Source organism: Punica granatum, chromosome 4 (assembly GCF_007655135.1).
Source record: "Punica granatum isolate Tunisia-2019 chromosome 4, ASM765513v2, whole genome shotgun sequence".
Taxonomy (NCBI): Eukaryota; Viridiplantae; Streptophyta; class Magnoliopsida; order Myrtales; family Lythraceae; genus Punica; species Punica granatum.
Genome location: NC_045130.1, coordinates 3,159,607 through 3,230,329, shown reverse-complemented (window position 1 = coordinate 3,230,329; position 70,723 = coordinate 3,159,607). Strand labels below are relative to the sequence as shown.

The window sequence follows — 70,723 nt, the reverse complement described above, 5'->3', positions numbered from 1 at the left end:
AACAAAAGACTTTTTGTATTCAAAATAATAATTTTTTTACAAATAATAAGGTTCTTTTGCAAGTATCTTAATATTTTTAAAATAATAAATTTCTTATTAAATAACAAGTTTCTTTCTATTTAATAAGTTTTTTATCATTTCGACATTGACAACCACTCAATAATCTACGATGTGGCACGCTTTGATTGACTTTCGTAAACACGCTTTGACTAATATTACAAGGTTATCCTAAGAAAAAAAAGAAAGAGAATTTTAAGCTGATAAGGAGACCAGTCCAAAAAAGGAAATAATGCTTATCGCACGTTAATTTTTATGCTAGTGGAACTTTTTTTCTTTGGTTAGAAAGGATATATATTACAAATTCTAAATAACTAATAAAGGGGCATGTATAGTCCTATTAGATATTAAACGTGCTACATTTAGGTCAATGGGCGTGCTCATGTGCTATTACGCTGCATCCTCTCTTAATAGTGGGCTAATTTCAATTGGTGTTCTTTTACAGAGAGATTAGATTCGTGTTTATTCTTGTACTCTATTGAGCTGATGCAGGCGTGGTATCTCTCGATATATGCGATTAAAGTGTTCCGTTTTAACCATGAAGATTAATCATCTTTGGACATCCGATTCAAGTTAGAATCGCTGCATCCTTCCATGCAATTACACCGTTGTCACATCTTTCTCCACTTGTGGTGGTCCCGGACTCGATCTATGCCTGCTCTCACAGAGGAAACAAAGGGTGGCCGTTCAATAGAAGAACGACAAGGAAATCCTTGTAAATGGACCCCCAAGTGGTCGTTTTTTCAGCATTGTGTGACAAAATTTAATTATACATGACTACTGATCTCTTCTGGTGGTGGCTGCTTTTGTCAATAACCTATTAATAGTTCTGGGGGTAATTAATAAGAAACATTTTGCGTTAGTCGAAAAATTTAAAGTTCATGGACCAATCATTGCAAACCAATCGAACAAAATAATTTTTGGGTGATCGCCAAGCCAGACAAAAATGTGGGCAGGATCCGAATATATCTCTGCAGTTTTGACTAGAGGTGATGACAACAGCAAATATTTGCTTAATAAATGCAGTTTTGGGTCGTTCTGGACATTGAGGCCTAGCTCTTAATGAACAACAACAACAATGAATGAAAATGTTTATAAAGAAAAATTGTGTAGTTCAATGACACACATTATCGTCTAGCAATAAAAAGATTTTAAATTTAATTCTCGTAATAAGACTACTCATATTCCTTTATGGGGATTTTTCATTTCCTTAATTATATTAAAGGCATCCCATATTACCAAAAGTAAAGAAATTTTTTTCGTGACTACTGAGATTCGAGAAACAAAGATAATAAGATATGCAGTCCTTTGGGTTCTTGTCCCTTCCCTTACCCAAAAAAATATATATGCACTCCGCATTGGTAATTATAAGGACTACAAACGTTTGTATATTTGAGAATACCTCAATTTTTGAAGATAATTTTTTCTTAGATCCCACTAGTATTAAAAATATTAATCTCTTAATATATACGGTATATAAAGATTTGTAACAAATCATAAAATCTTGATGTTCCTTGTGAGTTTAACATAAGAAAATAAAAAAACTTAATTAATAAGGAAATATGGATACTTTTAATTTTTTTATTTGTATGTGGAAACTTCATCAATGAGAGAATTTAATTTTTCTTCCCGGGGCACTCACTGTGATCGGTGGTCCTGTTCCGGCCAATCACTAAGCCGCCCAGCCTCATTATTAAGGTTTATAGTCGTGCAATATATGCTCACTGAAAGTACAGATTAAGGTTTGTACTTGAATATTGTAAAAGTCTACACCTCACAATATCAAAAACTAGCGCACGAAAAAGCTAACATGTGTTTATCGGGTGGTTCGGAGTCTATTTTCCGGTAAGTATAGTCTAAAATTTGAATTATGTGAATGGATAAAGTCCATGATTGAAAAATTTTATTCTTTAATTGATCAATTCAACTCAATCTAAATTAATTGGGACTCATGAAACTTTTCAAAATCTGGTGGTGAATAAAAAGGGCAAAGTATTCTCTCTTTTTAATAGTATCTGCGATTCCGTATCGTACTTTTAATGAACCAAAAGCATTTGTTTTGGGCTGTCTTTATGAACTCTGGTTGCATGGAGATTTGGCTCGTTACTGATACTTCGATAGCTGTTAATGCTTTAAAAGGTCCCGGAGTTTTCCGTGGAAAATTAGGAATATTATCGTAGACATTAAAAATCTCCTATCTTTATTCTCGTGTTGGCGTTATAGTTGGGTCCGCCGCTCCTCAAACCCTCATGCTATGATCTATGCCGGTACTGCATTAGATCAAATTTTGTTTCTTTTTGTAAGTTTGAGGGCTCCCTTGTAACACTGCCCAGTAATAAATTTCTGATGTTTACCCAGCAAAAAAAAAAAAGCATCGGTTGCGCCGATCCACTACAGTATAAATATAATAGACAATTAGACATGGACAGAGATGATAAGGAGATTTTTTTTGTTTTTGTTTCTCTCTACATGGGTCTCAAGTTCAAAAAATGCTTAGGCACATTGTATGTTGTATACTTTTGACCGATACGGGAATTGATCACTAATCTAATATGCAAGCCTAGGATGCTATATAATGATCAATTGAACCCAAAAGGTGAATAATATGTTTTTACTAGAATATATAGGCAAATGACAATTTTTTTGTGGATGCTGGTTTTGGTTTATCTGCGTATGGCCTAAGGAGTCTTGCCATATAATTTCCTCTTCCTATTTGATTTCTTCCCCAAGTTGGCCACGTCAATTAATTCTCTCGTCTTCAAAAGAAAGAAGGGGAAATCTCTCTCTCTCTCTCTCTCTCTCTCTCTCTCACTCTCAAAACAAACTGTCAGAGAGAAATCAGAAGTGATACGTAATCTGCTCTTGTCCCTCACATTCTATGTGTTCATAACTCTACCATTTGTCAAGCACTTCTCCCATCGTATTCTTATATGCCCCAACGACATACACACACTGATAAGAGTTCGACTCCTCCTCCTCCTCTTTCTTTCTCTCCGTATCCCCCATCGGGATACGTCCCGTTCAAGTAAAGTAAGTCTGCGTGTCTAATCGTCCCGCTCCCCTTCTTCCGGCAGCATGGAGAGTCTCATCAACCGGGAAGAGGAAGGGGTGACCGAGCCCCTGATGCCACGGGAGCTGAATGGGATCAATCCCGACGAGAAGGACCAGAGTCTCTCTATGAGGGTCTGGATCGAGACGAAGAAGCTGTGGCAGATCGTGGGACCTGCAATCTTCAGCCGGGTCGCTGCCTACTCTATGAACGTCGTCTCGCAGGCCTTCGCTGGCCACATCGGATCGGTCGAGCTCGCCGCATTCTCCATCGCTAACACTGTCATCGTGGGATTCAACTTCGGCCTCCTGGTAATTTGCTTTCCTGATCTGAACGCGATTACACGTAGATGTCTGTGTTTTTGTACTACGTGGGAGCGATATAAAATTCAAATACTTGCTTGTGGTCTTTAGTTCCACCAAACTGTAATTTTCTATGATAAATTGATAGTTGACACTTAATCTCATCCCAAAAGTAAAAATAAATTTTTTTTAAAAAAAATTGCACTTTTTTTTCGATAGAATAAGAAAAAAATTGTACTTGTATTGACTGAGGAAAACACCGGTTCATATTAATTTTGACGAGTAAACCTATTTGCTTCGGCCACGTGTACCAAAATAAATGAAAATTAAGTAGAAGCGGCGAGAAATTGTATAGTGATTCATGTGGATCACGCCCGAGTTCTTTGAATTTTTTAATGCTTTCATTTATTTATTTATGCCTTTTAGGTGAACAATGCTTTCATTTATTTCGTTCATAAGCTATGTCACTATGTTCTTTATGAAAATTCTCACCAGAATTTTTTTTTTCGGTAGCTTCACCAAACAATTTTTTTTCCAGTTACAGATAGAAATCCTAATAATTTATAAAATTTATACGGTTAATCTCATAACGAAAATCAAATTTTCAAGTTACAGGAGGTATACATCACTGTTCTACAACTTCTTTTTTTTAAAAATATATATTTTTAAGAAAGTTTGGTGAATTATCATTAACCCTAGTGACTTTTTCTTCTTTCCTCTATTTTTACTAGACTCGTATAACCGAGAAAAACAATATTTTCTAAATCCTTTTGTGAAAAAAAGACAATTGTTTAACTTAGTAAAAAAAAAATCCTTTTTGCGTGAAAATGGCAATTGTTTTTCTTTTTTCCCCCAAAGCGGATGGCGACTCGAAAAATTAGTGCTCCTGGACAAAGCAGATGCCCTCATCAGTACAAAGACCAAGAAAAAAAAAAGATATTAATTGTATTTGGTTTGAGAAAAAAGCTGCACTCCAAACTTGTAGCTCCCGTAACTATGATACAAGTTTGAGTTTTCAGAAACGGATTTATTAAGAGGGGAGTAACTTTGAATATTTCATTCCCGGAAATGTAAAAGTACTGTTCTTTCACAATTTTCTATCAAAAAGAAAAAGAAAAAACTCGCGGACTCTCTATAATATAAAGAATATCAGTTTTTCATTGCCCTTAAATTTTCAATAAAAAAATAAATGAATTGGTAAATAAACTAGGACCAATTTTTCTGAAAGATTCTAAAGATATATGTGATGAAAGACTTATCACCGCTCGATGATCGAGATGTTGGCTTATAACTATATGCATATCTTCGGGAGATCAGTTGGGCATGGCGAGCGCCCTGGAGACACTGTGTGGGCAAGCGTTTGGGGCGAAAAGGTACCACATGCTCGGGATATACATGCAGAGGTCTTGGATCGTTCTATTCCTCTGCTGCTTCATCCTGCTTCCCGTCTACGTGTTTGCGGCCCCGCTCATGAAGCTGCTGGGCCAGCCCGACGATGTGGCGGAATTGTCTGGCGTGGTGGCCTGCTGGATGATCCCTCTCCACTTCAGCTTCGCGTTTCAATTCCCACTTCAAAGGTTCGGTTTGGTTTTGATAGAAGACTTGCATCAATCGGGGCACATGCTTAATTAGTCCTAATTTTCAAACGTTTCCTGTTTAGAAATCAAATTACAATTTAGCCCCCCCCCCAAAAAAAAACGACAAAATTCCAGCTTGTCATTCCGGACAGAAAAAGTCAAAAATCCTTCTTTTTGTCCAACCTATTATGATTTCGTGCCAAATTGTTGAAGTTTTTTTTTTTTGTCAGACCGACCCTATTGAAGTCAATGTGGCTTGGATTGGTCCTGAAAAGTAGAGAATGTCTTCCTGTCCTTCTAATTTTGGTTTTTATTATAGGAAAAAAATTAAGCAAGAAATTCCCAAATATGTTTCAAGAAAGGTCGATCCACATTTTTTTTGGCTAATAATTGGAGAAGTTCTCCATTACAAGTTCTTTGATTTGGGCAGGTTCTTGCAGTGCCAGTTGAAGAACAACATCATAGCCTGGGTGTCTCTGGGGACATTAATCTTCAACGTGTTAGGGAGTTGGCTAGGCGTGTATGTGTTCGGCTTCGGTGTCGTAGGGCTGTCCATTGTCCTGGACTTATCGTGGTGGATGACCGTCTTTGGCCTCTATCTCTACACTGCATGCGGTGGCTGCCCTCTCACTTGGTCCGGCTTCTCAATCCAGGCGTTCTCTGGCCTGTGGGAGTTCGTCAAGCTCTCCGCCGCCTCCGGCGTCATGCTCTGGTAATGTAACCTATCAACTTGTCCATGGTTATCTTTTCCTTTTCTTTTTCCATATTTTAATTTCACTAGTTGATCCATGCATTCCATTGTTTGTCATATCATTTCTTTTTATTATTAGTTTTTTTCATATTTTATTTTTTTTCCTGAGACTGAGGCTGGTAGGTGTCTCCTTAGAAGGACTACATATTACATTGGCTTCCCCCATTTTTCATAGGTAAATGGATGGATCAAGGCTTCCTTAAAGCAAGAACTCTTGTATCTCATCATGATTTTTCTAAGGATCGTCCTCTGTATCTGTGATATATATGTTCCATGCAAGTCCTCATGATAGGTACTAAGTCCATGCAAAAATTTCTCTCCTCGGAAATATGCGATGGGTTCTGCCATGCATGCACGGTGGGACCAAAACACACATTAATATATTGGAGTTCACATGCTTTGGGATATTGAATGTTAATTACAGTTCACACTGTGGCAGTCGAGATCAAGATTTAGCTAGAATTTTTTACCCGGATCCATACGTGGTTCAGTTATGAAAGCTTGGCATGTTGTAGGGATTTTCTTTCTCCTGTTTAGTCGCACCTTACATGATCATGTGAACGGATCATGGCTCTCACGTGTCCTAGGTCATGGAACACATTGTACTCGACACTATGGACAAATCAGTATTTGTCTTCCCCGTAGTCGAAATCCTGGGTCCATCCTTGGTAATAGAAAGCATTGTTCTATAATATAGAATGGATGGATTGACAAATTAATAAAGGATGTGAATTTCATGTGCGCTTTTGGCTAATACTGAATTAACTTTTTCCTTTTTAATAATTGGAACAGCTTGGAGAACTGGTACTATAGGATACTGATTTTGATGACAGGGTACTTGAAAGATGCAACCATCGCTGTGGATGCCTTATCAATTTGGTATGTCAACATCTTCCTTCATCTCTCTATTGTTAAACCCGAGCAACCATATCATCGACACAAAATATAACATTGCAGGCAAATATAGCAAAGAAAAAAGTTAATAGAACTTCCACTTGTTCCAACTACTTCCATTTGTTCCAGCTACTCAATGTCGAACAATCGATCGTGCAGCACGAAAAGAAAAAAAGGAGGAGGGAAACTTTTGAAATTTAACTGAACAAATTTTACAAAAAAATGTGTTTGATTTTGGAGTTTAGTTAAATTAAGTTTTGGTTTTAATTTGTTTGTAATGATTATATTGTTGAATTATGAGAAAGGGTGTGAAAAAATAATGATTAAGCAATGATTGTATTGTTAAATTGTGAAAAAAGTAATGAATAGTTGAGATAATTTAATATTAAAAATTGAATGGAATGGTTAAATTTTTTTTTAAAAAAAGTAATAATTGTATTGTTGAATCGAAGATAAGTGGAGTTAAGTTGAGTTGAATAATTTTTAAAAACCAAACTTCTGTGTTTGCTTCGTATGATGGCAGCATGAGCATCAATGGCTGGGAGATGATGATTCCTCTAGCATTCTTTGCAGCTACTGGGTACGTACTCTCTCCCTCTCTTCTTATGCTATCTAGTTTAATTTCTAACTAATGATATATTAGCTATAACCATTAATTAAGCAAATAGCATTTCTCCTCCCTTTGCTATTATCTTAATTATTTAATTTTAGCGGCTTCTTGAGACATCTTCATGTTTAGAAAAGACAAAGAAAAGAAATGAAGCTATATATGCGATCCTCACAAGCTAACTAACATTCAAAGTCTTGAAGGTGTCAAATTTGACCGGACGTTGGCATCATGACTATTAGGTATAAATCAATAAAGTGGCTTTAAGCTTTTCTAGACGAGGATGGATTGACCATAAATTATCAGATGAAAAGAAAGTGGAAAAGAACAAGACGGATTGGGTCATTTCACGCCGATTGATTTTGTCCCAGTCTATGTCAGACACAAGTAAAGCCGACTGTATTTTTCAGAGTTAGGGCTGCCGATGTCCAAATAGGAACTGGTCTCAATTAACGGACTGAGATCACTGCAACAAAATAATTTATTAACAGCTGAACGGTCGATTTTAATTGCTAAAAAGTAATCTTTAACTAATAAAATTTTTTCGACCATAGTTGACAAACCCCTTAGCTAGATAAGTCATTTTAGTTGTAATAAGTTTTAGCAACTATATTTTACTATTTAACAACTAAAAATTTAGTTAATAAAGAGTTTTATTGGTTGTTAAATAAACTCTTTTAGAAAAAAGTAAAATGAACTCTGCTAAGAGCTATTGCAACTAAAATAATTTATTTGTGTGTCAGTTGCCGCAGTGAAGTAGTTAAAGGGTTCGGCCAGTAAATGTGTGTATGGTTGAAAAATATTTTAGTTGTTAAATATTACGTTTTAGTAACTAAAATTGATCACTTAGTAACTGTATTTTATTGTGGTGATCGTGGTCTCACTAAAAACAGATACATGATATTGTAGTCTCAATTAATTTGTCTTCTTAATCCCACAATGAAGCCCCTCAAGAATGGACATCGGGACATGATATTTAATATTTCTTTGTTTCTCAAATGATAATAAAATAGATGAGTGAACAAAAAATAAAATAGGTCAATGAATAACTTATCAAAATAAATAAATATAAATAAATAAAATAGATGAATGAAAAATTATAAAAATACTTGTAGTGGGTGCATAAGAATTATTTCTTCTTCGAAGACTTAATAGAAAATCTTTTTCCTCTATAAGTGAATTAGTTCATGTATCAACACATGATATTATCCTAGATGGGTTTGCAACTGGTCTTTCTCTTAAGCATTAAAAAAAAAAAGTCAAACTTCTTCCAACCCATATATATAATCGGGTCGGGTGTACAATCTTTTTTTTCGTCGGAGATCGGGAGTACAAATTGACTTGAGATTTTTTTTTATTGAAATAGTATTTCATTCAACATAAGAAGGCAGTACAGATGAAGCACCTAATAGGTCCCGATGGCAGGATCCACCGGATAAGACAAAAAAACGAAAAAAATATTTACAAACTCCACTGCTTATTACAAACACATACACAGACACAATACATAAGAAATCGCTTTGTCGCTCCATGAACAACAGCATGAGAGGCATACAACACAGATAATACTGTGGGCTGCGAGTTCCTGACATATAATCCCCCAGCAAGGCTATGCCACTATATTTTCAAGTAAGCGTCTCTGGAGTGATTGTCAGCCGTCCAACTTACCACCGATGCCGATTTTAGCTCTGTTGCCGCGTAGCAGGCCAAAGACGACAACTAAAAGCTGCAACACCAGCGACCTTCCTTCTTAGTCTCCGTAGCTCTGCAATAGCCGTCACCCGATAAAAAAATGTGCTGTTCATAATAAACAATTTGATTCATCTATTGCAATAAAAGTGTTGGGCCTTATACAAAGACCAATCAATAGTGTATCCCTCGGTAAATAGGACTAACAATTTCATCACTTTATATGTCTGAGGCAGAGTTCGGGTGGCAAATGAGCTTGGAGCTGGGAACGGAAAGGGCGCCAAATTCGCGACCAAAGTCTCCGTCGTGCAGTCCACAATAATCGGGATCTTCTTCTGTGCGCTCATCATGATTCTACATGACAAATTCGCATATATATTCACATCAAGCGATGACGTCCTCAGCGAAGTGGACAAACTCGCTTACCTCCTTGGCATCACTATCATCCTCAACAGCGTCCAACCGATATTATCAGGTGAACTTTTGGTCGATGCATCCTTTTAATGAGATCATATTCATTGTTGATCGGTCCAGCCCAGCCAGTTTTAATTGTGGATTAATTATGGGACAGGGGTGGCCGTTGGGTCGGGATGGCAAGCTTACGTTGCATACATCAACCTGGGCTGCTACTACATTGTTGGGCTTCCACTTGGGTTCCTCATGGGCTGGGTCTTTAAGCTGGGCGTTCAGGTACTGATCTTCTTTTCATTTTGGTCCTGGCTGGATCAAATTTGTTCTGCTGGTTACAACGTGATCATGTGGAGGAGAATTGCTCGGGAATTGGGGTCCGGACCAATTATATACGTCGTATATCTGTCTGATAAAAATCGACTTCCGTGACCCAGAAGCCGATATGCATGCGATTTCTTGAATTGTTGCAACTGCCTGCCCATTACATTTACATAACTTTTGCTTAATTGAATTCTCCACGATATTGATGTCCCGGAAAAACTATCTTGAACCAGGGCATATGGGGCGGGATGATCTTTGGCGGAACTGCATTTCAGACAATAATATTGGCCATCATAACCGCGCGAAGCGATTGGGATAAGGAGGTAACATGCTTTTATATGTGCTCATCAGGACAGGTTTGATTTACACGTACCAAATCTCAAATCTCTACCTCTGTACGCAGGCCATGAAAGCTAGGGAGCGTGTAGATAAATTTTCGGACCCAAATTCTAACGATGGTAATGAAGAGCAGAAGTAGGGCAGCCTCGAATGAGAATTTATATCTTCTTCCATGCCATCAACCATTATGCATATGCCTGTTCTGTTCCGCTCGAGATATCAGGTTCAAGGAGATTCCTGTTAGACGGGAATTGGACGATCAATAGTACACCATTGTGCATCTCATTGAAATGAGACCACCTCGAAAGGGGCCAGTTTTTCGGCTTATGAGACGGAGATCAGTTGAAGGTCTCTCTTTTTAAGTTTTTATGTTTCTTCAAATTATCACAGATCAGTTGGCTATTGCTAACAATTTTGTGCAATCAAAGACGATCTTTGCGTTCCTTCCAATTCCATTATCTCCGCGTCATCTCATTTTTCTAGTCTTTAGAATTTGCTGTCCGCGATGCGTTGTCCGTTTGGTATATTTAATTTCGGTTCCTCACAAATTGTGTGGCATTTGTATGTCGTCTAAAAAGAAATCATATTTATTTATTTATTTATTTTCAATACGGGACGGAAGCTGCAGTGCTATTGAAAAAAAAATTACGCAATACAATATCAAGGAATGGTAACCCTTGTAATATCCCCAAACAGCTATTCATCGAAAAAAGAAATCCTCAAACAGCATTGAGCCCGTGCAGGGCAATTGCTATATCTATAATTCCGATAGAGAGCGTGAGCGCATGATTTGCAAGTTAATTTACACAAATTGGTAACATGAAAGACATGACGTCTGGAAATTTGATCAAATGTGCTATATACTGAGATAATTAAATTTGTAGTTTTCTTCCAGGATTCTGTTCCGTGGTGAGTCAAAGAAATCCAAAAATTATCGAGCAATGAGATCAGGCATTTCAACTAACCCTTTGGTTTTATTTCTACTTTTCAATGCAATGAATTGCCTCATTTGAATTTTTATTTTTCCGCTAATTAACTTTAACTAATTAATTAATTAACGCTCCTGATTGAAAAAGAATAACTCCATGGGCAAATGTCAACCCCCACATGGATTATATCTAACCCAAGCCGCGGCGCTGGCTCTCAATTATTGAATTTAGGTGTACTACGGATTGTTGAAAAGTAGGACTTGAAATTGACATGAAATCCGCGTAATGCCGCATTAATTGGCTTTCGCGTATGAAGATATTGGCCGCATTAATTTACACAAAGTGATGTATCGCACGATTTGGTTATCCACAACGAGTATGTATATATGTAACGAACTATGGAAATATTCCGTCTCGAGGAAGGGAAGGATAGAAGAAAGAAACATGTATGGGGCGAGATGATCTGCAATCATCGATCAGCTCGATCCGTATGTACAGAAACTGATGTGACATAGAGAACTTCGGAGTCCCGCTCCAGAAAATCGCATGCTCAGTACACAAAATTTAACTATAAATTACTATGTAGTCGTGACAGCATATGCGGAATAATCTCTGACGAAGCCATTACCGTTAGTGTGCCATGGAAACCGAAAATCCGATGGAGTCCAGCAAATCATCCGCTGAACTTTACTAGTTCTTGTAATATGATGGACCAACGTGGGTTTCATTCTGGTGATCAACTCCCACAGACCATCGTAGTTCGCTCTGTTCACGAACAGTGCGAACAATTTCTCTTTGCATCCCTCGAACTGGTTCGATGCGCTCAACACCTGAGCCAACTCACTGATGCCCAAACTCTCCAGTGATCTCTTCTCCAGCTCGGACAGTCGGGATCGTATCTCGTATCTGATTACCCGGTAATCTTCAAGGACCAGGCTAACTATCTCGTATACCAGATCATTTCTCTGAAGATGGATCGAGTCCGGGCACGAGCATATGACCCCAACTAAGCTCACGAGAAGGTCTATTTCCTGAGATAAGTCCGAACTTGAATATGCCCGGACTTTTACTTCTCTCTCTTTCCTCAGAACCTGTGAAGTCGATGACAATGAAGCCGGAGTTAGGAAATATCCCAGGACCCTAGCGGTTATCAGGGTCTGCTCCAAAAACTCAGCGTACCACCTGACCCAACAAGAGTACTTGGACGTTTCCCGGTTGAAGCCGCCACGGAACCCCGACAGATTCAGAAAATTATGGCCACCATGGGAAGGGAAAACTGAAAGTTCATCCCTAAGGGTGACCGAGCCTTGGGAGAGTATGTTGTGGATGGCAAAGAGGCACTTCAGGGCAACGGACGCGTTCCTCGTCTTGTGCAGGCGGTCCATCAGGGCTTTGATACACGTCCGTGCAGTGTAGCTGGAACCAAGTCCTAGGGAAAGGAGGGCAGTGCGCCGATACTCCTTTGGGGCGGAGGCAGGGTCGTGGGTCGTGGCTCTGATGATCTTCTTGTGCACGTAGGATCGGGTTTTGGAGAATAGGGATGCTTTGGCTAGGGAAGCTTTGTCCTTGAGAATGCCTGAGAGGGAGCGTAGAGTGATGTTGTTTTGCTCCATTTGACGAATCACCATAGAGGAGGATGTGAACATTCTATGAGACATGATTATAATTAAGGGAGCTGAGGCAGAGAGTATTTTTTTGGGGAAAAAGGGAGACAATTTTTTTTCTTTTATAAGTGATTAATATTCGTTTTCTTTAAATATATTGCAAAGAGCATATATATATATATATATATATAGTGCTAATTGATTTGGATTAATTATTAAGTCAGGCTTGCCAAATGCGTAATATCCGTGTCTAATGTGACCGGGTTAAGGATTGTGTAGTCAAGCGGCCACATTATTCTTGTTTTTTTTCCTGAATTGAAAGAGTAAATTAGTTTGAAGAATTCTGCCGGAAAAGCTCTTCCACAAAAAACGTGTCACGTCATCATCATTAGCTATATAGGAAAGCACATGGAAGATGATAATATCAACACCAACAAATAAAATAGCCATGACTACTTTTTGATATGGTAGGACTCGGATTCTTCTACTAAGATGCCCAATTCGATGCAGGGCATTAATTACCAGACTTGAGGATGCCCCAAGGAGTATATTTGTGTTAAGGCCTAGAATAAAGTCCCTAAAATAATATTATTGAATATCGAGAGTTCGGTCCATAGAAGCCTAGAGTTATACCTTGTTCACCATATATATAAATATATGGATAAATATTCTTATCCCTCTAAGTGAATAAGACACATATTATATAAAATGGTTAACTTGATTGTCGGAGAGGAAAATCAAGAAATACTCCCGATTCTCCTATTTTGCAGGTATTCGGTGCACGGAGCGGATCTTGAAGATTGCCATCATCTCCAATATTTGGCGCTGTCTGTGGAAACAATACGAAGGGCTATGGTTCCGGTTATTGATGAGGAGCTACCTGAGATCTGCAGCCATAAACCTACAATTTCTTTAGAGCTGGAGAAATGTGGTGGCAAAACTAGGAAACTTTGAGGACGTAGGCAACGCCGAACCAAGGAAACTCCAACATTCATGCCATTGTTCATCAGATTTGCTACAGTGAAGGACTACAATGAAGGATCTGCTCCAATTTATGAACAACACTCCCTAGTGACTAACACTAGCAGACATGCTAACAAGGAAGGAGGGGCATAGGGAGAATTGAGCCCAGCTTCCTCTCCCTACAGTATCTCCCGGTTAGTATACTATCGGCCGGCGAGAATCGAGGATGTGACACGCAAGTAATTACCTTTCCAGTTTATTAACGGAAGAAGTCACTTTACCTATAATTCTTCAAAGCTAAGTTGCCACATCGAACTTTGAATTATCTCAATTCTTGCAATTTCTGCTTGGAGGGATTTCACCAAACAACACTTTTTCTTAATGATCTATGTACAACATTTACAATGCCAAAATCGTGAAATCACCAAGCTGAATTTGTCTTAATAAAATGAACGCATGAATATGCAAATACGTATATACGTTTGTCAGTCTGTGGTTGTCGTGTAAAACAGCGAGCGGCTATGCAGCCCTTTTGGGCGGCCACCCACCAGATAGGAGTGTAAGACATCACAGAAATTGAAATAAGAACAGGGGATGCAGGTAGTGTGGCCCAACTCGCGAGCGACAGACTGACTTGACCTGCGCGTTTGCCTTCCTTTCATCATTGCGACTTGGTTTCGAAAGCAAAGGAAGGACAGACTCCATGTCACAACGATAACAGGAAACATGGAGGCATGCTCATGACCACGAGTAGATGAGGTTCCCAAGGGTACGGCAACAGGGTCGCGACTCACTTGAAGTTAATGGACCACGAACAGTGAGGCCTGAGATTAGCGAGGCTTGAAAGCGCGAGCAGCAAGTGGCGAAGCCCGGGCTTCCAATCAGCAGTCCGCAAGGCCTGCGGTCACCCAGCGGCAATCAGCGAGATCTAAAGCCACCCAATCGCCGTGATTCTCGGCAACAAGAGAAGCATCTCCTGTCGCGGTCGAACAGTGCGAGGACCGCACCTATCATCCCCGAATAGCAAGAACAAACTCTGCTCCGCGAGTTTGTTATGTCACTCGGCATATCTCATTCTCATCCGATGTGCCTGTTTTGTAATAATCAAGCAGCGCTCACTACAAATAGAATTGTGTCTATATGTACGGTCGTATTGGTTTCGAAATCTTTACCTTAAAAGAAAAATAAAATTGTGACTCTATATATAGTCCTATTTGTCTCTAAATCCTTTCTTTCAGTGACAAATAAAATTGTATCTTTATATGATATATTATTTTCTCCAGCACAATTAATTTAAAAAAAGTTTTTTGAATTAATGTTGATGTATGAATAAAGAAGAATAACTTATACAATTTTAAAGTGTATTAATCTATATATAGACTAATAGAGAGTTGCTAAATTGAATTTGAAACTTTTATTTTTTCGTAGGAAAAAATTTTACAAGTCAAGAATAAAGAAACATGTAATTTGTTAATTTTACTTTACTCATTTCAATTTTTCACTGTTTTATCTTTCTTCGAACAACCATTTCTTATCTATATATTTTTCATTTGGTCTTCTCTTCAGTACAAGTATTTTCTCTTGTCACGCTTTACATATTTCTCCACCATATCTTTCTTTTCATTCTCTACTTAAATTCGAAGACAACTTATCCAAAAAAATCAACGAAGAATTTCTAGCCTTTCGACATATAAATTGTTTGCAAAAACTCTATTTAAAATTTTTTGATATAATTTCAAACAAGAATCTATCAAAAGTTTTTCTATGAAAAGATAAATTCTCACAAAAAATTTTATTAGAAAAATATTGTTATTTTGTCGTTACAAAAAAATTATAAATATAAAATATTAATGATTTGTTTAAAATGTAAATATTATCAATAAAGTATAATAAATAATAAAAGTAGCAGATTTATACGAGTAAGGATATTGGCACATTGGATAAGGCGATTTAATAATAAAATGGAGGTCGCAAGTTCGAATCTCTCTATTGTAAAATTAATTGTATTAGTGTGGATTGAGTTGATTTTGTCTAATTTGAAACCTGCCATTTAGTTCCGTAATAAATATTTACTTTTTTTTAGAGCTTTATATATAAGAATAAAAAACATACATGGGCAATTACATTTGTTTCTAAAAAGTATATAGAGACAATTTTATATGATACTTTTACTTATTTTTTAAAGCCAAATCATTTGTTTCAAATTGCACTAATTAGAAATAAATGGAAATATGTTTCAAATTTGTCTCTAAAGGTCTATAAAACCAGCACCAACATGGTTAATTAATTAATTTGTCTCTAAATTTTATAGAGGCAAATAAATGGCTAGTAGAGGCATACAATGCGGTTTCAACATCTCATTTGTGTTGTAGTGACTTCACGTCGTGTCTAATTCGATTTTTCATGAGCGCGCTAAGCATATTAAGATTGATTATCACTTTATTCGTCGGCACATTCAGTCTCGATCTGTTATTACCGAACATGTCTCGACACGCTTACAACTCGCCAACATCTTCACCAAGGCTCTCAGGCGTGATATTTTCCAGGTTTTTCTCAGTAAGTTGGGAATTCATGCCCTTCATTCTCCAATTTGAGAGGGAGTATTATGGGAGAATTGCTCCCGAATATATTCTCAGGATTAATTTCCACGTTTTGTGGGATTTTCGGGTTGTACACTTGCTATAGTATCTTATTTTAGTTAGTGTAGATTTTCCCTTTCTTAGATATTTCTTTGCTTTCTTAGACGCTCTAGCTTCATTTACAAGCAATGTAATGTACAGTGTGTATGAGTTTAGCCGAGTAATGAGAATTCTAGTTTTTGAGCTCTGCCAATTATTTATCAGGGCCTCTCAGTCTAGACTTTAGAAGCTTTCGGCCACAGTATGGCATAATTAGTCGCTTACGGAGAGGTCTATGGATACCTGGCCTTATGCGATATGTCACTAGTTCTCCCCCAATGTTGATATATGATAGTAGATGCTTCAGATAAATATGCAACGATAGGAATTACATGTATAACGCCAATTCATTGAGGTATGGTATTTGTTAATTTGTTGAACTGAAAGCTTGATTTCATTCATTACTTGATCGTGTACATATACTACCGATTACAAGGAAAAAAAGGAAAGAGTTCTATTGCCTAATATGTATGTCACTAATAAGGCTAGTTAATATACATGATACAATATATCCCGCTAATCTCGGCAATATATGATATACTCCGTAATACTCCCCCTCAAGTTGGAGCATGAGGATCTCGAATGCCCAACTTGCCCAAGAGAAAGCGGAATCGATCTCGTCCTAAGGCCTTCGTAAAGATGTCTGCAAGCTGCAGCTTTGTCGGAACATGTGAAGTCTTAATCATGCGAGACCGAATGTGTTCACTAACAAAGTGGCAATCTATTTCTATGTGCTTCGTCCATTCGTGAAACACTGGATTTGCTACAATATGTAGAGCGGCCTCATTGTCACAAAACAATCGAGTAGGTTCACTATATTTGACCCCAAGAGAGTCAAGCAGACTCCGAAGCCATAAGACCTCACTGAGCGCTCCTGCCATGGCTCAATACTCCGCTTCAGTTGAAGAACGGGACACCATGGACTGTTTCTTTGTCTTCCAGAAAATAGGACATCCTCCCAATGTAACAAAATATCATGTAATCGAGCGACGTGTCATGGGGCAACTAGGCCAGTCTGAGTCACAATAGACTTCGAGCTCCAATGACTCTGGCCGTAGAAAAATTCCCTGTCCTGGAGATTGTTTTAAATAATGAAGTACCCGCATCGCGGCTTCCCAATGGTCCTGACGAGGATCTTGTATAAATTGCGACAAAATATGCACATGATAGCTAAGTTCCGGTCATGTAATCGTCAAATAAATCAAACGAACAACTAGCCGCCTATACTGACTAGGGTCACTGAAAGGGGCTCCTGATCCTGCTGACAAGTGATGATGTTGCTCCATTGGAAATAGGGATGGCCGTGCACCAAGCATCCCGCATTCCGTGAGTATGTCTAGCACATACTTCCTTTGATTAAAGAAGAGCCCAGATTCCATTTTGCTCACCTCGATCCCAAGAAAGTACTGCACTGGTCCCAGATCCTTGATACGAAAACATCGATCAAGATATCGTTTGAAGCATGTGCATTGCTCGTGGTTATTACCAACCACTAGAATATCATCGACATATACCAAGGCCGCAAGGAAAGTATTGCCACGATTAAATACGAATAATGAATGATCCGCTCCAGACTGTCGAAATCCATAATGCCTCAGAGAATCTGCAAGTTTGGCATACCAGTTGTGCGAAGCCTGCCTCAGCCCATAAAGTGATTTTCGAAGTCGACAAACTGCTCCCTGCCCTCGAGAAGAATATTCATGCGGCAAGTGCATATAAACTTCTTCGTCGAGATCTCCATGTAGAAATGCATTGTTTACATCTATCTGATATATCTCTCATCCCTTTGCTACTGCCACAACTAGTAGACATCGTACAGTGACCAATTTTGCCACGGGTGCAAAAGTCTCATTGAAGTCCACTCCTTCAATCTGAGTGAATCCCTTTGCAACAAGTCATGCCTTGTATGTCTCTATACTCCCATCGACTCGACGCTTGATTTTATACACCCATTTGCAATCAATTGGTCACTTTCCCAGAGGTAAACACTCGATAGTCCATGTCCCATTGGACTCCAGCGCTTTGATTTCTTCTGTCATAGCCTGCCTCCATCATGGATTAGTCGCTGCATCCTGATAAGACGTAAATTCCACCTCCGAATCCAAGGCACTTACATATGCAAGATATCGATTAGATGCACCAGAATACGATAAATATTGCTGAATAGAATGAACCATACCTAAGGATTTCGATGAAGTGGGTGAACTGGTAGGGGTGTGTAAGGCGGTGTGAATGCGAACCTCAAAGTCTTTCAAATATTTGGGCGCAGACTTAACTCGATTAGAACGTCATAACATTCGTTCTGCAGTCTCTACTTCCGCATGTGATCTATCAGAAAGATCCGAGCCTTCTATTTCTTCTATCAATAGCTCCTCATTTACTTCCCTTTGAATACCTATCGGGCTTGAAGGATTCGAATGCCCATTTTCTTCTTCTCTTTCAACCGAATGCTCAAATCTCGACTCCCCCTGACTCCTTATTCGACCGACATGCATCTCAGTGCTAGTAAAGAAACGAAGTTGACCTGCATCTTTCTTGCCCGTTTCATTCATCTGTAAAAATGGAAACTCCCTCTCGCAAAACCGAACATCTCGAGTCACAAATATCTCATTCTTCTCAAGATCGTAAACTCTCCAACCCTTCTTGCCATACGGATAACCGACGAATATGCACCGACGAGAACGAGGTTTGAACTTATCCTTGTCCCTCGGTCTATCATGAGCATAACATAAGCATCCAAATACCCTCAAATTAGAATAAGTCGGTGCCCTATCAAACAAGACTTCATATGGACTCTTACCTCCCAGAAGTGATGTGGGAGTTACATTGATCAGATGTGCCGCCGTGGTAACACATTCTCCCCAGAATTCAGTCGGAAGTCCTGCTTGAAAAAGTAGCGATCATGCAACGTTTAATAAATGCCTATGCTTCCGCTTGACGTGTCCATTCTATTGGGGCGTGTCTGTGCAAGATGTTTGGTGAATGATTCCTTTGATGGAAAAATAACTCTGTAAGTCTCGCGAGATAAATTCCTTTCCATTGTCACTTCGCACTATTTTCACAATGCAATTAAACTGATTCTTCACCAATTTGCAGAAATTAATAAGATGTCGCTGCGTCCCAGATTTCTCCCGCAATAAATATAACCATATGGCACGACTATAATCATCCACAATCGTCAAAAAATAACGAGCCCCAAAAATAGATGCTACCTTATAAGGCCCCCATAAGTCACAGTGAATCAATTGAAATGGGAAAACAGCTTTATTCATACTTACTTCAAAACTTGACCGAGTCTGCTTTGCACGGAGGCAGACATCGCACTCCTTTTTCATAGCTGTATTCAATTATAAATTAATACCATTAAACTTGATTTGTCGTGATGGATGTCCGAGTCGCATATGCCACAAATCATCCGTCTCGTCACTAATGACCCGATTAGCCTGCTCCCGAGTAGCCACACGCCGAAGATAATACACACCTCCTTGGAGCTCACCCACTCGAATCGTCTTCCTCGTGGTGCGGTCCTGTATCAAGCAAAAATCGGCGTAAAATATCACACAACAATCTAGATCTTTTGATAATTGGGATGCGGAAATGAGATTGCAATTAAATTCCGGGACCAGTAAAACATTTGACAGAACAAGAGGGCCTATGTGAATTCGTCCAGCTCTGCAAGCATCAGAAACTTCCCCATTTGGTATGTGAATCTTTGGCCTATCAGTAAGTATTCGTGACTCAACAAATAACTATGCACGTCTCGTCATGTGCCTAGAAGCTCCGCTATCAATTATCTAATCATGCCCAAAATTTACTGGAATAAAATTTTTATCAGAGACTGGATGCACATTGTCATCATCTGGACCCAAAAAATTGAGTAGTTTCTGAAACACCGTGTCCGAAAGACGAGATAATATGTTCAAATTGTGCTTGATGGGCCTGCAGCCCACCGAACATCCTCAGCCCCGAGTTGGATTGGACATGCAATCCACTGATTGGGCTCGGGCCTGAGCCACTTTGTCCAAGTCGTGCCTGATGGGCCTGAAGCCCACCGAATTGGCCTGGGCCCAAGGCTGTTCGCTATTGCCCTACCATCCCCATTCCTCCTGTCTTTCTCCCTGCAGATCCACCTTGCATTTTCTCCTTCGTCTGCCCCGACACCCAGTTGGCTGGGAAGCCATGGAGCAACCAGCAAGAACCCTTGATGTGGCCAGGACGACCACAGTGATAACAGGTCTTATTCATTCCTCCTCTACCTCCTCCCTGTCCTCCGTAATTTGAACTACCGCCGCTGCCCCGTATCTCCATCTTGCTTCCCATTACTCTGCTCAGAGAGACTGCCCCAGCCGGCGCCATGCTCTCATGAGATAAGGCCACCATCTTCTGCCTTTCTTCACGTAGAATCAAGGCATGCACTTTGAATAAGTCAGCCTCCACGCCCCCTGAAGCCCTTCCCGAAGTTTCCAGCCCCTTCGCCATCTCTGCCTTCGCTCACAACAAATCGAGGAACCCTAAGCCAGAGAAGGTAACACTCTCCCAAAATTCTTACGCTCTGATACAATGTTAATTTGTTGAACTGAAAGCTTGATTTCATTCATTGCTTGATCGTGTACATATACTACTGATTACAAGGAAAAAGAGGAAAAAATTATATTGCCTAATATGTATGTAACTAATAAGGTTAGTTAATATACATGATACAATATATCTCGGTAATCTCGGCAATGTATGATATACCCCGTAATAGTATTCTACAAATAAATATTTGGGACAAGAAATGAATCCTAATTTTAGAATGAACAGTGGTAAAGGAATAGACTTTTATTGAAGTTCCCCGACAAACCACAACTTCTTCTGCAATATAAAAACAAAAAAAAAATCTCATTAAATTATCTACCAAAAAAAAATCTCATTAAATTTCTTCTTTGGGCAAGAAAAATTATTTGATTGACCCTTTGGCTCTTCCTACATCACAACAGCAAGCACCGAACGATGCTTGCCTTCTCACCAGAAAAGAAGCTGAAGATGTAATCATAACATACAAATATAAACTTGGAAGAAAAATAGATGGAAATGCTAATTGAGAATAAATAAAATCACAAGAAAGAAAAAAACTCTATGTACACAAATTTACAAAAAATTCTGCACTAGTCAAAATCCTAAACTTGACTATCTGGAGGCTGCAGTCTGTCAGATGATCGGTCATCGTCGTCGCCGTCCTTTCCGATGAACAGCGGGCTAATTGGTGGCAATGTCTCCGGCCTGGACTGCGGTGGGGTCATCGCTATATCATCACCCTTTGCAGACCGGACTGAACGGGTCCTCCCGATGAATGGAGGAGTCCCTGAGAAACCCCACCGACCAGCCTGGTCTTCCTGATCGAACCGCTCGTAGTTGAAGTAGTTCCTCCCGCGTATGCTCCTCCCGCCGCCATTTCTATCGCTCCTCCTATAGCCTGTCCTCGCACTCCTTGAACGAGGAAAGGCCGTGGCGCAGCTGTTTGCCCGGTTCAGGCTTGCAGTCCTAATTATCTCAATCCGAACATCCTCAGGCAACCGCAGGGTGAACCGCTCATGATCCTCCCCCGGCTGAACCCAAGAGTGGCCCGTTGAGTGTGAACGAGGGAATGGCAGTAATCTAGCGAATCGCATCCCTGTTGATCTCGACCGCGGCGGCCTACTCTTATTGGTCGGTGGAGATGAGATATCAACTTGCGATGGTAATTGTGACTCCAAGTTCGTACCCCGTTCGTCCTCGACACAAACGCGCACTTGGTCCGGCATGTCACTGGTAGGTACAATCGGTTCCGGTTCGGCCACATCAAGGATTGGCGGGTCGAACTTCTCGCCGGGTTTCGGCAAGAGGTTGTCCCGGCAAACCGGGCAAGTGTTGTGGGAGGATAACCACACATCGATACAATTGGAATGAAACACATGGTTACACCTACAAATACAAACAAAGTGATCATTTGTTCTAATCTCAACAAGATAAAGACATGGTAGAAAGAAACCATACTAAACAATCTATTGGTACATATATACATAAAAGTATATTATTATATAATATATATAATATATATATATATATTCATTCATTTTTTTTTTCCTCCAAGAATTTATCGTACCTCGGAAGCAACCGGAGAACGTCGTCGTCCTCGAACTCATTCAAGCAGACGGCGCACTCGAGCGAGCCCTTCCCGATCTTCAGCCCTTTGACGGAGGAGTACTGGAACGTCGGGAAGCTATCTATCACGGACGTGTCGATACCACGTGCCGCCCCCAGGCCGAACAGGTACGGCCTTTCAGTCTGGTCCGAAGCCCCACCACGGAACCGGTAGGCGGCGCACTGCCGTATGTAGACGGAGAGGAAGCCCATGAGGAAAAAGGCGCTGACCAGGACCACCATGATTATGGCCATAGAGGGATTGAACCTCTGGCCGTAGGGGTAGGGGCCGGGCTGCTGGTTCGGCGGCGGGGTGCCGGCGTCGTTCTGGCCAGCTGCGGGGTGCAGCTGGAGGAGGAGGAGGAGGAGGAGGAGGAGAGGAGTGAGAGCAGCAGGCCGTGAGGTGGTGGGGCCATGATTGGGTCTGGGGAGTGATGAGCGGCTGTGATTGGGCAGAGGAGGATGATTATGATTGCCCATGCGGGGCACTGAAGATTGTTCCTGCTTTTTTTTCCGATTGAATTTTTGAATGATTATAATTTTGCGCAAAGGGAAATACAAAGGAAAATTTGCAAAAAGCAACAGAAAAAGAAAGAGAGACTGAGTTTTGTGTAAGAACTGATGAAACCTTTGTTATGGAAAAGGCTAGTTGGATTATTAAGGAAGAGGAGGTGTGAAGCACGCGCGACGAAGTGCGCGTGGGCATATAATATGGATTCAGACGGGTTGAGCCTACAAGAAGGCATAGGCAGGAATACGATAGAGGACTGGGATTAGAATTCTAAATGAATGAACTTAAATCGCATCAATCGATTCCATGGAAGATAACTATGCATTGGCCCGAATTTCTAATTATTTGGATTGGCATTGCACACCAAGTTCCATTTACAAGGAAGGTTAATATGTCTAATATAATGAAAATAAAAATTCTAACGGTCAATAATGAAGCACGAGTATGTAGCTACATCTTGAAATTTGAACCTACAATATTTTAATTACTAGGTGGAAGCATGCGCTGTTGTGTTATATTATTTTTCTCATTTGGCAGACTAAGTTAGAAGGGAGGAAACAGGGGGAAAATGACATTCAACCTTGCTTACAGAAAATACTTGAATTTCACTGGAGTATGCAAGACCAAATGGCGATTTTAACAATGTACTCATGTTGGCGATTTACTCCCAACATATTTTCGCATTTCAAAGGTATAGGGGGCTCGAGGAGAAAATGGTGATCTTTAGATAACTAATGCCGGATTGAGTTTGATTTCAATGGTGATTCGAATAAAGAGTGATGAAGATAGGATCAGAAGATGGTCGGAATGTCATTATAATATTTGTTCTCGTTCCACATAGGATTCTAATATTTTCGTCGTTATTCTTATTCATTATATAGATAGATTTTTGTGTGAGACTTCTCACATTAACTCTTGGTACGATTGTATGCCAGATGGCTTAATCTTGGCTGCTAATCTTAATTGTCCGCTCAGCCGGTCTTGGTTTTGAATAGGCCCGCCCACCAAAATAGAGGAATAAGTAATAAAAATAGATTTAAAAAAATGCTTTGTCTTATCTAGCTGATGAAATGGCTGATTTGTGTACTGCAAACAATTCTAGTTTCAATTCATCTGTAAATCATCGACCCTATTCCTATACAGCACATGTTTTACATTCCACCGACTTAATTAAACTTTTAGATAAGTCGATAAATAATTTGATCTCGCTTATTACACTATAAAATTTGAACTACGGAACGTTCAAGCCAAAAGATCGAAATACGAATTAGATGATTGTGTAAGAGTAAAGTTTCTTCGGATCTTCCTACAGTTTTCTAAGTCCCTTAGTATGTCCGCATGCGAGAATACATGCAAATGTTTTATTTGATGGCTGTACTGGCCGTCCGTGCGGATACGATGTTCTCAAGAAACATGAGACTGCCCCTACTATTGCAATATCGCCTGATCATTGACCAATTCTAGAACATTGACTTGGTCAATATTCTCATCGCAATCTAGCTCGTTTGGTCATAGTACGCACATGTATTACATATATATGCGTGCCTGCGCTGGAGCAGCATCTAAAGCTACTTTCAAATTGAAGTTCGAGAGGGAGAAAAACATAAACACGAGGCACAAGAAAGTAAAAGTAGTGAAGAACTCATTGGAAAGCGATCCATAATTAATGCCAAATTGATATATAAACGAGATTAATTTCAGACAATTGAATGAGAATGTTCTTATTATACTGAAAAAGAAAACGAGCAGTTATGGTTTGCATATTTCTCAATTTATTATATGCAACTGTGCTCACAAAGAGAATGGAAAGTTTTCTCGATTTGAATTGTGGAATTGAATTCCTTTTTAGTGGAAGGGAGGAAGCAGTTTTTACCGGTCACCATGCTAACATGCGATACGAGCGTTGTATTTATACCTATCACCATAATATAAGTTTCTAGGAAGAAATTAATAAATAGTTTATATATGTTTTATTAGGTAAAGAAAAAAAAAAGAATAGCAAATTACTTATTAGTTAGCTGCCCATATTGTTATCAGGATGCGACCTTTTGATTTTTTTTTTTCGGTAGGTGCGATCCTTTGATTTTATTACTATTATTTTCGTCTTGCTGATCGATCCAGCTTGTATAAGATATATAGTATTCATATAAATTATTCAGCTTTACGAGTATTTAATTCAATTGATTGATCAGGCCCAGTCCACGTGCCAATAATATCAATCAATATATATGTAATAACGAGAGATGGAGACTTCAAAGATATTATATTGTGTAGAGAAAGGATGACATTGTTGCTATAGCTCTATCATGGAAAATTTCTTGATGATGTGTACATACCTAAAGTCGTTTTAATGTCCTCGTATATCATTAGTCCGTGCACCACCTGCTTAGGTTGTACCAAAATTCAATTTCATAATTAATATCATATGCATGCATATGGATATCATAGGGTTGAAATTACTGACCAACCTTACGTATAGGGATTTCTAAGTGTGTTCTCATTATCCGATTAATATATATATATATATATATATATATATATATTCTAAAACGGTAAGCAAAAACTATATATATGATGGTCCGATATCTATTAAAATTCGACTAATCAAGGGGCATTTCGGTTTGCTAGCTAGGACGACGCAAACTATGCGACGAATAAGAGAGAGTTTTATAATCAAACCCCATAAATTCATATTTATCTGCACTAAGATAAAACGTATAAAATGCTTTGATAGGACCGTAATGCTTTGATAGTAGGGGTGCTCAGTTTCTGTTTGATGAGGTTTTTGACTTAAACCATAACCAAATCATGAATATGATTTTATGAAAATTAAGAACCATATCCGTATTCAAATAATATTTTTAAAAATAAAAACCAAACCATAGATTCGGGTTTTTTAAATTTGGTGAACCGCATAACCTCATCTTTTACATAGATGTGATAAATGCTTCAATCATTAATAATAATCCTTCAACTCCATAGAAAAATAAATATACAGAATAACACATCGTATAAAAGGTAAAATACCTAAGCTATAATTCTAAATTAAAAATAAAATGCCTTCCATGATAAAGATTGAGGCAGAAGCTTGAGAGGTGAGGTTGAGTGGGAGATTGCGAGCGAGCGGGTGTGAGGTTGGGTTGAATACATAAACTGGGGCTTTAGGTCCGAAGGAAGAAAAATTCAACGTATTTTTAACATCCGGTTCTGTTTGGTTATTTTTCGGTTTTTCTCTCTAAAAAACTGAAAACCACATCACATCCGGAGTTTTCAAGATAAACCGCCTACTAACTAGACCAGATATTTGGTTCGGTTTTCTGGACGTTTTTTAGCAGCCCTCTGTGATAGTACTTGGCCTATATGTGTTGACATTCATTAATTAGTATAATGTACTTATTAATAAACTATTGCGCACATATTTTGATTTGATGCGATAAGTTATATTGTTTTTTTTTAATATTGATATCCAAAGACCTAAAGGGTTTCGACTAATCCAGTTCGAAATAAGTCGGCCTCCTAAGAGATGGAAGCTCTTTAATCAATAATTTTCGTAATTTACAATACTCAAATTAGAGACATTATTGAAGGGATAAAAAGCTCGAATCGCTTAAACCAATCATTATTGATATCTCATCTTTCTTTTTAAATTATATATAAGATCCCGTTTGAGCATATGAATTGGCAAAGTCGTCTATGATTATCAAAAGAAAAGGAGTTACAGCCTTGTCGATTAAATAATTTAAACCATCAGAAATTTTCACTAGAAAAACTAAAGTCAAAACATCACAATAGATTAATTTAGTTCAAAAAAAAAAAAGCCAGTGCCATTGAGGTTTGCATGATGCATGCTGGCGTTGGATTCTCTCTGTCATTTACCTTTTTGAATATTCAAGCTTTGCTTAAACATCGGCCTAATCTCTTCTTTCCTTCATAAATGGAATTCAAACAAAAAGAAAAAAGAAAAAAAAAAGAGAGAGAGAGATAATGAATTGGCCAACCCTGTAACCTCAATTATGCCCAATTTATTAATTGATTCGGCTCATTGGTTTCGTCCCAGTCGATAAATTAATCTTGCCAGTCGTCTAGTTCGATCGATCACGGAATTCGCAATAACAGTTAAATAAGTTAGAGATTTTCCATGGGTTCCGAGAGAATCCATCCGACTTCGCTCGGATTGCCCCCTATATTTAGGATAGGGGCCCAACCGAACCGGACCAATGGCACGGGTGGGGGACATGAGGCTTCTACTTATGGAACGTACAATGTACGTTGTTTATTTTGATACTTACTTTACGAGTCGATCCGTCACTGTTTGGCCGAGTGTTTTACAATTCGTACAATTAAGCAAGTCATAATTAAACCAGAAAACTGAATCAGTATTCAGAGTTTGAGCATCCTTCTTTCTTTTTTTCTTTTTTTTGGGGGCAATTTTCATGATTTATTTTTCCAAGTCAAGAAGTAAGACTTTATCCTCCGGCATTTCAACATCATCAGCAAGTTGGGGCAGACTGTTTCGGATAAAATCGTGGAATTTCTGTGAATTCCAATGGGCTTAGATAGTTGATTAAATTAAAATCACATCAAGCCTCGACTATCTGGAAGGCCAACAGAATATACGGACGTGCATATTATATATTTTCAATTTAATATTTTTATTTATGTCTTTCCAATTGCCAGAGTGGCATCCTCATCCGATGGAAGAATATAAACTTAACCTGAATTAATTTAGGTGATCCGATCTTATTTTTTAAGTAAGTTGTGAAGTTCGAGTTTTGTAAGAGAAAATTTACAGTTTGAGTTTTTCATCCCCTTAGTGGGGTAACCTAATTCCAATTTGGATTACTCAGAATTTATAGGACTTATGAATATCCGCGGACCGTGCAAAAGAAAAAAAAAATCCACCTACTGACAATTTCTGTAACATAGTAATTGCAAAGTCACGCGATGTGCTCGTGACCTCTAGTTGTGACGGAGGAATCCCACACCGAGGATGTCTAAGAAAACTGCTCTCCGAGAGCAACTATAAGAAGCATCGCCAGGTAAACGCACAAAAACCACGCAGCCACGCGGTGAGCACAGAGCGAATTATTCTTTCGCCTTTTACTAAAGAATACCGTGTGCTCGCCGTATATAGTGGCATACGCCAATTTTTGGAGAGCTCTTCGTCTCTTGACGGAGGCTCCGCAAGTCTGAGTCTGAAGAGTTTTAATGAAAAAAAAATCAATAATTTGTTAACTATAAATTGTTAATTGAGGTATAAATTGACGGATAAGGAACATAAAAGTATATCCAATTGATTGATTTATGTTGCTTTCCCGTGTGGATGATTTTCACTAGTCGGGATGCATTGAAACTAATGATTCGCCTATAGGCAATTGGACCGTTTATTAAGTTAGGATGGGCCGAATATCCTCAATTGATATTTCAAATTTTGGGCCGAACACAAGCAAAGCTTGTCTTCCTGTTGCTAGCAGTTTCACAGCCCAAAACATTTCATATTTTTGCTATTATCGTTCAATTACTGCACCAGTGTGAAATAAAAGTTCGGAGCCTTTTTTCCGATGATTGTCTGCGTCAAGTTAATTGACTAATTTCGACAACAGCTTTGCTCTTTTCCGCACCTTCAGTAATCTCAGCCATTAAGCGCACGAAACTGCATCTCGAGAGCAAAAAGTCCGTCGAAACCTTTTCCTTTACTCTTCCTAGTTTTTATCTAAAAACTGTTGCGTGTACGCCTCGAATTAGATAAAGTAGATAATTGTTTCTAGTATTTCCGAACATTCATAAGTTTTTTGAATTGATATGAATGAAAGGATAGCGACCTCCTTCTCCCTTCTCGTTGTCAATGTCAAGTCGACGCCCCAACATGATTAATTAATCTAAACTAATAAGTTAAGAATGTTCATCAAAATAAGTAGGAAAAATCATTATTTATTTTCGGCTTCTTCAGTTAATATGTTGGTCAATGCTCGGGCTGGTCAAGAAAACCAAAATTGACCAATAGAAGAGAAGGTATGCTTCCTGGAAAGCACGCTTTTACAGCAAATTAATCACTAATCAGCCCGATTTAATCAAACATCCAAGAAACGTGTATGAAGACAAAATTATTTGCAAGTCTCACATATAATATTTCTAACCTTCTTCTAAACCTAATCCCCATAAACTTGCCGGGCAACTACTAATATTAAAATCATAATATATATATATATATACACACACATACATACACATTTGTATTCTCTTCATCGTCAAGGTCTTATCTGTCTTTGAAAAGCTTCCGGACATTAATCTTTTTTGGACGAACTTCTTCGTCTCATAGAAATCTCGATAAGCTCGATCGAGAAAATAGCCCTACAGTTCCAAGACTTCTCGCTTAGACCGGAGTGGCTGGCTAGCTCATGACGGCAGTAAAGGCAATCCCTGGCAGTTTTTTTTGCCTAACAACGAATCCAAGGAACCGAAGCTTTGCTCAAACTTCTCAGGGTATTGCTTTGGTGACAAACTACTCATATAAACATCGCGATCATCACTTTCATGGAGACCGGAGAAATTCGAGATCTTTAAGAACGAGCCGCTGCTTTCTATTGTAAGTAAAATCTCTCCTCCGACCTCTGGGCTGATTCCACACGTTTCTATAGAGATATTTGGGAGGTTGGCAATTTGAAATGGAATGTATCCGCTCTTCTTTGAGTTCATGTGTTAAATTTGCGTCTGCCAATGTATGTAGGGATGTGGTCACACGGAGTAGCGTTGACCCAGCTGGGCATCTTCCTTCTGGTTGTTCTCCGGGTTCTTGGTAATTATGTAATTTCCTCTACCAAATATCATCTAATCTTTAAATTATTTACAAATTTAATTTTGTTCAAACGAAACTTTTCCATTTTGTATGTCCGTGATTGTCAGGAAGTTGTGGATTTTGGGAGTGGTGATATCAGTGGTTCTGCCTTTCTGGAAGAGCAAATGGGGGCCTCTCCTGAAATTGAAAAGTAAGCGATTCAATCGATCGATATGGGACTCATGTGCTCATGTGAAAGTCGGCCAGTATCCATTTGCTGGATTCACATGAATAATTGCCCTGAATCTTGGGCCCAAGAAATCAACGTGTATGTAGTATATATATTGTTATTTGCACTAATTATATAATGTTGGTCCTGAAACTGATCAATAAGCAGATGAAGTGGAGACGGTGGTCAAGGTGGCAGAGAACGTGACAGATGTCGTGGAAAAGGTAGCCGAGGGTGTGGAGAAGGTGGCAGAGGACGTGGCCGAGATGCTCCCGGAGGGCGGAAAGCTAAGGAACGCGGTGGAACTTGTTGAGCATGTGGCGGAAGAAACGGCCAAGGACGCCCATCTGGTCGAAGGCTTGATTGATAAGGTGCTTAATTAATTAATTAGCCAAGACTCTTTTCAACATTGTTTAAGCATCTGCTATGATGATCTAATCAATTTAAGTGGCTTTTCTATTGATATAAATAAATGAGTGCAGGCCCTTTTCTGAATTACTTATAATATATATATATATATGAGTTCATCCTCCCATTTGGGCCGAAAGGTAAATAAATAACTAAACAAATGAGTGCATTTTGAAATTACTTGGTTTTCTCAATAAAATTACCAAACTCCAATTTGTTTTCCTTTTATGACATATATATACATTTATTTCATCACGATGAAATATAATTTGAGAAAAATTAAATGCAATTTAGGGTCAACTAAATCAATTCGCAACTTGCGATTGTTGTATGCGTGTTGACAAGTCCTGGATCGAGGTTTTGGTCATTAGGCTTTGTTTTGTTTTCAAGTAAAAAAATTTGTCAGTACAATCATTACTGTTTTGTTTTTTTTCCTCATTTAATAACAATTTTGCTCATACTTTTTTCGAATCATTTTTATTATTAATTTTTTAATAATAAATTATCGATCTACTTTCACATATATATATATATATATAATTTCACTCATTCATATATTTGTTAACACTTACAATCATTTTATAAAATCAATTTAAGTTAGATCATGATTCAATTCGAAAACCAAACGCACTCTTACGAAGCAAACCCTGTCGTGGCATATCTTTGGCCAGGACATGATCATGTGGTTGACTTTTTCTTTAGGCGTACATTGTGCTGAATCTTTGAGTGTGTCTCCTTCCTGGGACTTACCCTAGGCTGGGTCATGTGTCTGTTATCACCGGTCAAGCATGGATGGATAAGCCATGGACACATTCCCAAGCTGTCCCAAGAGTACTCCGGTCGATCAACATGATTAATGAACATGCGTATGTTGCCAAAGAGAATGGTGTTAGCAGCTTCACGCGGGGCCACGTTTATAGAAACGTTTTGTTTGTTAAATTGAAATTTTCATTTCGATAATGGATTAATAGTACATTTGTAAGCAATCGTCCTTTTATATGAGATCAAAATTAAGAAATGGAATGGATGCAGGTGGAGGAAGTCGAAAAAGAAGTGGAGAATGGGGTGGAGTCTCTCTTTGAACCGGCAGCAAACCGGGCAGTAGCTGTTGTTGATGTAGTACCAGATGAACCAGCCCAAGAAGCGAATGAACAAGCTACCAAAGAAGTAGACGAACCAGCCAGTCCGGTTTAATTCGGATGAACAGGCAGCCCCATCAGTTTTTTGACGTTTCCATCTGATGTCTGTAAACCAATTCATTCCTGATTAAGAAAAAAGAATATCATAATATTAAATTTCATTTAATATTCATTTTTCTCCTGTATCCATCCTCTAATATTTGTGTCACGTTTATTGATTTTGCGTGACCCGGTTTATCAAGGAGCTCCCATGCCAATTATTTTCAATCAACAATTCTATTTGATTTCACTTTTTCTGGGACGTCTCTCTTTAATCTAATATGATTTCATCTTTATTTAATATCATGTTCATTCCACGGGTGTCGATTCCATGGCGCAGACAACCAATGAGGTTGGGACATTATTGATCTATCGAGTGAGAAAAATGATACAGTTATTCCAACATTTTATGGTTATTTTTATAAAATAAAAATTCTATGGTTATGGACAATGGATGTTGCTCTTTGAATTCTTGAAGACAATCATTCATTCTTTACGTTCGTCTTGACAGTAATGATATTGCTTGAAAGGGAAATTTTGAGTAAGTTAATGATGAGGATCTATTAAAAAATGATGTAGCGTAGTGGTGCACGCTCTCGTCTATTAACTTAAAGGTCGCAAGTTTGATACTTATTGGAACTACCCGTGCTCCTTTATTAGTTATTTAGGATTTCTCTTTCATTGTATTAGGTCACGAACCTCTTTTGTAACCGAAAAAAAATGATGAGATCTAATATTTCTCATCGTGATTACAGAAAATCAAAAGAGCTCCTAATTAGCTGAAAGAAAAAGATACAAAATTGTGAATGGATCCTACCAATCCACACCTGCATATATAAGATTGGAGGGAAATATTTCTCTTAATTACTACAATTATCTGGTGCAAGTAAATTAATCATGGCTGATTAAGAGTGAAGCATCTCATGGCCAAAACAAGCTGACATCTGAAAGGGATTAGTTTCAACCAGTCGAGAAAAAAAAAAAAGGCCTGGCCCTTTCCGAGGTTATAAATTAGAAGCAGTTGAATGAAAGTTCTTCCTCGATGCTATTGTCTGTGTAAATCCTTAGTAATATAAATTAATTTAATTTTAAAAATTACCCAAAAAAATACTTATAAAATATATGAGAAAATTATGAAACATTAAATCAGGTAGTCTCGAGTAATAGGAGCATATATAATTGGAAGATGCAGGGTTAGCATCACTAGGTTGGGTCGATCCAAAAATGCAAAAAAATTAACATAATAATTGACGAACAAGAACTAGTGAGCATTCCCCAACTAACAATGTCTAATTAAGATTCAAGGGGCTTCATGATGCATTCCAAAACATTAGGTGGAATGTCTTGTCCACCTCATTCATCATCCTTACGTGAATGAGACCCCACTTTTATTAGTTTTTTTCGATTATATGGGGAAGTTCATGGGTCTAGTACAATGAAATAGAGATTTATCCAATTCAGTCCCGACTACTTCAGTAGAACCGAGTCGGCCCACTAAGAAGTAAAACTCTTCCAGTATGGATTTTTTGCATTCGCAAGGACTCGAATCCGAGACGTTGCTTAAGCAATACAAACTTCGAATCGCTTGAACCGACCCATGTTTGAATGAAATAGCAATTTTAATAGTTAATAAAGGAGTACGGGTGGTCCTAAACGAGTACAGAACCTGGAATCTCTTAGTTAGCAAGCAAAAACATGCGCTACTGCGCTACACCCTCTTTGATTTTACTTTTATTAATCAATGGAGATCTATAATGACTTTGTTCCAAGCTATATATATATCCATACAAGCAGCTGAAAACATAGACGTACTAGACTTATCGGAAGGTATGGAATTCACGTAATCTCTCCTTTTAAATATGTAATTGCTCCTGTCGAAACATTAGTAATAGAATGAATCCATCCATAAGAATATGATGATCGATGGAGGACTATGTATGACACCTATAATTGCCCGATAGCATGGTCGATCTGACTTTGAAGTGTCCATATGAACTTTAAACGGTTGATTGAAGTCGGAACAATCATATGAACTTCAGCTTCTCGAAAGCTTCCTACATCCACGATTTTTCCTTTCGCAGTAAGTTGGCGAGTAGGAATAATACCACCTTTGAGTATCCCTTGATGAACTTTAATAATTGGCCAAATTCAGGAATCTCCCCAGTTCGCTGACTGATCCGTTGCAACCGGCCAATCCTCGATTACCATCACCTTTCGAGGATCCATCTAAATTGGTCCAGATCTGACTGAATGAAGTTACTATTCAAGCCTCCCGTTGTAAGATAAGGTGCCATCATCTAAAAATTCTGAAGGCGATAGAGATGCAAAATATACCATACAAAAGATAGATATACCCTAAACATAACATGTTATCTATAAGATATATTAATTATTGAGGAGACGTCGACGATGTGATTGGAATGCTTCACTCTCTTCCTACACGTCCTTGTCCTCATATAAGCGGCAGTGTGATCTCCAGTTTTATTTCCAATCGCACGCTCTTCCTCCCTTTCTCTCTCTCTCTCTCTCTCTCTCTCTCTCTCTCTCTCTCTCTCTACGAAAATGGATATCAATGGTAATGCCTTGATATGGGGAACGATTGCGCTAGCGGCAGGTCTGATTACGACAAGCATGGCAGCAACGACATACACAGTCGGGGACTCAGTTGGGTGGACGTTTGGTGTGGATTATAGCACATGGGCCAGCAGCAAGTCCTTTGCCGTGGGCGATACCCTAGTGTTCAACTATGGATCAGGTATGCACACAGTGGACGAAGTCCGGAAAAGCGACTACAGCACCTGCACCACCGGAAACTCGATCACCACCGACAGCAGCGGGACTACCAGCATCCTTCTCAGGACCACCGGTACTCACTACTTCATCTGTGGGGTGGCTGGCCACTGTTCAGGCGGTATGAAGCTTGCTATCACTGTGGCAGCTGCCGGCTCAACCGTCATCACGCCACCCTCAAGCCCCGCCACCACCAACTCACCTCCTTTGACCGCAAGTAACAGTAACTGCACAAGTACTACAAACCCAGGAATATTACCTAACACTTACTATTATCCTTATAACTGGTCCTTGGGGACTAGAGTTCGTATTCCATGTGATTTGTTCTTCACTTCCATAATAGCATTTGCCGGTGTTGTCTTGTGATTTAGATCAATAACGTATATACATAACACTATAGTTTGTATTCCTTTTCCATATGTATAGGTAGTCTTTCTGTGGTGGTGTTCTTGGTCCTAGAATTTATTACTTAACAGTTAATTGATGCATGATCATGGATGACTGTCAAATAAATTACTGATTGAAGTGGTAAGTAGCCTCACCTCCATGGAAGAGAACACAAATTTGAATCTCAAGAGACGCACTTGCCCTCGGAATTGCAAGACAATATCTCATGCAATTTTAGCTACCCAAAAAATTAAATGAAGAACATTAGTAGACTCAAACAATCGAAATATATATATATATAAATCAAGGATGAAATGGCAAAAGTAATACTCATTTCAAACAGTTCAAATTATAAGGGTATATTGGAAAGAAAAAAAATTGTGGCAGAGATTCAGCGAATCATAGTTAATTTGTGGGGAGAGGTCGCCTCCTCCTTTGCACCCTAAATTTTCTTTATGATTAATTTGCACCCTACATTTCAATTGTCGACATTTATGCACCACGTATTTACCTGGTGGTAACTTGCACCATGAAACTTGGCTCCTGCCTATATTTTTCACCAAATCACAAAAATGATTTGAAATCTCATCATCTGAAAATTACCATATGATGACCCATTTAGGTTGGATTTGGTGCATTGCCATTTGAGACTACTGATAATTTAGATTCTTACGGAGATAGATTTCCACTTTTAAAATTACCAGTAATGTTCATTGTCATGTTTGGTATGAATTAATAATGCTATACATTACTAGTAATTTTGCTGGTAATGTAGATCCATAATTGGAAAAACAAATTACCAGCTGAGTGAAAAAGTGAATTACCTTGAGCATCCAAATTACCAGTAATCTGCTTCAACTAAACATGATAATCTAGTGGGCCCAGGGAATTTAAAATCATATTCCCAGGAATCCACATGTTATTGTTTCTTTTGCTCCCGTCAAGATAAATATGGCACCTTCCTCTATTTCCACTTATAAATATTGATACTCCATTATCACCATTATCAGCGGATTTAGCAAGCAACCCTATGGTAAAATGCAGTGTTATTAAAACCGAACCGGATAGCGAACCGGGTAGGACATGGGTTCATGGGTTCACGGGTTCAACCGGGGGTTCGATGGGTCAGATCGCATGTTTAATTAATTGTATAATAAATGTTTATATTATTGCTTTAGATAAAATAAATTGATAATAAATACATAACATTAGTATAGTTATGCAGAAAAGGACCTGTGGCTTAGTTGGTTAGTGAGATGGTCATAATTTGGGTGTGAAGTGGAGGGGCAGTTGTTCAAATCCCACCAGGGCCACCACATTCATTTATTTTGATTTAAATATAGTAAACCGTTGGACCCATATACCGGCCGGTTTTGATCATAGTGCCAGTTTTCGATCCGACCGATCGAACTGGCCGGTCCGGTCCGGTTATGATAACTATGGTAAAATGTCTTTCCATATATGAGAGGTGACTCCAAAGAGGTGTGTGATCACATGATTCTAATGGCTAGTAGGTAGTACCACTACAGAGTGGGACCGAGATACATAAATATCACGAGACTAATTGTCAATACCGAATGCCCCAGGTCTGAAGTTTATTTTTATACTAGATTTTTTGCCCATGTGTTGCACATGATTTTTACGATAAATATATTTTTATTTGCATAATTCAAACTTAATTGTTTTAGTTAAATTTCAAAAATTTCATGAAAAGATATCCCTTTTTTCTATAATATATAATAATAATTATATTCAAATATCTTTAGGAATTTTGATCAATTCATATATTACAGATATGTTGGAGAAGCAAAAAAAAAATAGTGGTGTAACGTTTTTAAAATTATCATTTTTCTAATCCAATAAAAAATTAATAACTATAACTCCTTTTTTCATTGCACTTGCTTTCTTGTTATCATTTGTTGTCATCGATAATCTCTTCAGATCTTGATCTCTTTGTTATATTCACCAATATTCTCTTAGTTGAGATTTTATGAATTTGAATAATTTTAGTAAAATGAATCAATTATTTTCATTTGAGATTTTATAAGATTTGTAATAGTTTTAAAACATTACGCAATAAAATTTAAATCCATATAATTATAAATTTTCTTTATTTTACTAAGTTTATAAATATTTATTTACTACTGAAATAACAATAATGATTCGAATTAATGCATTCTTTATTTTCATATTTACTATTGTTATTTATAATCATATGTCTTATTAATTATTTTTTATTTAACATATTAATCTATGAATTACAATATATTTACTATTTACCTCATTTATTGTACAATATTGGCGGTAAAATTTACATTGAATTGGCGTTGGCATTAATGGTAAAAATACTATTATGAAACCATTTAATGCAACCAATCGGTAGACTTTATCTTTTACGGTAGATTTATTAGTGTTGGGAGGTGAATATTAATATTTTTTATTATCATATTTAACAATTTAAATTATTGACCGTAATTTATTTCTCTATATATGTATATGTAATATCTCTCCACTGAAACATATTGACCATAAGGAATATATACACTCTAATCTATTAATTGTAGTCAAGTTTGTATATATGTATATATAAAATTAGTTGAAATTTGGATAATTTTAGCTAAAATGACTCAATTATTTTCATGAGAGAACAAAGTTTATATTTATTTTAATAAAATTTCATACAATTATCTATGTTTAGAGGATAATTTAAAAAATTATTTTTCTATTTTTGGGTATATATGTATAGTAATTGTATATATATTGATAATTATGTCACCTTTTATTTGCATTTCATGTAAATATATTATTAATATAATATTTATTTTCTTTGAGATAGTATTTTTTAATAATAAATATTATTTACACATTTACCTTTATGACCTCATAAGATTCAAAAATTACCTTTTTAATCATATTTAATGTATGGGATACAACTTTATATATACTAGCTTGTTTGCCCGTACAATGTAGAGATTATTGTTTAGAATTGATAGTTTTGGATAATTTTTAAAAATTTTGACATCACAATTGAAATTTTCATTAAGTTATATATATTCTTAATATTAGAGCATACAACAACAAATTTAGAATAATTGAAAATAATTATAATACCAAATATCGATGAAGAAAATAATATTAATTAAAATATATATTACATTTTCTTAAATATCAAACTCTAAAAAATTGTAGTAGATGACCTCCATGTATTTTGTAAAAACAAATGCAAATCGTCCATTTTTAATAATTTTTAAATAGCTTTATCTATTACTGTTTCGAAAGTATTCAATATTTAAACATACTTATTGCATATAATAGATTTTTCTTTTAGATTTTTCTTTTATCGATATTTATTTTAAGAAATTGTATTTTTATAAATAAATTTTGAAATTATATACTTTAAATCAAGAACGCGCTTGTATAATAAAATTATTAAGTATATCTAATGATTTATAATTTTATATGCATTTACTAATCTATTCCTCATTGTATATACATTTATAATTGTTTGGATATTTACCTTTATGACCTTATATTATATATAAAATTAGTTTTCTAATCCTATTTATTATGAGAATACAACTTTATATATATATATATATAGAGAGAGAGAGAGAGAGAGAGAGAGATTTGGGTGTAAATTGGTAAAATGCAAACTATAAGGTCAAAAGTGGTCGAGAAGCAAAACTTTAGGGTACAAATCACAATTTCCCACATCTCTATATATAATATCAACGAAAAAGTCTAGGGCAACCGGCACCGGGGCAGACCGCGCGGACAACGGTCAATACCGACACACTCGTACTTCCGCTCTGTTCCTCTCATCCTTAAATACTTCGTGAAAGCCAAGAAAAAAAAATAAAGACCGAACAAATAAACAGCTAAAAAAAATAAAACTCCCGCCGGCAGCAAACTCGCCACCACGGCTCTGATCACCGTCTGCCTCCGGTGCTGCCTCGGGCAAAGTCGCAGCAGCTCAACTTTCTCGAGCTCTGTTTGGGGGCGCCTGGGAGTGGATTGGTCCATGGCTCTCCGTTTCGAGGTAAAGAATTTAAATTTGGTTATTGATTTGTGCCATTGAGCTCGAATAGCATTGGTATGAGAACGTCTACGAAGTTTGATGAAGGCGAGTTCCAATGGCTTGGATAAATCTTGTTGGGGCTGTTTCAGGGTCACAAAGCATTAAAGACTGAGGTATTATTCTCGAGGAGAAAGATATGAATTAGAGCGTAGTTTCCTCAATGGTATCGGAGCATTCACTATTGTAGTTTGCTTAAGTTTCAGCTTCATTGAATTGGCTTATGAACTGAGCCGCAGGATCATAATTAATGATGGGTTATTAGTCCTCTGCAAGCTTGTAAGTAGTGTTTGCCGATTTTGAGCTTTGTCTGTTGGTTTTCATGGTTTAGGTTCTCGGACGGTTTAATCGTGCTCGTGCAGCTCAACTGACGCTCCCGCACTTTGTGTGCCAGACCCCTCTCTTTATGCCTGTAGGAACGCAAGGTTCGTTCTTTTTCCCTTTGGCTTATCATATCGTATCTTATTTTATTTTTCTGTGAATGATAGAAGAAGCTATTAGTACATCACCTATAGGGAGTCTCACCAATTTCCCGTGCTATAAATACAGTTGCAGAGCATGTGCTTTACGCATGAATGATTATTATGAAATCATTTTTGTACCTTTGATTCTTGTTGACCGCATTTGCTTATGGATACAGATACGACATGAGGAAGTTCTGTTTTTCCTTTACTTCCTGTTCTGAATCTATAAATATACAAGAATTCAATTGAATTGCTATTTTGAATCAAAATTGATACTAGAATCACTTAAAAAGATACAAGATTTGCATTGGATTTGAATTCGGGCCAAAATCAACAAGATTTGGCTAGAAATGAATTCAATTGGAAGGAGTGATCTTATCAAAATAATTTATTTCAATTCTAATGTGTTCCAAAGAAGATTATTCAATTCATTTCAGTTAAGTCCATTGATATTCCAAACAGTATAATTCATTTACAATAGAATTGAATCAAATTGAAATCAATTGGATTCAAATCATTTCTTGCAATTATCAGGGACAATAAAAGGGTTGACGAATGACCAACTTGAGGAGATTGGTTGCCAGATCATACTTGGGAATACATATCATTTGGCGCTTCGTCCTACGTCTGAGCTTCTAGATGAACTGGGCGGTCTTCACAGCTTTATGAAATGGCCCAGGGCGCTACTCACTGATTCTGGCGGATTTCAAATGGTTTGCATATGATAATTATATCTGTTGCCATGAATTACTAAATTAAGACTTACTTTTTAATTCTGCTTCTGATGTTTTTGTTACTCTATGTGGGGCTGTTTGATGATTCTGCTTCTGCCTTCATCAATAAAGCACATGCTGATTATGTACATGATAAGGTTGTTTGCTGCTTTTACATTATCTGAGGAGTGTTTCCTTTTAAAGAACATGACGACATTTCTTGTCAAAAGTTGTTAATAGAAAATACATTTCCAATATTTTCAAAGGTTATACATTTGTAAAACTCATAGGATGCAATGTAATTACAGGTATCATTGTTGCACTTAGCTGATATCACGGAAAAGGGCGTAACCTTTCAGGTATTCTTTCTTTTGTATCTAGATGAGAAAACTGACAACCAGAGGATAGCGCTGCATAGAATTTACAAAAAGATATGATTTGCATAGTTTCCACGTCTCTCTTTCTTACTGACTGTAGTCAGTGGCTAGTTGCTTTACCTATATTGGTGATCTTATATTTTCCATTTGCTTCAGTCACCTATTGATGGAAAGCCAATGCTCCTAACGCCAGAGGAATCGATTCAAATTCAAGTAAGTTCACTTGTTCTTTGGCAGTACAGATGCCTGCAATTGTCATGGTAATAGTTTATAATACCATGATCCCTTTGGGGTTTTAGCCAAAATCTAGTCTTATTTTTTCAAATAATGATAGATAGTTGCCCTTTCTGGTGAAAAAATTTTCAGGTGCATCTATGATATAGTCGGTACACTCTACCAACTTCCAACTTGTCCTTTCTAATTATCACGGTCCTGGATTTTGAAGAGCAAATTGCTGTAGTAACCACAATGGAAATATCGATGAACAAATATTATGTCTCCTTTTTTCATTAGCTTAGAGAGACAAAAATATTACTTACTGGAAAAAAAGAGAACATAACATTCTCACATGTATCTTCCCAAACCAGCAAGCAGCTCAGTGGAAAAACCAAAAGAAATTCTTTTTTATGGGTAGCTTGTGAATATATCATGGTCAAGCAGGCCTTCTATTCTCATATGGAAATTGCTCAATCCCTTAAATTGTCATGATCATGCAGAATAGAGTTGGAGCGGATATAATAATGGCTCTCGATGACGTTGTGAAAACCACGATTACTGGTCCAAGAATTGAGGAGGCCATGTATCGCACTCTTAGGTGGATTGATAGATGTGTAGCAGGTGTGTCCACCAAATCTTTGACATTCCTTGAATGAAAAATTTCAAATAATCAGAGGAGATATGTATCCCAGTTATGTGATTCTATTCAGATAGGTGACATATTCTTACCATCTATTTGTCCCACTTTTCTACAAAACCATTAAGCTCAGCACATTCACCACCGGGAAATTGATTGCTCTTCAGTCAGTTTCTAATTCCTCTGCTTCTGATCTATGATTTTCAACCTCGATTTAATACTGTTCATGATTCCAATGACAGCTCATAAAAGACCAAACGAGCAGAATTTGTTTGGAATAGTGCAAGGCGGTTTAGATCCTGTTCTAAGGTCAATACAAGTTCTAATGACGATTTTCAGCCTCATGTTTCAGAATTTATTGATGCACCAATTTATTTCTTAATAATTTCTATGTTGCTGTTACAGAGATATTTGTGTCAGAGGCTTGGTGGAGCGGAATTTACCAGGGTATGTATGGATGCTTGATAGTATTGCCAATTTAGATGATGAGTTTCCTTAGGACAACATTATCTCTATCTTGCTGCTGAAGAAACTATTTGTTTGATATTGTGAAAATACACATAAATTCTATCTTATGTTTCTGGATGAATGATGTCAAATCAGCAAAAGATATGTCATGGTAAATCTTTTGGAATTGAAATTGCGAACTTTCATGAGTTTTGAGAGATTTTTTTTTTCCTTCTATTTTTATCATTCATAACCATAATGTTTTTCTTCTTTTCGAGTTCCATGAGATCAGGCATGGGAGTGAAATTGACTGGATCTACTTCTGTGACAGCTATGCTATTGGTGGTCTTTCAGGCGGTGAGGACAAAGATTCGTTTTGGCGTGTTGTTGCTCAGTGCACTGCTGCATTGCCCGAAGATAAACCGCGATACGTTATGGTGATCTTTCTTTTGATGATTCTTTTTACTGAATATCATAGTTTTAATGACTATATGAGGCATTCCACCAGCCAAGGTATATTTGGTGGGTTCATGTTTTTAGCCTGGATTTAACAGGTCCAATGTAATGTGAAATAACATCAAGATGACTAGAAGCTGCAAATTTAATAATCTCAAGGAAACGGTCAATATGCTGAAATAGAAAGGGCCAAGCAGTGGTTCATTTCCAGATCTTTGTCTTATGATATAAAGTGGATAATCAAAGTAGCTTAGGGCCTACTCCCAATGTACTCGTCCAAACAGCCAGCTTTAAATGTATGCTTTGTACAGACAACTTGTATACATATTATCGGTTATAATATGTGTTTATTGGCCGCTGCCCCTTTTTTATCAGGGTGTCGGTTATCCCCTCGATATTGTTGTCTGCAGTGCACTGGGGGCTGACATGTACGACTGTGTTTATCCTACTCGTACTGCTCGCTTTGGCACAGCTCTTGTACCTGAGGTATTGACAATCTTCCTTTATCCGAAAGAATCATTCTGTGATCAATATTGTTTTAAGGATCCTGTTAGGATCGCAATTCCCATCTCTCATCAGTGGCAACTTTTGATACCTTCCGAACTCTTTCCCACCCTTCTTTTTTTCTTTCCAGTTCTGTTTGCAGGTTCTCTGTTTCGTTTACCTCTTCCTAGTTTCTAATGGGAAAATATTGGTGGCAGGGGGTTCTAAAGCTGAAGCATCAAGCCATGGCCGACGATACTCGGCCTATAGATCCTTCATGTAGTTGCATGGTAAGCTTGTCATGCTGACCATGGATCGCTCAGAAATTTAACTGAGACATGAATGACGAAGTATGTCATTGTCTAAATCTAGTACTTTTCTTCCAAGTAGGTCTGTAAGAATTTCTCCCGGGCTTACATCCATTGCTTGGTTACGAAAGATGCCATGGGATCTCAGCTTTTATCATACCACAATTTGTATTACATGATGAAGGTACATACATCAATCTTTGTCGATTTTCAGGGACCTACTAATGCCTAAACTTATTAATTTCAGCTTTTAAATTTTGCTTTTGCTTATTCAGCTTAGCCGGGATCTGCACTCATCCATTGTCCACGAAAAGTTCCCAGAGTAATCTCACTTTGAACCATGGCTTAATTTTCCCTACCTCCCCATACACCTGTTTTTCATTGTCCATTTCTTTAATCTGTTTGCCCACGCTCTAACATTGTTTTCCATATGGTTGTAGATTTGTATGCAAGTTTCTGCAGAAAATGGTACTCGGAAAAAAATTTAGTCCCCTTCCTCGCTCTCTCCCTATTGTTTTTGTTGCTTATGAATTTGTAGTCTCTCGCCAAATAAACTTGTGTTTCTTTCTGTACTCTGCAGTTTCCCAAGGGCGATGTTCCAGAATGGGTCTGCAATGCGATGGAAGTTGCCGGGATTGATATATCTTCATGCTGTTACCCAATTTCCTCTTCCTACGACTTGAATTCATATGAGCAGGTACGGCAAGATTGAATACCGTTTCAAGAGCTGCAACCTTCAACGAAGAGGTTGATGACAGCGAGGCAGAGGCTATTCATTGTTAGAAGAGCAGCATCAGTTTTGTAGTCCTATAGTATGCTGCTTAACTTTGATTCTTTCTCCCTACTATATTAGGGTAGGTGAGTCTCAAACTTGAGATATTGTGGGCGAAATTCAAGTCCGGGTCGAGTTAATCAAGTTTGGAAAAGAAATGTTCCCGTTTTCTTAATACAGGAGATACATAGAAGGAACGATTTCCTCTTGAACTGAAGTGTAAGGAAATATAATTAGACTGTTTTCCTTGGAATATTAGTCATGACTTCCTCCTCTCGGCTCTCATTCCCCTTCCCTTATGCCAAAAGTCTCTTTTTCCTCTTCTAGAGTTTCGTGGGTGTTCTGTTGGTTATGGTCAAGGATTGAACTGGTTTTCTGGAAATGCAGAGCAATCGCGTACCGAGCACTAATCACCACTCTTTTCCCTTCCTCTCGATTCTGTTTTTATCATGTTGATCACTATTTCTTGTCGAGATTTCAGTTCCAATTTAGTATCACGTACTGTCACTTTTATGTAAGTCTATGTGGGATCTAAACAGGAAGGGCCCATTTCATATCATATGATATGAAAAAGTGTTCGCTAAGTGATAATGTATATGTAATCAAAGAAGGTGTAATATAGTAGTGCACGTCTCCGTCCGATAACTAAGAGGTTTCATATTCGATACATGATGAGACTATATCCATGTCCTTATATTAGTTATTAAAATTTATATTTTATTGTAATATATCCATGGCCTTCTTTGTAATAAATAAATAAATAAAAAGAAAGTGATAGTTATATTTATGTTAGATTATCCTTGCATATGTGATCTTAGAGGGCAATTATATAGAGATACTGCGAGGAACAGAAGTTATTCTGTTTCCTTTTCCTTTCCGGCTCAAACTACAATATTAACAAATAAAACCACTAAACTTGAACGACAATACATTAATTTTGTTACTTTGACGAACAAAATGCTTGGACGTGTAGCAAGACTCGACCTTGGAATGATTTATTATAACAAATAGGTAAACTCATGGACTCGATATTGATTATTTCTCATCATATCAAGTTGAAAAAGGACTTTTGAAGATATTCTCAAGAGGAAGCGGCAAGTGCGACCCCAGAAATTTGAACTAATTTTAGCTAACAGAGACGTTCAAGTAGTGCCGGCAGCTGTTCTTATTCACAACCTGGACTATACCAATATAATTTTTTCACTATTGGCAGGCAAAATGCTCGGACATGTCTTGGTCGAGAAATCAACCTTGGAATGATTATAATCGGTGGCCGCTTTGAGGTTTGATTCAACTCCACAGGAAGGCATATTCGGAGTAGGTTCCCTCATACTTGTCTCTGGAGTCGGCCCGTCCTTTACGATTAGAACTGTATTCATTCCCCATGACAAATGTCTGTCAAAGTGACAGTGGAATAACCATACGCCTGCCCAGACGACATTCACACCTTAGATGAAAGCAGTTGCAAAATACTTACATGTACCAGAAGCGAGGTATAATTAAGTAACAAAAGGATATAAGATATATGAAATTTAGGAATATTATGAACGTATATAGGTAAATACCGGGATTATTGGCCCTGAATCGAATAGCGATCCACCCATTCTTGGGAGAAGATATGGTGTTAAGGTGAGGGGGGTCCACTAGATTGTAAGTTTTTGGGTCATTTTCGAAGTCTTAGTTTCCTCTTCCTTCCCCAACCACATAGAAGCAGTAGCCGTGCAAGTGCATCGGGTGGTCTATGGGCGCATTAAGCACATTTGTTCCCTGGAAGAATATTTCGACGTTCAACACCTTCAGCCTGGTCCCACGGTCCGATGCACTCGTGTTGTATTCTGGAGGCAAACCGGTGAAGTCGAAGAATGTAGGCGGATCATCTGGGAAGTCCATGGTGTAGAAACCACGCTGATTCCTGCAGATCCAGATATGCGTAACCTTAAAAATCAGAAGATTGCACCACTTTCTTGACCGAAATGTTCCGACAATTTTTTCTCTCATGACATGAAACCTTAAGGAATTAAATAAAGAGAGATGCAAAAGATATAACTTTAACCGTGCTTGGGCTTCTCGGCCTCGGATTTCACCGGAGAAGCAAACAAGCAAGAGAGACGACTAAATTTTATGAAGAGGGAAGTCCGTAAGTACATGTAATAGGCCGTAAGAACATCTATGCTTGGGTTTACCCAGCTCATATTGTTCAAGCCAGAGGACATTCTGATACCGTTGCTGGTGTTTTCCAAGAGTTGGCTAACCGAAACTGTTATGAACATTTTGGTCGTGACGTTCATGGGGACATCATTTGGGTGATCTTCGTCTACCAGGCTTCGCATCTTCACCGTGAAGTTCATCACTGCATCAATGCTAAAGTACTTCGGCAAGTACGTGATTGTTGGGAGCTCCGGCTTCTCTGGGGCTGTGTAGTTCCCATTATACTGTAGGATCTCCGATGCATTTGTGATGTCATAGAACTGGTAAGTGAGTATCCCACTAATAATAGCCTGGCAACAATGTAGTAGTGACTCGGGTTCTGGTTCGCAGTGAGCAATGCATCGTTATCTTACATGTACATTATATCTGTTTATGGTCTCTAGTTAATGTAAATATGTATTTAAACACAATATATCATTTTTGCGAGTTCTTGTGTATCATGCAATCATCCTGATTTGATTGACTAAGAATCTAAATATATGAAGAAATGATAAATTATTAATTTAATTAAGTATAAATAGAGTCATAAAAGAATAAAAATTCTTATGGATTGTCTCAGAGAGAGAACCAATGAAGAGTGATGCCGTAGGTTCCCTTATTGATGGCGTTATTGTAAACAGTTTCCCCTTTCCTAACTCTTATGGTTGGACCAGGAAACATGCCATTCACAACCAGTATACTCGTATTAGAGCACAACTGGCAAAAACTCTCTCCTCCAGCTGCAAATTTGCAAAATACATGCTTAATTAGGAATGATCATAATATTAATGGTGATTTTTTTTTTACATGTAGTAATGAAAATGACAATTAATGTACCGAGCTCACACCAACATGGATTCGTTTAAGCGGTTCGACGCATGTTCCCTTTAAGCAATGTCTCGGGTTCGACTCTTGTGAATGAAGAAAATTCATGCTAGGGGTCGACCCGGCTCGAACTGAATTAGTTGAGGCCCGTTGGACTTTCAAATTATAGGGTATATACAAATATATATTACACTGAACCCATGAGTCTTCCTTGTAAAAGAAAATATGACCGCTAAAAAGGTAATGATGACTATTTGCTTACTATTGAGAAGGGAGTTGGCTAATAATTAATAAATGATTAAATTACATATAAAGAAATAATCAATATTCTTTAACCCAAAAAAAAAATCAATATTCGATTTTGGTTCAGATTTACCCCCATTTTTTTAACCGCGAAATCACAACTCACACACTGATTTCGTTCAATCGGCTGCTTCCTATAAATTCCTAAGAGTGGCAAAGTAAACAATGTAAATTTTCTATATACTCCACCCTGTTCTTGTAATCACTTCAAACATGTTTTCCTTTTTTGCGGGATCAAAGTTCGAAAACGTACTTAAAATTCGTTTTGTGGAACAAAAGAAATACACTCGAACTAGATCCATGCAATGCACACCAACATTCTTGTACATTACAAAAGTTGAAGCATATATGTAAAAGAGCATATGATCATAGCTTGACCAACTTAACAGTAATTCTCAGAAAATTATAAACCGTCGTGTGCATGTAAATTAATATATGTGTGTCTATATATGATTAACGTATTCTAATACATAGATATAGATGGATATAGAAAGTGATGATACGATGAAATTGAGGTGATGAATATTGACTTCCGCCTGCACATTGTAGGAGAGGATGCGAAGGTGGAGCTCGGCTGTGACAAGGAACGTCGTGAGAGCAAATAGGACCCGTTCCCATGAAAAGCTGATGATCCTTGTATGTCTCAGTCTCTCCATCGTCTAAGGATCTCTCACTGGATATGATGAATGCAGTTTGATCGCCTGGAAAGGATAGTCTCCTTATATATTATATGCGTGCAAGTGTGCATGCCTGCATGTAAGTACAGGGGGTTTAATAATCACTTGTCTTTACTCCTCCCATCTGCTCCCAACCTCCAGGCCTCTCCCTCATTCACTCACATTCAATTAAAAAAAAAAAACCCAAAAAACTTTCCGTTTAAAAATCCTAACGCTATCCCTGCAAATTAAGACCACCTACCAGCCCCCCTCAAGCCGGCCTATACAATTCTCAAACCCATCTCCCCGCAGGACATCCATTGAGCTATGTCGTCCCTGCAAGATCGATCCTATACCTCACCCTCTGCTCCGATCAGTGGTCTATCCGAGTGCTCCTTCCCCTCCCTCGGCGTCTCAGCCAAAACTCTGGCCAAACCTCAATTAATTTACCTATTATCTATAAGGGAAAAAAATAAAAATAAAAGAAGAAAAAGACGACGTATATAAGATCGGAAGAATTGATTGCATAAAAAAATAACCCATTAGTTGTTGCTTGGTTATAGGGAAACCCATGGTCTAATGAAAGAAACGAGGAAAAAGAAAAAAAAAATGCATAAAGTCTCATTGGTGAGATTCGAATTAGAGACGTCCTGGCTCGGAGTTGGCGACTTATGCCCACTATACCAAGCCATTTTCTCATTTTTTGCTTCAATTAAACATGGTACCGTGCATCTATATGTTGGTCTAGAGACATGGTGAGCATGGCCAGACAACTTCAAAAAACCCGGATCACATAATAAAATTTTCTAGATTTTTTGAATTTTTTCAATAATTTTTAATAAAAGCTTCTTTTGGTTAAAAAAAGCTTTTTAAGAAAATTTTAATTGATGTTCTATGATAAAATCCATAAATTTTTTTCTAATTTTTTAATGAAATATTGTCAGTTGAATGATATTTAATAAATTACGAATTGTGAAGTTTCAAAATTAATTAATATTTTTTTATAAGATATCAATATAACTGAATATGTTTCAAACTTTTTAGAAGAACTTGTTATTTATAATTTTAACAATCTTAGATTTTTTTAAGATAAAAAATTAATATCTAATCACATAGATATCAATATTATAATAAATTTATATTTAAAACAAATATATATTAATATATAACTTATGTATGAATATGTATATATATTGGATCATAGACGTGGTCCATGGCCTTATACAAGAATAGGAAATAAAGTGAAACAAATGAGTTATAAGTCCCTTAGTTGAGGATTGAAGCAGGACCTCTTGCATCTGAGTCGAGATGTTGTGCCACTGCACTAAAACTCCTTATTCTATTAATATATATATATATATATATATCTTTTGATAATATATGCACGATTGCATGGATCATCTTTAATATTGTCTTTTTATCGAATTTATGAAATTTTCAAATTGAAAGAATATTTTTTTGATAAGATATCAATATAATCATAATAATTTTGAAATACTTTTAGAGGATTTTATTTTCTACATAATATATTTAATAATCTTGAATTTTTTTTTTAAGTTAACCAATATCTAATCACATCAATATTAACATTAAAATAAACAATAAATAGATAAACATCTATATACATATGATATAAGTATATTGAAATAAATAAGGGTTGATTACCTAAAAAAGTATGACTTTTACACTTTTTCCTAAATATAGCACGACATTAAGAAAATAGCATTAGAAAAACACGATTTTTACATTTTTTCCTAACTATAGCACGACTTTTAAAAAATAACATAGAAAGGCACAACCTTGAGCCACGATCTTCTTTTATAACCTGCTAGAATCGCAATTAAACCTGAAGGTCGTACCTTTCTGTGCTAATTTTTAAAGATGGTGCTATATTTAGAAAAAAGTGCAAATGTTGTGCTTTTCCGTGCTACTCTCCAAAAGTTGTACTATATTTAGGAAAAATGCAAAAGCCATACCTTTCTGTGCTATTTTATAGATGTCATGTTATATTTAAGAAAAAGTGTAAATGTGGTTTTTTTTAAGTGATTAACCCAACAAATAAATATGCATTTTTCTGATAATATATGGTTTCACATGCAATATTTAATATGGTTTTTACTTACAATTTTTTTTAGTGAAATTCCATTAACATTGCATCAATCATATATATCTAATATAATATGTACTCTTGTTGATTGTAAATTATAATCTACAGTCGTTTAAAACATGCATACGAAAGATAATAAAATTGATAATAATAAAAAAAACGTGTAACGCTCGGATTCCGTGACTAATGTATATAATCTATAGAAAAATTATAGCACGACATTGAGTCGTGGTGACATGAAGTTTCCAGCCGTTAGATTTTATTTTCTTTGTCCCAGTTGAACGGATAAAACATGAAACCGACAACTCAAGTAGCTGATTCCCTTATGAGGCCCACAGTCAGCTACCCCTCACACGGTCACTTACCCCATCCATCGATCGTTCGACAGTCAAGTCAAGTCAACTACACCCCTCCCTCACAAAGCGGGTTAATTCTTGCACAATTCTACACCACGTGCCACCTCTTTATGATTTTGGTTTTACATTATGTTTTTCATTACTTTATTTCCTGTCATATACATATACATATACATATACATATATATACATATATGTATGTATATATCATCGAGGGAAAATAATATTGGTAACCGTGTAACAATTATTGGCCAAAAAAAATTGTAACAATTCCGAATAAGTTCGGACAATGAGGGCATGTAAGGATGTTTTTTTTTTTTTCAAAATTTAATTCACAATGTTCATTCTCTCATTTAAAATAGGGGGTTTAAGTATGTTCTTTCGGGTGGTGCAAAAGAGATATTTATTTATTTATTTATTTTTCGTTCCTTCCTAACAAAATTTCCCTTCTGTTGGAGATGAAAGAAAATGAGACGGCACATGAGACTCTTTTATAGAAACGGCATTTTAGGAATTTCATAATGTGAGACTGGAATCAAAATATGGAGAGACAAAAATGAGATTTTAATATATGATTTGTTGATTAAATAAGTATATATATTTTGTTTTTATCAATATAATTAATGAGAGGCGTTTATTGATGAGAAGGTGCATTAGAAAAATGGCAATTGATGTATAGGTCTTCTAGGTGAAATTTTACAAAAAAATTGTCTGACGAGATACATACATATTTTCAAACATGCAAATTGAAGAGACAGATGCAACCTACGAAAAAAAGAGACAGAGATGCACGTTTTAGAAAATAAATGTCGAAAGATATTATAAGACGTTTGACCCTTCTATATGTAGTATATAGTATGGATATAAAATTGGATATTTATGGCCTAAGATTCAGAGAAAAAAAGGCTAAACTAATGTATCCAAAACCCTTTATTGAAAAAAGAATGTATTTACTTGTTATTAGATCCGTGGGCCTTTTCATAACCCAAAACAGAATGTATATGAAGCCCACCGAGAAAAATGGTACTTGAAAAAAAAAAAACCCTTGTTAGAATATTTGGACGAAAATTTTATTTTCAAAATTAATAATGGCTGATTGGACTGGGCCGAAAAGAAAAATAAGGGCTGATTGGACGGTGGCCCAAACCAGAGTTTTTTTAAAAAATAATAGATACTATAAACTTGTAGTATCTATTATTTGTTAAATTTTTTAGAATATTTATTTTTAAAAAATCAATTCCAACAGAGTTTTTTTTGGTCAGAAAGTCTTTTTTAATATTTTATCCAAAGAGTTTTTGACTAAATTTTGTTGAAAAATAATTAAATTTTCCGACTAAAACTCATATCATAAATCATTTTTTTATTGGTTTTAGTTTTTCCAATAGTTTCCATTTAACTTCCATCAAAAATTTGTCGGAAATGGATTTCTGTAGAAATATATTGTTGGATACTCTCGCCTATTTCTGATGGCATTTTCCTCGATATAATCTGTTGGAAATTTCCGACAAAAAGCTTTAATCGAAATACCGAGATTTCTCGTAGTTGATGGTCGACCCGGTATGAAAATCACAACTGAACTTTAAGGGGCTCTTTATTTTTGGGTAGGAAACGGGGTCTAAGCCCAAGTTTCGGGAGCTTTTGTAGGGTTTGGACTCCTTGGAGCTGGTGTCGGAAAATATAATTATGCGTTCTGTCGGACTCTTTGGAGCGTTTGAAGATGTTGTTGACTGGCTATTACGTGTTGGCTCACTTTGGGCAGAGGTGTCCCTCGCTCAGTTTACTCTATTTTCTTTCTTCCGTGTATATCTCGCATGTGAAAGACCAACGTAATTCAATTGAATCGTGTCAGTCCAATAAACGATTAAAGATCTCTCAAATCATAAAATTTCTACTCCTGTAGCAGACTAGTTTTTTTTTTTGGTTGCCACTAGGACTAGCGGGTTGAAGTCATACATAATTTACCAATCTTATGTTGATCGGAGGGTGTGATGGTTGTCGACTCTTTCCTGTAACATATGCATATATATTAGACTACCCCTGCATTTCACTTATTCATTTTCTTTGAGGGCAAATATAGGTATATTCCAAGAAACAAACTACAATAAGGTCGCATTTTGGCTCAAACTACCGTGACAATTCACTGGCATATGCAGATGGACAAGCACGACCAGACTATAATAACCAATATTGATAATAATCGTAGCTTTTTTTATAGCTAATAATAATCGTAGCTAATAGGTCTTACATGGTACCCTCATCATCAATAAATCGGACAATGACAAAACATGCATTTATACGTTCAAATGATAATTAAGATGATCGGAAGTCTAGTGAGACTCAACCCTCGAACAATTTATCTTCAGCAGTCCCTTTGAGCTCTAGCGTAGGTTTACAGGTAGGCATATTGGAAGGGGGTTCCCTCAAACTTGTCTCTTTAGTCGGCCCATTCAATACAATCAAAACTGTGTTCATTCCCCAGGAGAAGTGTCTGTCAAGGTGACAATGCAACAACCACGTGCCTGCCAACGATATTCACGCCTTAAATCAATAGCATGATATACAAAGAAATCATTTCCTAAACAATTATGAGCTATACACAATGGTAGATGTATAATAATTAAGAATATATATATATATATGAGAAGGGCAATTTGGTTTAATGGCATAAGAGATCGTGAATTCAATTCCACCCATCAGGATTCCATGTGTCCCTATATTTCCCTTCTCTATGATACAGTACCTATGAATAATTAAGGAGTCATGGCAATTTTATTTTTTTTTTGGTAAATAAAAGACTTTCATTCAACTGAAGTCAAGCCAGAGGCAAATATTAGCAAGGTATTACATACCAGGATTATTGGCCCTGAACCGTATGGCAACCCACCCACTCTTGGGAGAAGACATGGTGTTGAGGTGAGGGGGATCCACAAGATTGTAAGTTTTGGGGTCATTGTCGAAGTCGTAGTTTCCCCGCCCTGCCCCAACAACGTAGAAGTCGTAGCCGTGCAGGTGCATTGGGTGTTGTACGGATGAATTAAACACGTTCGTGCCCTGGAACACAATCTCAACCTCCTCCCCATAGTTCAACACCTTCACCCGGGTCCCAGTGTCCGCATCAACCATGTCGTACCCTGGCAATATACCCGTGAAGTCGAAGAAATAGGGCGGCTCGTCCGGAAAGTCAGTGGTGTAGACGCCACTTATGTTTCTGATTCAGGTCCACAAGTTTTAAAAAAATCAGATTATGCTACTTCCTTTTGCAACGATAGGGTCGAACCTGATACATGTCAACTTCTTATCATCTTTTTAACCACTTGATCAACTTAGCAAGGGAAAATTTTAGTTTCTTTCTTTGTAATTCCATATAATTTTTAGTCTTATATAGATGGAAAAAAAAAGGGCGAGAGAAATGAGAAATTTTCTATAAGAAGAGGGAGTCCAAAGGTTTGCCTACCTGTAATAGGCCGTGAGTATGTCGAGCTTTGCGTTATTCCAGCTTATATTGTTCATGCTAGAGGACATTCTGAAAGTGTCTCCAGGTTCCAAGAATTGATTAAGCGAAGCTGTAATGTACATTTTAGTCGTGATGTTCATGGGGACATCAATCGGGTGAGCTTCATCTGCCAAGCTTCGTATCCTTCCTGTGAAGTCCATTGCTGCATTGATGTTATAATAATTCGGCAAAGTCACGAACTCTGGCTTCTCTGGGGGTGTGTAGTCCCCATTGTACTGTAGGATCGCTGATACATTTGTGAAGTCATATAACTCGTAAGTGATGACTGCGCTGATGAATTGCCTGGCAATGATGTAGTATTGACCCAGGGTCTGGTTTGCAGTGAGCAATGCATCAATGGTGCGTCCGGGTGATATCATGATGTATCTCGTGACAAAGGGTTTCACGTACGATCCATCCATCCCCACAATGGTGAGGTTGTGCCCTGCGATGCCTAGAAAGAGTTCTGCATTCATGGCCGCATTCACAATCTTGAGAAGATAGGTCTTCCCGTAGTCGACATGCCATCTATAGGTTGATCCTGCAGCATGAAAAAGAGGAGAGGCAATTCGCTGTTTTATCTTAATTAATTAATTAATTATATATATATGGGGTACTGACAATCAGCATGACATAATATCCATGTGAAGAATGAGTTAGAATTATATGCATACCATTAGAGCAAGGGTAAAAATCCCCGGGCTGGCCATTAATTGTGTAAGCATCTGATGTGGGCAAGTCTACACCTTCTACTAAGTCTTCTTCAACCATCGCTCTGACATCGCCTTTGAACCAAGACCCTGGAAAAAGAAACATGGAAAATTAAAACTTAAAGAACATAAAAAAGGGGGATATTAAAAAAAAAAAGATTGTGTTGATTCTCAACTTCGAACAAAAGGAAACCAAATTGTAATTTAAATTTCCGCATACCCAAGATCATAACCTCTTCTGCATCAGGCTGAGGATAAGGATAAGGAGTTCCTTCTGGTGGGTAAACAACAATGGCGCCGTGAACTGTTGCTCTTGTCCAATCACTATGAGCATGCCACCAGACCGTTCCTTCTTCGACTGAAAAATTGATTTCATAAGTGAAATTTGCACCCGGTTTGATTGCACACTGCGTTATGTACTCCGGACCGTCAGACCATGGATTTCTTGGTTGCAGTACCCCGTGCCTGCAGGGAATGTCATCAAAAAAATTAACATACCAAAAGACTAGGACTTATCAATGGCCTACCGAGCAAAAAAAAAAAGTAAAGGACTCATCAATGGCCAGCGTGTTGCTGCAAGTGAAAAGAGAGAAAGAAAACAGAAGGAAAAAAAAAGACCTTCGAACAGGAGTACCGGAAGTACTTACATGAACTAATTACATAATGATGAAATTACAAAATATATTTACTTATCTTTTTCCTAATTAGCTTGCAATATAGATTCTAGATTTCTTGCAAAGAAAAGATGCTTTTCTTCCTACCCAGTCTGAGATTTAGTTTCCAACATTTTCCGTCACGGCCATGTGTTACTTATATCATATTGAATCTTTTGACATGAACGACTCTCATCGGAAATACATTACATTTATTTAGTCTCTACTCATCATTTGATTGACTAAGAATCGAAGATAGATTTGAATATATATGTAGAAAACAATAGATTATTTTACGTATAAATAGTTATAAGAGAAGAAAAATTATTATAGATTGTCTTTGAGAGAGAGAACCAATGAAGAGTGACGCCGAAGGTTCCTTTGTTGATGGCGTTAACAAAGACAGTATCCCCTCTCCGAACTCTTATGGTTGGACCAGGAAACATGCCATTCACGACCAGCATACTCTTGGTAGCACACAACCTCGTATAATTTTTCTCCTCCAGCTGCAAATTTGCAAAATACATGCTTAATAAGGAATAATAATAATGTCAATGGTATTTTTTTTTTTCAGGTGAACCGGTAAAACTATCTCTAATCATAAATAATATGTTGAATACAATTGCCAAAAAGTTAATGATCACAATTTGCTTATATATGGAGACGGCAGTTGGCTAAAAATCAATAAACGAATAAATTGTATATAAAAAATCATGAATTTTCAGTAATTTTTCTTTTAACGATGAAATCACGACTCACGTAATAGTTTCGTTCAATTCTGCTCCTTCCTGTATATTCATCTTCGTTCTTCTAATCACTTCTACCATGTTTTTTCCGGTTTGGGGGGGTAAAAGTCCAACGCATGTTTAATATTTGTGTTATGGAACAAAGGTTTGAACTAGCTAGATATCCATGCAATGTGCACCCACCTTCTCGTACATTACATAAATTGAAGCATATATGTAGAAGAGCATACGATCATGGCTTGACAAACTTAATAGCAGTTCTCAGAAAAATAATTAACCCTCACGTGTGCATGTAAACTAATACATGTATTTGATTAATTAATCTAATGCATGGATAAAGATGGATATAGAGAGTGATTCTCACAATGAAATCGAGGTGATGAATATAGCCTTCGGCCTGCACGTTGCTGGAGAGAATGAGAATGTTGACCTCGGTTGTGACGAGGAACGTCGTGAGAGCAAATAGGATCCGCTTCCATGAGAAGCTGATGATCCTCGTATGACTCTCCATCGTCTGAGGATCTGTCACGGTATATGATGAATAGCTGATTGTTTGTCCGGCAAGGATGCTCTAGTTATATATATACGTGCAACATTATATGTATGCATCCGTGTCTACGTGCATGAGTATGTCCAGTGGAGGGGCTTTTGGAATTATAGTTAGAGGGGTTGACCGATAGTTACATCAATAAGCTGCAAGGGGATACTTTCTGCTCATCATAATTTAGCATTACTCGGTGTCACAGTAACTTTGCCCACGTGACTTTAATAAGATCAGAAGAATTGATTGCATAAAAAGATAAACGTCGTTTGTTGCTTGGTTATAAGGTAGCCCATCCATCGGTCTAATCAAAGAATAGGAAAACCGAAAAAAAATGAACACATGAAGTCCCACAAAAATCGGATTCAGGACCTTTCGAGTTGGCAACTTATACAACTACACCAAATATCATCCTCATTTTTGCTTCATTTTCGGATGACTCATTGATTATTAATACGCGTGGCATCTATAGGCTGGTTTATGATTTTTTTTTTAAAGGAGATCATGAGACTAGTAAAAGGAAATAGAAATGGCAAACTTAATAAATGAGGATTTTGTGTTAAACATGAAACTTTTGGGTTAACATACAATTTTATGTGCCACTGCACCATCTCCAGCTTTCTGTGGTGAACAAATTACACATATGTGTTAAAATTTCTAGTGTTGACTTGTGGTTTGCTGGGTCTATCTTGTGATCTAGCTATATACAGGTTATGAAGATAGCCTCGTGCGACAAAAGGTTTTTGTTGGTGTGACGAGAGCATGTCACAGAATTGTTTTTACCAACCGATTCTTTATTCATAGTTGTCAGACTTATTGAATCTCCATTAATTAACTAGGTGCAAGCATGCGCACGTTGTGCATATGTAAAAATTAATTAGTGAAATTTATTTTATTCGACATTTATGAAGAAATTTTTAAATTTGTCTGGAGAACTTTTATTTTAAGATTGCTTTGTTTTATTTATTTGTGACTGGAAACTTTTCATTTATTTTTTAACGAAATATTCAATATGTACTCAAAAATCGAAAAGTTTGTTTCACTTTAATAGAGAATGATTAATTATGATGGTAAAGGATAAAGAAGGACAAAGACACGAATCTATCATGAAGAATCAAATATACAAAACAATCGAGAAGACAATCAATCACGAGTTGAGGTTTATAACATGAAGAATCGAATATATAAAGCAATCGAGAAGACAATCAATCACGAGTTGAGGTTTATAAAATGGTGCGTCTTGTCTCGTTTATATTATATAACAAATAGATTAAATTGTCACGTTTAATCTTGAACAAATTCAATTCTTGCAAGTTTGTTATCCCTAATTTAATTCTCGTAAGGCTGAGTAATTAATTGCATACTAACCTCCATATGCAACTTTTGAAAAGCCATCACTCAATCTTCCACTTAATTTCTTGCGCAATACATATTTACATATATATATATATATAAGCATCTATACATTTGGATATCTATCTATCTATATATCTACATTAATTTGGCTTAATTCAATGAGTTGAAGTGCTTCGGCGCTTATTCCGCTTAAATAAGGTCTCGGGTTTGAGTTCTTGTGAATGAAAAAAATCTACGCTGGAAGAGCTTTACATCTTAGTGGGCTGACCCGACTCGACTGGATTAGTCGGGGCTCAATTGAGCTTTCGAATACCATGGTTCATACCAAAAAATGAGAATCTTTCATTCGCACGACGCCAACCTTCCATTCAAGCATTTTAAACAATCTCTCAACTCGTGATTGATCGATTCTTTAAATTTCTGTCATTAAATATCTACTTGATTGTTACAAAATTCACTCATTAAATCATTCATATATGTGATTTATTTTGGTACTCATTCCCCGATCCTTATAGTTCTGCCTTTTGCCGAGCCCATTACTTTACGGAAGACCAAGGGCGGGACCGGAATGTATCAATAAAAGGGTCCGGATAATAAATCAATTGGGTCCGTGATGTTCTTTTTGATATTGCCTTTTTAAGTCATAAAACCTTTCCTCACAAACTGCACGTGCATTCCATTTACATATATACACAATTCCACCTGCAATTCTACTTCAATCATCCTCGCCATTCAGAAAAATATACAGTGAGTATTAAACAACCACGTGGTTGTACAATACACGCTGAATATTTTCTCATGTCCGGTACCTCCAAAACCTCACATTTTTCATTTCTTCGAGGTAAGGACAAAGACCTCAGATGAATCACCGATTGAGCATCTCTTCCCCAATAAAATATCCGACGAGTAATACACCACCACTTGGCTGTATAAAACTCAATTATCGAGTGATAAGTGTAAAAGATGTAGTTATTATCCATGAAATTTCTCTCTCCACCTTCATATAAGTCACTCAATATTTGAATTTTACATAACCAAGTAGTTGTGTATTATTCACTGAATATTTTCTCCCATTCTCCATAAGAATATCTTACGTGCAATGGTGGTATCACGTAAGATTATGCCATAAGACACATTAAAAATATAATTAATTACTTAGAAAAATACGACCTTCATATTTTTTTCCTTAAATATAGCACGACTTTTAGAAAATAGTACAGAAAGGCACGACCTTTACATTTTTCTAAATATAGCATGACATTTGGAGAGTAGCACAAAAAAGTACGAATTTCGCATATTTTCTTAAATATAGCATGATCTTTAAAAAATAGTACAGAAATGCACGGCTTTCAGATTTAGTTGTAATTCTAACACGTTAAAAAAGAATATTGTGCCTGAATGTCGTGTATTTCTGTACTATTTTTTAAAGATCGTGCTATATTTAGGAAAAAGTGCAAAAGTCATACATTTCTATGCTACTCTTCAAACATCGTGTTATATTTAGGAAAAATACAAAGATCGTGTCTTTCAGTACTATTGTCCAATGATCCCATTATATTTAAGAAAAAGTACAAATACCGTATTTTTCTAAGTGATTAACCCTTAAAAATATTATTTTTGGCAACAATAAATTATTTTTATCAACAATTTTTTGTTTACATACTAAAAATCAAAATGTCAAACCCTTATTAACTTGTGACATTGCCACATGATATACCGTTGCATGCAAGATTTTATCCTTCCCCACCCTCCTCCTTCTCGTTCTCTCTCTCTCATTTCGAATATATCAATGAAATTCTCAAAAGAAAAGGAAAGGAAAGTCATTGTTTGTAGTTTGTTTAATTAACCCGGTCCCCTGAATCATAGACTTCAATTGTTTGCATATATATATAATATTTCTCTTTGTACATATCTATTATCTCTATAATTACATACATTTTACGAGATCGGGATTTTTTAAGGATATGAATGAACAATGATATAAATTCAAGATAAGATTAATAAGAAAGTAATTTTTCTAATAATAATTAAAAAATTTGGGCTAAAATTGAATTAAAATGAAAAAAGAAAGGTGTGCATGACAGTACTATCTATCACGCTTAACTTAATAAGTGACTTCTTTTCCTTAAGAAAGATCTTGGAATTTGAGTATTGTGAATTGAATAAAATCTACGATATGAAGAATTTTTCTCGAGTACAGACCAATTTAGTTTGAACTTGATTAATTGGGACTCACTGAACTCTTACAAATCAGGTGGTGCATAACGAAAAAAAAAAAGCATTTCTTTGCTTTTTGTGAATAAAATCACGGGAGACACTATTTTCACAACATGCATTTCATTTTTTAATTTCTTTAGTTAATACTTAAGGTTGATGTACCAGAATAATTGGGCCAATATTATTGGCCGGCCTTGAACCGTAGAGCAACCCACACATTTTTGGAAGGAGAGATGGCGCCGTTGAGTTGGGTTTTGGGTTCATTTTCACTGCATCGAATGGGTTATGATGCATTTATCACGTTATTGCCCTAGATCACAATTTCAACTTCGTCAACCACAGTTCGAAACCTTTATCGGGTCCCACCATTCGATTCAGACTGGCTGTATAGTAGTGATAAATTGGTGAAGTTGAAGTATGTGGACAGTTGCTTGCGACGTCTTTGGTGCAGAAGGCACTCATGTATTCGTGTTTAAGTATACAACAGTTTTTCAAAATCAGAATGCGCAGCTAAATTTCAATGAGGAAAAATGAATGACTTTCAAGTGAATTACATGAAATTAATAATGATCTGTGTTTGGACCATACTGCAAATTAAAGAATGCGAGAAGACAGATTTTCTGCTCGATGTCAAGAAATAATGACCTACAGAACTCTCCACGTGATTTATGGTACGTCTATTTACATAAATAAATTTTACTTAACTTAATTTAACTTTATTTTTTCCTTAATTCAACAACACAATTATTTTTTTTATATTTTTCTTCAATTTCTCTTTCATACATTTTCTTATCTACTATTGCAATTAAAGCTTTAATACTAAATTCTCTCAACTATTCAATATTTTTTTTCTCTATTTCAATATTTTTCTCAATTTAATAGTACAATCATTACTTTTTTATCATCTTTTTCAAATTTCTCATATACTTTTTTCAACAAATTTTGTCTTCATCTCCTCAAATCAAATTAAATCAAACTGAACTTCGTTACCAAACGCTACGTTAATTTTGGATCATATTTTCTCTTTATCTCTCTGCAAATGTTTTTTAAAAAATTATATATGAAAAAAATTGTTGCCTAAGCACATATGATAGTGCAACTAGGTTTCCATTAATTAATGATAACAATCAAAGACATCTACACGTCAATTAGAAACCTTGTTACACATTATCAATTTTACATTCAATTAGAATATGTCAAGAACAGAATTGGAGCAGAAGAAGATGCCTTGTTTTCATTCATTCGATTGGTATGTATACATCCAGGTCCGATAAATAAAAGGAAATTGATATTTATGGCTAAACTAGGGATTCCTAAGTATGGTATACAAGGATATGTACATAAATTATAATGGGAAATAAATCTTTCATTAATAGAATCTTTCATGTTCTTGTATATTTAGATATTCAATTTAATTTAAGGTCACAATATATTCGGCGACCATAATATATTCAATATACAGTCGATAGTTTATACAAATTTACTCTGTATTACATTAAATATAAATTAATATCTAAAATATATGCACTATAAGAATAATGCTTATTTTCGGATGGGCAAATTGATGATTTCCGACGAAATTCCGACAGATTTTTAAGGGAAAATAATCCCTCGGAAAAAACGCCCTCGTAATGATTTTTTAGAAATTCGGAATATATATTTAAAAAAATAGTAATTGCACGGACCGTCCTGGTCCCGGCCTTCCCAGGAACCGGTCTGCCATCGCACGAGGCAACCCTAGGCGGGTCTGACTCACCCACACGTATTGGAAATATTTCTTGCGCCAAAGCCAAAACTAAGTCTTCAACGTGATAATTACACTCGGAAATTGCGAATTTTCTTGCACTGATAACCCAAAAAACGACGAAAAAAGTAGAGACTATTACGAGTACAATTTTATAAATGTAGCAGGATGAAAAATCAATGAAGTTTTCTACTGGCTCGTGGTTGTTGGGAACTCTGGGCCTGTGTATGTTTAATTTTCTCGTTAGAATAATCATTTTTTAAAAAATTTTGAAAAGTGCAAAATATATTATATTCATATTCAAATTTGTTGATCTAGCAATGCATTCCACTAATAGGACATACTTTTTTGGTGAATTAATAAAACATAGTTCCATAAAAAAAAGTACGTAAAGAAGCTCATATATGGTTATTATAAGTTCCTATTCTCCGTAATATAAACCAATATGAATTATTTCAAATGGTTTAGCGATTATTTCACATCCGTGGTTATTGTGTCACAATCACTACATTCTTTCTTATATTTTTTTATTTCTTTGCTCGCAAATTTAGGTGTTAATGCTTCCAACAGGGAACTCCATTATCCCCGCCAAGACTGCTTATAATTTGAACACTAGAACATTTTCATTCTCTTGAGTAGATTCACGATTCTCTTTTTAAGATAATTATTTCAAAAATATTGTGTGAGTATTTTATGGAAAATGTTTGAGCGATAGAATTATAAGAAATCAAAATTTTAATATTAAGGAAAAATTCAAAAAAAAGAATGAAAAAATAGTTACGAACGCTGAATACCAAAATTAAAAATTTATTGGATGAAAATTTTAATAAAATGATAAAAATAGAAAAGTAATTAAAAATTTTAGATGAAAACGGATAAAAAAAGAAGAAAATAACTGAAATAGAATATTTTATCTCATCAGATGTAAAGGGTAAAAAAAGAAAAAAAATTAGCAAAAGAACTAAAGCAGAAAAGTTAATAGTTAATGTAGGGGATTATTGGGCCAATAATATCGGCCACCCTTGAACCGTAGAGCAACGTCTACCCATTCTTGGGAGAAGAGATGCTGTTTGAGTTGAGAACTCGAGGGGGCTCCCCTATATTTTACCCTATTATTTGCTAATAAAATTTAACTTAATTTAATTTTTTTCTTAATTCAACGACATAATTATTTTTTTTTCAAATTCTCTTTCATACTTTTTCTTGTATATTATTTAAATTAATATTTTAATACTAAATCATTTCAACTATTCAACATTTTTCCTCAATTTCAATATATTTTTTTCTCGATTCATAAAATTATTACTTTTTATCTTTTCTTTAATTCTCTCACATAATTTTTCCAATTACTTTTGTATTTATCTCTTTAAATCAAACTAAATAAAATTATATTAAACTTAAGGGTAAATTACAAAAAAAAAAACTCAAATTTTGTAAAATGTCTCAATTTTGTCCTAAATTTTGTTTTGTAACAGAAAAAACTATAAGTTTTCTAAAATGTCTCAAAAATGACCTCTGTTATAACTTCCGTTAATTTTTGCTTACATGTGACCTACGTGGACTGTTAAAGAGACCCACCATCAGCAGCAAAAATTGACGGAAGTTATAACGGAGGTCATTTTTTAGATATTTTAGAAAACTTATGGTTTTTTTTGTTACAAAACAAAATTTAGGACAAAACTGAGACTTTTTACAAAATTGTGATTTTTTTTGTAATTTGCCCTAAACTTAATTTTATTATCAAACACAATATAATTTTTTGGGTCATTGTTTTTTCGCTCTCGAAAATTAGGAACAAACTCAACGCATTTCATCACTTTTGTGCCTACAATATCGGCCAGCCTTTCCCCTACCACAGAACTAATGGGGTTATTAATGCATTTTCACGTTTTGATGCAGATGTTTTGTACAGTAGTGACAAACAGAAGTCGGACAGCTCAATTGGGAAATTTGTGGCGTTGAAGCTGCTCATATATGTCTGTATTCAAGTAGCTAAACGGATTTTCAAAATCAGAATGAGCATCTAACTTTCTCCTTTATTTGGAAAGTTAAGGATATACCATCAACTCGAAATTAAGTGATAATATGGTATGAATTTTCGTATAGAACTAACTTGGGTTACAACTTTCCATATTCGCATATGTTCCTTCATAAGTGTACAACTTTCCATATTCACATATGTTCCTTCATAAGTGTCCATTGTCATTTTTTTTTTACGTGATTTGTTTTAACATATAGGGACCGTTTATTTCGTTATAAAGTTCGAGTTCTACATAGTATTTTACGGCGTTTGTTTATAGAAGTTATAAAAGTTAACAATTATAATCATTTGTTCGAGTTAAAATTTTACATTCATGGTCGGTAAAGATTTTGCATTTAAAATAGATGGAATTATTAGATTACAACGAAGATTACGATAATGGGATCCACAATCATCTCTACAAAAATAAATCATATATTAAATTATCATTCACATTCATCGTAATTCAATATAATTGACATATCAATCTCACATTTTAACCTTTTATCTAGGAAAAAAAATTCAATGTTCAAACTTTCTCTTCAATATTCACATTCCATGTAATCTAACAATAATCGAACCAAACACCCCTTAGTCTCAAATCGGATAGATTAAAAACAAACCAACGAGAGATGAGAACTCTTCTGATGAAATTGGTTGTCAAGTTTCTCCACATTCTGATTGTTGATCGCTGTCCTCTCCTTTTCAATAGTTGTTGGTTTTTGTGATGCTATACGAGTTGATCTCCATTGCATTTTTTGTCATCCTTTCCTTGTAATTGTAATTCTTATTCCTTATTAAATTTAGCCTTGCTTTTTTTTTAATAAAAAAAAAGGACAAACAAGCGTACGTATAGAATTCAAACTAGATCATCAACTTTGTTTACATCGTGGTCCATCTTTGAGTTGCTAGCACATTATTATTTTGAGTAGATTCATTAAAATCCATAAACAGAAACGGATACAGGAAAAAAAATTCCAATCGAATATTACAAGATTGAAAAAAAATAGTTTATTAGCCAAATCGTGCCTTAAATATGAAAAATATAAGCTTTTGTCATCCTGTCAATGGTATGGTACCATCGACTTTATAATCGTTGATTTTGATATTTTATTTATTTATCAATCCAATAATTATAAAATCGACGGTACCATACAGTTGATAGAATGTCAAAATCTCCTATGAAAAATAGTTTCAAATCACATGATAATGTTAATGTGACTATGTACTGTCCTTTGGTTCGGAAATGATAAACAAGCATCCCATTGACACATGATAATTACTATGTATTTACTGCATCTCGATATTCGTGACTGAGGTTGCAGCTATATTCGTCACGTGGTTATGCGTTGCACCCGTATTCCTGTCATTTCATGCGACTAGACTAGGTAAAATCTCGGTGAGTATATGTAGATATATTCAGAAAAAGTTGCAGGTTTAATCATTGGGCCATCCGATTACTCAAACTAGACATTTGTGATTTGACCTCGCATTTGTGACCTTACGTCTAAATATTTACTTGAATAAACTTAAAATTATCTAGTCCGAACAGTGACACGCTTGATATTTTAATTTAAATATTTAGTATTTCAGTTTAAGTATTTAGTACTTTTGCTATATGAACTTGCTACGTAAATATTTAGTATTTAGTTCTGTATATATATATATCACGTGAACTTAAACGCTCAGCTAAAGAACTAATCATAAGCTGCACTTCCATTTCCATGCTTGGATTTATAATTACGAGGTGAACTTCTTCTGTAACACTCCGCAAGAGGGGAGGCGTGCTTACTATCCCACACTCGAACCTATAAATCACGAGTTTCATATTCGTGAACTAGTAAAATTGTGTGTTGATGAATGGTACAACGCGTGTTATTAATTGATGCAAGGATTCTCCGCATGTACGTGTCCACAAGGCTATTGTGCGCTAAATTGGTCCTAGTACAAGCCCCCAACCCGGATGTAGGTATCCTCAGACTCGAGCCTATACTGAAACTATAGACCATTAGCTGTACGTAGCCTTAGACTTAATCAATGATCGGTTACATAAAATGAAGCAACAATTTAATAAGCCAAATTTTGTAGCATTCAATTATTCTGATCCTAATAGGGCATCGCCCCGTATTACCCTCCCCCCAAATATTTTATATATATTCAGCTCACTATAAAGGTGGTGGTCTAGTAGTATCACACATAATATGGTGATCCAAATTCTAAAGTTTCAAATTAAAATCTCATCTATGCAAAAGTGTACTCTTTGGCTCGGACTTGGTGAACATCTACATCTGTAAATTATACTAGGATTTTGATGATGCTATGCCAACTGAATCAATACTTGCACAAGTTATTCAATGAGTCTGATATATTCGCAGTTGAACACGAGTGTTCAAATATTACGGAGTTGGGCTGTCCATATCTTTTACTTCAAATTATTTTGATCTTATATATGGTGATACGATGAGCACCATTGTTGCGAATCATGCGGCAGAAGTCTACTTAAATCACTCATGACCGTAAGAAGAAGTCTACCCGAAAATTCTAACTGTAATTCGTCAAACTCCATACTGTATATACTCGTGCATGTAACTTACTTATATACATACACATGGTCATAGATACATGGCGTACGTATATAAATGGAGCACTCCTTCACCGGCTATTCAGAAAAGTCCAAGTGAGAGAGAGGAATCAGAGTATGGAGCAAACATACAAGGATCTTTTTTGCAAACATACAAGGGATCGTTTACTAGGGAAAGGACCCTATTGCTCAAATCTGATTCGTGAACGCTATGTAGACCAAACGGCAAAAATAAAAATAAAAAGAATATCGATTTTTTTTTGGTAGGATAAAAGAAAATAACTTTACCTACCAAAAATAAATAAATAAATAAATTTATTAATAGGAATTTATTTGATTTTTTTTTTGGTGTGTAGTAGGATATCCGTACCCAACGGACCTTGAGTAATTCAATTCAAAGCTCGGTTGCTCCACTGAGATCATGTATATTCTCTATTGGTAAGAATCAGATCTGAGTATTACTTAAGGGGAAGGGCCGATCTACTTGAATAAATTTATATTAGTTCACATTCTTCTTTATTAAGACCATATTTTTTAATTATTTTTGAATCATCATGTAATCTACCTATTCATTTATAGTTTTTCCTACTCTTATTATTAACTAATCCCAAAAAATCCTCAATTTCTTATCAAGTGCTTTTCATTTTCAATCAAATTATTTTTATTTTCTTATTTAAAAGGAATTTAAATTGAGTCAAAATGAAAGACCACCACTTTTTTGTTGCGAAATATATAATTTCTAATTAATAATATATGACGTGATACAAAAATAATAATATTGTAATTTAATTGTAAGATATTACTGTCTGAAAACATTATCATATAGTCCGCAACGAAGTACGAGTGTACTACTAGTAGAATTTTAAACGATGTTCAGTATCCTTGCTTCATTGGAGGAGAACAAAGATTACAATCTCCAAGGAAGATAATGATATATGATGCCCCTCATTAATTAGCTAAGAACACATAAAATGGAATCTCAAAAGTTCGAGCTAATGGTAAATTCAATCACTTCATATATCCAAGATTTTTTTTTTAATTTTTCAATGTAGGATACAATACTCAACACCCGTTTTCACATGCATGACAACATGCTACATTGATACTTTTTGACTTGTGTCGGGTGAACTTAAAAACTTGCCTCAAGAATTAACTATGAGTCTGACTCCATTTCTGTGTGTGGACCCATAACCACCACAGGGATTTCTAATACAATCATTGAGAATAGGATAATTGACTATATGAGGTGGGCTTACCGTTCCGCATTCAAAACTACCGACCTAGAGTTTGTATGCGCGAATTCTTCGATCAATATTTTAAGCAAAGAATCTTAATAAATTGCATTCTTATTTATTTCTATATTGCACTAATTCTTCAATCAGTTTACTTGCATTATTTTTTATTCATAGGTGAATTTAATATCGACATAGAATTCATGAAAGTTTTTAAGTATTCTAAGAATCATTTTACAATTATAAGAATATGTAACTAGCTACTTATAAAATTTGAAAAGGCGTATGTTTATAAGTGTATTTGACACTGAAATAAGAACTGTAACAAATTTTAAATAATCTAAGCACAAATTTACAACCCCAAAAATGTATGTAATTACTTTGCAATTAAAAATCTGAAAAATATGGAGCTAAAGGTTGATAAGAAATGAAGATATGACGAAATCGCATTTCCGTTATATACTATATTAAAAAACTTACTATTAAAAATTCTTATGTACTTTAAGTTCATAAAAATTAACTTACATATATATAAATATCTGACTTTTATTTAGTATTTTAGAGCAAATAAAAAATTTAAGTAATTAAAATAATATTGCGGAACGAGTTGTTTTTTCAAAAGATGAAGAGGTTTTTGAAAAAATATCGCATTATGTTACTGACCAAAATAACAAGAAGGGAAATTTTAGCATGGCCCCATATCATGCTTACACACTGTATGAGAGACATTGAATGGGGGAGTGTACGCGGGTCCCACCCGCATCACACGGCGGTCACGTGGAGTTCTAATAAAAAATGGCAATGTCAAAGCGCTATCACTTACATGAATACATATGTGCATATACATCTATATCTATATCTATCTATGTCTATCCATATATCTATATCTATCTATCTCTATCTATATTTATATCTATATATATCTATCTAAATCACAAGTGTTCAGAATTTCTCGCGAAAAGTACGTTCGTTTTTCATACTCTCGAATTTCTCTTTCATTTTTTAAAAAATGTGGATAAATTGATGTAAATATAAATATTATTTAACCAAGAAATAAGTAATAATATAATATAATATAATATAATATAATTATTCTTAATTCAAGGCATCGATTTATAAAATGTTTAAATAGGAATTGTTACTTACGAACTTAAATAATGCAACAATATTATGGATAAGATACATTAATATAATGGCATAATAATGATCGATTGAAGAATACATTTTTAATAAGGATATTAGATTGTCAAAATTTTCATATGTTTTATAATAATTGTATTAAATTGAAGTAAAATTTAATTATAAAGTAAGTAATATATGTTTTTATTATATATATATATATATATATGTATGTATTGTGCATGATTTTATTTATTAGTTTTCATGTAAATTGCACAAGCAACCCTATTAGTTATACATATGTCAGGAGTTTATCACTCACACTGTTTTATCGAGGAAAATATCACTCACGCTGGATAGAGCCAGAGAGTTACAATAATAGAGACCATGGATTTACCTCGACCTCTCACTCTCATCGATGTTTTACTGCTCAGACACAGACCCGACGAAAATGTGCCCCGACAATAATGGGTTGAGCTGCATTGCCCGATGTGCATATGGTGATTGAGTTGGAAGGGGGGGTCCCCTAGATTTTAAGTTTTGGGGTCATTTTCATTTTCAAAGTTCAATTTTCCTTTGCCCTAGCACAAAGTACGTATATACTGATAAAAAAAAGGGCACAAAATACGCATAGCTGTACTGGTGAATCGAATGGGTTATTGATGCATTTACCACGTCTGTACCATGGAACACTATTTCAACCTCCTCCGCCATATATAGTTCAAAACCTTTACTGAGTCCATGGTTCGATGCACACTGTTGTATCGTGGTGGCAAACCGGTGATTTTTTTTTTACGAATGATAATCCGGTGAAGTTGAAATACGTGGACAACTCAGTTGGGAAGTTCGTGATGTATAAGCCGCTCATACATCTATTTTTAAGTACATAATAGTTTTTTATAATCAAAACGCGCATTAATCCATCTCAAAAATTGGGAATCCACGATTTCACGCGTAGGCGTTTTGTAGTACAAGGATGGCTCATTTGAGAGGTTTGACTGTGGTGTAGAATCCACTCATAGATCTATTATATTTAAGCATATAGCAATTTTTAAAATCCCAATGCGAACCTAACATTCTCATTCATCACATGGGAAGTCATGGATGTACCATCAGTTCGAAATTAAATCGGAACCCACGGTTTGAAGTGCAGACGTGTTGTAGCACAGAGACATCTCATTTGGGAAGTATGTGGTGTAGAAGCCGTTCATATATCTGTTATATTTAAGTACATAACAGTTTTTTAGAATTAGAATGTGCATTTAATTTTCTCATTCATTATATAAAAAAATAAAGGATATATCATCAGTTCGAAATTAGAAGCCCACGATTTGCTACGCAGACGTGTTGCAGTACAAGGACATCTCATTTGGGAAGTATGTGGTGTAAAAGCCGTTCACATATCTGTTATATTTAAGTACATAACAGTTTTTCAGAATCAAAATGTGCACCTACTTTTCTCATTCATTATATAAAAAAGTAAAGGATGCATCATCAGTTCAAAATTAGAAGCCCACGATTTGCTACGCAGGCGTGTTGTAGTACAATGACATCTCATTTGGAAAGTATGTGGTGTAGAAGCCGTTCATATATATGTTATATTTAAGTACATAACAGTTTTTCAGAATCAGAATGTGCACCTACTTTTTTCATTCATTATATAAAAAAGTAAAAGATGCATCATCAATTCAAAATTAGATGCCTGCGATTTGCTACGCAAACGTGTTGTAGTACAAGGACATCTTATTTGGGAAGTATGTGATGTAAAAGCCGTTCATATATCTATTATATTTAAATGCATAATAGTTTTTCAGAATTAGAATGCGTATTTAATTTTCTCATTCATTATATAAAAAAGTAAAGGATGTATTATCAGTTCAAATTTAAAAGCCTGCGATTTGCTATGCAGACGTGTTGTAGTACAAGAACATCTCATTTGAGAAGTATGTGGTGTAGAAGCCGTTTATATATATATATATATATATATATATTATATTTAAGTACATAACAGTTTTTTCATAATCAAAATGCTCATCTAATTTTTTCATTCATTATATAAAAAAGTTAAGGATAAACCCACAATTTGCTACTTAGACGTGTAGTATTACAAGAACCACTCATTTGGGAAGTCTACGGTGTAAAAGTCTTTCATATATCTATTATATTTTAATTAATAATTTTTCAGAATTTGAATGCAGGCGTACCTAACTTTCTTATTCCCTGTAGGACAATTAATTGTAAACCATGAGCTCAAAATTAAGGGAATATATATATATCATGAGCTCGAAATTAAGTGAAAATTAAGTGGAAATTAGATA

At 36.2% G+C, this 70,723-nt stretch overlaps 8 protein-coding genes and 1 non-coding gene across 11 annotated transcripts; 5 read left to right on the top strand and 4 right to left on the bottom strand.

Annotated features, from left to right (window-relative positions):
- Window positions 1-2,791: 2,791 nt before the first annotated feature.
- On the top strand, window positions 2,792-10,479 carry LOC116206046 (protein DETOXIFICATION 27-like). The gene is made up of 9 exons (XM_031538777.1): window positions 2,792-3,417; window positions 4,726-4,985; window positions 5,416-5,697; window positions 6,529-6,615; window positions 7,154-7,210; window positions 9,163-9,401; window positions 9,498-9,616; window positions 9,892-9,981; window positions 10,062-10,479. Exons 1-9 carry the CDS (start codon window positions 3,133-3,135, stop codon window positions 10,134-10,136), a joined length of 1,494 nt encoding a protein of 497 aa, XP_031394637.1. The 5' UTR covers window positions 2,792-3,132; the 3' UTR covers window positions 10,137-10,479.
- Window positions 10,480-11,504: 1,025 nt separating this feature from the next.
- LOC116202902 (putative clathrin assembly protein At4g40080) lies at window positions 11,505-12,539 on the bottom strand. Its single transcript, XM_031534539.1, has one exon. The coding sequence runs from the start codon at window positions 12,537-12,539 to the stop codon at window positions 11,505-11,507; it is 1,035 nt and encodes a 344-aa protein (XP_031390399.1).
- An 8,521-nt stretch (window positions 12,540-21,060) lies between these two features.
- Window positions 21,061-23,035, bottom strand: LOC116202410 (E3 ubiquitin-protein ligase ATL6-like). The gene is made up of 2 exons (XM_031533954.1): window positions 22,296-23,035; window positions 21,061-22,114 (listed from the first exon to the last, which is right to left on the bottom strand). Exons 1-2 carry the CDS (start codon window positions 22,811-22,813, stop codon window positions 21,331-21,333), a joined length of 1,302 nt encoding a protein of 433 aa, XP_031389814.1. The 5' UTR covers window positions 22,814-23,035; the 3' UTR covers window positions 21,061-21,330.
- Window positions 23,036-27,904: 4,869 nt separating this feature from the next.
- LOC116206472 lies at window positions 27,905-28,023 on the top strand. The gene has a single exon (XR_004156703.1). It is a non-coding gene; the product is annotated as a U5 spliceosomal RNA (small nuclear RNA).
- A 1,043-nt stretch (window positions 28,024-29,066) lies between these two features.
- LOC116202583 lies at window positions 29,067-31,684 on the top strand. The gene is made up of 5 exons (XM_031534178.1): window positions 29,067-29,430; window positions 29,572-29,640; window positions 29,748-29,830; window positions 30,017-30,219; window positions 31,289-31,684. The coding sequence occupies exons 1-5, from the start codon at window positions 29,243-29,245 to the stop codon at window positions 31,448-31,450; spliced, it is 705 nt and encodes a 234-aa protein (XP_031390038.1). The 5' UTR covers window positions 29,067-29,242; the 3' UTR covers window positions 31,451-31,684.
- A 2,258-nt stretch (window positions 31,685-33,942) lies between these two features.
- On the top strand, window positions 33,943-34,759 carry LOC116202584 (blue copper protein-like). The gene has a single exon (XM_031534179.1). It carries the CDS (start codon window positions 33,997-33,999, stop codon window positions 34,588-34,590), a length of 594 nt encoding a protein of 197 aa, XP_031390039.1. The 5' UTR covers window positions 33,943-33,996; the 3' UTR covers window positions 34,591-34,759.
- A 3,611-nt stretch (window positions 34,760-38,370) lies between these two features.
- LOC116206031 (queuine tRNA-ribosyltransferase catalytic subunit 1-like) lies at window positions 38,371-43,832 on the top strand. 2 transcript variants are annotated; one of them, XM_031538759.1, is made up of 15 exons: window positions 38,374-38,650; window positions 39,018-39,111; window positions 39,685-39,863; window positions 40,172-40,222; window positions 40,397-40,453; window positions 40,957-41,077; window positions 41,336-41,402; window positions 41,499-41,540; window positions 41,872-41,977; window positions 42,372-42,482; window positions 42,698-42,769; window positions 42,870-42,971; window positions 43,063-43,109; window positions 43,228-43,255; window positions 43,368-43,832. In XM_031538759.1, the coding sequence occupies exons 1-15, from the start codon at window positions 38,633-38,635 to the stop codon at window positions 43,497-43,499; spliced, it is 1,227 nt and encodes a 408-aa protein (XP_031394619.1). In that variant the 5' UTR covers window positions 38,374-38,632; the 3' UTR covers window positions 43,500-43,832. The 2 variants fall into 2 exon arrangements, with proteins under 2 accessions (XP_031394618.1, XP_031394619.1); XM_031538758.1 differs by having other exon boundaries at window positions 38,371-38,650; window positions 43,228-43,832.
- A 1,012-nt stretch (window positions 43,833-44,844) lies between these two features.
- On the bottom strand, window positions 44,845-47,832 carry LOC116203342 (laccase-14-like). 2 transcript variants are annotated; one of them, XR_004156244.1, is made up of 4 exons: window positions 46,584-47,832; window positions 45,705-46,486; window positions 45,125-45,471; window positions 44,845-44,985 (listed from the first exon to the last, which is right to left on the bottom strand). XR_004156244.1 is itself a non-coding variant. In XM_031535031.1 (3 exons), exons 1-2 carry the CDS (start codon window positions 45,905-45,907, stop codon window positions 45,237-45,239), a joined length of 438 nt encoding a protein of 145 aa, XP_031390891.1. In that variant the 5' UTR covers window positions 45,908-47,832; the 3' UTR covers window positions 44,845-44,985; window positions 45,125-45,236. The 2 variants fall into 2 exon arrangements, 1 of the variants encoding a protein (XP_031390891.1); XM_031535031.1 differs by having other exon boundaries at window positions 45,705-47,832.
- A 4,331-nt stretch (window positions 47,833-52,163) lies between these two features.
- LOC116205995 (laccase-14-like) lies at window positions 52,164-56,202 on the bottom strand. Its single transcript, XM_031538715.1, has 7 exons — window positions 55,960-56,202; window positions 55,204-55,355; window positions 54,417-54,661; window positions 54,161-54,286; window positions 53,448-54,027; window positions 52,843-53,201; window positions 52,164-52,512 (listed from the first exon to the last, which is right to left on the bottom strand). Exons 1-7 carry the CDS (start codon window positions 56,104-56,106, stop codon window positions 52,331-52,333), a joined length of 1,791 nt encoding a protein of 596 aa, XP_031394575.1. The 5' UTR covers window positions 56,107-56,202; the 3' UTR covers window positions 52,164-52,330.
- Between the last annotated feature and the right edge of the window lie 14,521 nt (window positions 56,203-70,723).

What these genes read in the sequence shown, in the direction of transcription:
- LOC116206046 (XM_031538777.1), top strand. Translation starts at nt 3,133, where the DNA reads ATGGAGAGTCTCATCAACCGGGAAGAGGAAGGGGTGACCGAGCCCCTG. An exon ending in GCCTCCGGCGTCATGCTCTG is followed by an intron (nt 5,698 to 6,528) that starts GTAATGTAACCT and finishes TAATTGGAACAG; the next exon opens with CTTGGAGAACTGGTACTATA. An exon ending in CGTCCAACCGATATTATCAG is followed by an intron (nt 9,402 to 9,497) that starts GTGAACTTTTGG and finishes ATTATGGGACAG; the next exon opens with GGGTGGCCGTTGGGTCGGGA.
- LOC116202902 (XM_031534539.1), bottom strand. Translation starts at nt 12,539, where the DNA reads ATGGAGCAAAACAACATCACTCTACGCTCCCTCTCAGGCATTCTCAAG.
- LOC116202410 (XM_031533954.1), bottom strand. Translation starts at nt 22,813, where the DNA reads ATGGGCAATCATAATCATCCTCCTCTGCCCAATCACAGCCGCTCATCA. An exon ending in GTTCTCCGGTTGCTTCCGAG is followed by an intron (nt 22,115 to 22,295) that starts GTACGATAAATT and finishes TTGTATTTGTAG; the next exon opens with GTGTAACCATGTGTTTCATT.
- LOC116202583 (XM_031534178.1), top strand. Translation starts at nt 29,243, where the DNA reads ATGACGGCAGTAAAGGCAATCCCTGGCAGTTTTTTTTGCCTAACAACG. An exon ending in ACGAGCCGCTGCTTTCTATT is followed by an intron (nt 29,431 to 29,571) that starts GTAAGTAAAATC and finishes CAATGTATGTAG; the next exon opens with GGATGTGGTCACACGGAGTA. An exon ending in GGTTGTTCTCCGGGTTCTTG is followed by an intron (nt 29,641 to 29,747) that starts GTAATTATGTAA and finishes CGTGATTGTCAG; the next exon opens with GAAGTTGTGGATTTTGGGAG.
- LOC116202584 (XM_031534179.1), top strand. Translation starts at nt 33,997, where the DNA reads ATGGATATCAATGGTAATGCCTTGATATGGGGAACGATTGCGCTAGCG.
- LOC116206031 (XM_031538758.1), top strand. An exon ending in GATTGATAGATGTGTAGCAG is followed by an intron (nt 41,078 to 41,335) that starts GTGTGTCCACCA and finishes TTCCAATGACAG; the next exon opens with CTCATAAAAGACCAAACGAG. An exon ending in GTGGAGCGGAATTTACCAGG is followed by an intron (nt 41,541 to 41,871) that starts GTATGTATGGAT and finishes CTTCTGTGACAG; the next exon opens with CTATGCTATTGGTGGTCTTT.
- LOC116203342 (XM_031535031.1), bottom strand. Translation starts at nt 45,907, where the DNA reads ATGAACTTCACGGTGAAGATGCGAAGCCTGGTAGACGAAGATCACCCA. An exon ending in GTTCTTACGGCCTATTACAT is followed by an intron (nt 45,472 to 45,704) that starts GTACTTACGGAC and finishes CTGGATCTGCAG; the next exon opens with GAATCAGCGTGGTTTCTACA.
- LOC116205995 (XM_031538715.1), bottom strand. Translation starts at nt 56,106, where the DNA reads ATGGAGAGTCATACGAGGATCATCAGCTTCTCATGGAAGCGGATCCTA. An exon ending in TTCGGCGTCACTCTTCATTG is followed by an intron (nt 54,662 to 55,203) that starts GTTCTCTCTCTC and finishes CATTCCCTGCAG; the next exon opens with GCACGGGGTACTGCAACCAA. An exon ending in AGAAGAGGTTATGATCTTGG is followed by an intron (nt 54,287 to 54,416) that starts GTATGCGGAAAT and finishes TTCTTTTTCCAG; the next exon opens with GGTCTTGGTTCAAAGGCGAT.